The following is a 72,089-nucleotide window of genomic DNA, read 5'->3' on the forward strand; positions in this document are numbered from 1 at the left end:
CTGCTCCCCCTCCCTCATGAACCCTTGACAATTTATAAATTATTATTTTGTCATATCTTGCCCTATCCAGCATCTCCCTTCACCCCCTTTTCTGTTGTCCATCCCCCAGGGAGGAGGTCACATGTAGATCCTTGTAATCAGTTCCCCCTTTCCAACCCACTCACCCTCTACTGTCCCAGTATCTCCCCTCACACCCCTGGTCCTGAAGGTATCATCCACCCTGGATTCCCTGTGCCTCCAGCTCCTATATGCACTAGTGCACAACCTCTGCTCTATCCAGACTTGCAAGGTAGAATTCGGATCATGGTAGTGGGATGGGGAGGAAGTATTTAGGAACTGGACGAAAACTGTATTCTTCATCGGAAAGCTGTATTCATCGGTGCTACGTAGCACCCTGACTGACCCATCTCCTCCCCTAGACCCCTCCATGAGGGGATCTCCAGTGGCCGACAAATGGGCTTTGGGTCTCCACTCTGCACTTCCCCCTTCATTCACTATGGTAAGATTTTTTTTTGATGCCTTATAACTGATCCCTCCGACACCTCGTGATCGCACAGGCTGGTGTGCTTCTTCCATGTGGGCTTTGTTGCTTCTGAGCAGATGGCTGCTTGTTCACCTTTAAGCCTTTAAGACACCTGACACTCTCTTTAGCTAGCCGGGCACCATCAGCTTTCTTCGCCACATTTGCTTTTGCACCCATTTGTCCTCATTGGCCATCCTCATTTCTAAGGAGCAGTCTGGCTCTATGTGACAGCCAACATGTATAACTTTATTGAAGTGCACAATTTAATAAGCTTTGATTTGTATGGATTCAGGAAACCAGGACCGTAATCAAGAGCAGGCACAGAAACATTACCCCACCAGTTTCCTCGTACCTCTTTATACTCCCCTTTGCCCCACAAACCGCCTCCCCAGATAACCTCTGATTTGCTTTCACTATATATTACTTTGTAGGTCATAGAATTTTACGCAAATTAAATCTTTTGAACTGTTTTAATCTTACACTCGACATAATACTTTGAGATATATTCTGTTTGTTGTGTGTGTCAATGATTTGCTCTGCTTGTATTCTTGAGTAGTGCTCTTCAGGGTGCTTGTCAGTATCAATTCAATGGCAGTGAGAGCATTCAGACTTAAATGGACCCACCTTCAGTGCTGCCCCACACCACCAGACCCCTGGCACTTAACTTTTGTACTGGATAAAAACCAAAATAGCAACTTGCTTACCAAAGGTAACAGACTCTGGTGCTTACCAAGCAGAAGGAGGCAAGGGTGAAGGTTTGACAGGTGTTGACTTAGGAGAAAAGGAGGAGAAAGAAAATAGCAGAAGAATAGAAGTTGGGGGAACCCATCACATGGTTGGATGTACAGCCCACCCCCCAAGGGGATGAATAATAGAAATGTGGGTGAAGGGAGACAATGGGCAGTTTAAGACACAAAATAACACTAATACATAATTAATCAAAGATTCATGAGAGTAGGAGGGGAGGAGAAAAAGGAGCTGATACTAACAAAAGTAGGTAACAAATCCAGGGAGAAGGGAACAGGTGATCTAAAATTGATGAAGAGGAGGGTGTAGAAGGCCTGGTAGAGCTTGATCAAAGGCAATGTAACCGAGAGGAATACTGAAACCCACATGAAGGCTGAACATGATACTGGGACAAGATGAAAGTAAAAGGAAAGAACTAGGAGGCAAAGGGCATTTATAGAGGTCTAGATACAGGAATGAGCATGTGTAAATATATGATGGGGATCTAGATCTACATACAAATATTTATAGGTTTTGTATTTAGGTAGCAGTACTCCCTCAATGCAAGAACCCTGCCCTATTAACCTGGCATTCCATGATGCTCACCTTCCCGACAGTGGCTGGGTTTGAAGCTACGCAAGCAACCATCTAGTTGAGAAGCAAGAAAAGCCCACAATGGAAGAAACACCAGCCTGTGTGATCACGAGGTGTCGATGGGATCAGGTATCAGGCATCAAAGACCCAGAACAAAAAAATCATATTGTGAATGAGGGAAATTGCAGAGTGGAGACCCAAATCCTATCTGTAGGCAACTGGACATCCCCTTATAGAAGGGTCGTAGGGAGGAGACAAGCCAGTCAGAGTGCAGTGTAGCATCAATGAAACAACTTGCCTCTAGTTCTTGACAATTCCCCCCACCTCACTATCATGACCACAATTCTACTTTACAAATCTGACTACACCAGAGCATGCACATGGGTACAGAAAAGAGCTGGAAACACGGAATCCAGGACAGATAAACCCCTCGGGACCAACAATGAAAGTAGCTATACCAGGAGAGTAAGGAGAAGGTGTGGGTAGGAAGGGGGAACCCATTACAATGATATAACTATAACCCCCTCCCAGGGGGATGGACAGCAGTGGAGTTGGTGAAGGAAGACATCAGTTAGTGTAAGACACGAGAAAATAATAATTTATGAATTATCAAGGGTTCATGAGGGAGGGAGGAGGAAAAATGTGAAGCTGATACCAAGGCCTCAAGTAAAAAAAAAATGTTTTGAAAATGATGATGGCAACAAATGTACAAATGTGCTTGACACGTTGGATGTGTGGTATGTGGTATGTTGTATGATTAAAATATTTTAAAAACTCAAATAGAAAATGTTTTGGAAATGTTAATGCCAGCGTATGTCCAAGTACGCTTAATAAAATTGAATGATGGACTGTTAAAAGATTTGTAAGAGCCCTCCAATAAAATGATTAATTAAAAAAAATGTTGGCGAGCATGAACTGTTGAGTGGTTTGAACTACTGAATGCAGAATTGATGGTCTGTAAAATAAACCCCCACCTAAGTCATAATAAAAATATCATTAAATAAAAATGAAATCTCTTGTACTCTACCCACAATGCAGGGTAAAGTGTAGGTATCTGCTTTTGCAGCCTCTTGGACCATTCCATAGCTCCCAAGGAGATGGCATTACCATCTCGCTCACTTTGGGAAACACTTCTGTAGAGATATCACATCTTGTTTATCCACTCACAAGGCTGGGCATTTGCGTTGATTTTTACCCATTAACAATGAAGCTGTGTTCATAAATAAATCTTGGGCAAATACCCAAGACGATGGTTAGATTTACATTTAACTTCTTAGGAAACTAACAAACTTTTCCAAGGTGATTCTTAATTCTCTTCCTTCTCACTACCATCCTAGGAGGGTTTCAGCTCCTCTGCCTTGTTGCCAGCAGCAGAGTCCATCTTTACTATTAGCCATTAGAATGGGTGAGGTAGTTACTTGTGCCAACCTGTACAGTAAACATATGTGGGGTTAATTGAAGGGCAGAGGGATAAATGGGTCAGTGAGTCTCCCTTTTGAGTTCTCAGGTCTCTTGCTTTGCTGCCTTAGCTAGTTCTCTGCTTCAGCTGACAAGGCTCACTTCCTGCAAGACATCCCTGAGGAGAAGTCACATGGACCTACCCTGATGCAGCCCTGGGTGCTGGAACAGCCATGTGGAGACCCCTGCCAGGGCTGAGATGCTAACACGTTCACTGACTCGGCTTTCCTCCTGCTGTCTGCGCCATTGTATTTATTTTATGAGATGGAGGAGGACTTTGTGGATTGGTGTCGGACATATGGGTTAATGTTGGACTTGTGGGCTTGGGCAGCACTGGGTTGGGATGTTTTCTTGATGTGCACTTAGCCTTTATATAAAGCTGTCTTATACATAAGAGTTTCTGTGGACTTGTTACTCTAATGTACCCAGGACTAACACAATAGGTCTGTCAAGATCCTTGGGTGGTGCCAACACTTTGCAATTACTACTAACTTGAAGACTGGGAATTCAAATCCACCCAGTGATGCCCTAATCCCTGGCCATTTGCTTCTGTGATGATTACAAACAGGATGACTACTCAATGGAGCAGCTCTACTCTGAACCATGAGGTCCTGTGAGTCTGACCCAGTTACTAAAGGGACTTTAAAAAAGTGACCAGTGGGTCTCATTATGGACTGGCTTTGCATCGTTCTCATCCCTGGAGGAGGACATCTTGCTTGGTAAAATGGAGGAGTGAGAAAAGAGGAAGGCCCTTTGCAAGGTGAACTGACAGAGTGGTCGCACTGATGGACTCAGGCATAAGAATGACAGGATGGCGCAAGACCGGGCGGTGTTTCATTCCCTTGTGCACTGGTTGCTATCAGAACCAACTCAAGGACTCCTTTCAACACCAAACGACTAATGATGTTGAGCTGCTTTCCGTAGGCTTATTGGCTATTGTGATAGCTTTGGTGAAGTGTTCAGACCTCTTTATTATTTAAAAAAAAGAAGTTGATTGTTTTCTTGTGTTGAGGTTTGAGAGTTCTTTATATAGTTTGGCTGTAAGTCAAATGTCACGTACCTGATTAACATTTAGCGCCTAGTTTGACTTCTCTTTCCATTTTCTTAGCAGTGCCTTTTTAAGATACCCTGCCTTTAATGGACACAGGTTTCTGGTTTACCAGTGGCCAGATACAGAGCATCATTAATTGAGTGTTAGGCTAAATTCACCCAAATTGAGAAAACTGGTTGCTTTTGACTATTTCAACTACTGTGCATCAGAATAGGACTGTACATAGAGTTGTCAATGGCTAGATTTTTGGAAGTAGGTTACCAGTCCTGAGGCACCTTCTGGGTGAACTAAAACCTAACATAGGTACATCACTAAGGAATTTACTTAACAGCTTTCTTTATGTGCACAGGGTGGGGTGCCACATCTAACCTGTGTTTTCCCTGTTTCTAAGCGGCAGGGATCAGACATGGCTCCACACCTCATCCTTTACCTGTTCTGACACCAACTGTTCTCCCATGGCACTCTACTTCTACGCTGTATTTGAGGATTCGTGGCAGGGACCACACAACTCAGACAGTCCTAACGATTAGGGGTTTATGAGGTAAGTTAATAGCTTACCACAAGTCAGGATCAGTAAACAGACTATTGCCATGGGTTCGTAGCTCTCTCAGAAGCTCAGCTTCTCAGCCACATGGTCCCTTGGCTTCTTGCTTCCATAGACCAGGACACCCAGTTGTCATAGTCCCGTAGCTCAGCCCTGCTCCTTTCACTCTGCCACGGTCTCTAGTCCCTCTGGTCTTGGCCTCCACCACTTCAGATCTCTGCAGTATGCTCATCCCACGATCCTGGGCTTTCTCTGTGTGTCCTAAATGGCTCGTACACGCAGAGAAATGGCTTTGATGGCCGTCAGGTTTTTGGTTTTATCACAGTCCATACCCTCAAAGAAACCAAAGATGACTAAGTCACACCTTCTAGTAGTCTAAAGATATATCCCACCTTAATCCTGTAACAGAAAATGCCCGCAAATGGGATTATAGCCACAGGCAGCGGGTCCAGAACTATGACATGAATTATGGCAAAGAGGGCCATATTAATTGAGTGCATCTCAATAACCTCTACAATTAGTGTACTTCTCTTACTCCACCCAGTTCTGATCACTACCCTAAGCTTGCTTGGAGTATGCTATAACTCAATTCTATGGTGAGTATTTGCCAGACTTCTTTCACTTTACACATTAAGAAACAAGCAGGCTTAAAAATTCCAAATAGCCAGTTCAGTGCTAGAATTATTGCTCTCCAGGGGATAGACACAGGTTTGGTTCCTGGTCAGTACACATTATGCACAGTCACCACTACTTGGTCAGTGGAAGCTTGCATGTTGGAATAATGATGAGCAGATTTCCATGAAGCATGCAGACTAAGTGGACTTGGAAGAAATGAGCATGCAAGTCGTGTGATCCATAAATGAACACGGCACGGCCAGAGGACCAGGCAGCATTTCATTCCATTGTGCATGGGGCCGCCCTGCGTTATCAGTCAACTCGAAGGCAACTAACACCAGGCTTACACCACTGGTTCAAAATGTAGACACACATCCAAAACTTGAACCCCAGCCTCTGTGTGGCACCAGGGCGGTCACTTACAAAAAGTGGCTCAAAAGGAGCTAAGAAGAAAGTGTAAATGGGTTGATCCATTTGCTAAGAAAGATTGGTATGATGTGAAAGTACCAGCTGCATTCAATATAAGAAATATTGGAAAACACTAGTCACCAGGACTCAAAGAACCAAAATTGCATCTGATGGCCGCAAGGCTTGAGTTTTTGAAGTGAGCCTTGCTGATCTGCCGATGAGGACGTTGCATTTAGAAAATTCAAGCTAATTACTGAGGACGTTCAGGGCAAAAACTGCCTGACCAACTTCCATAGTGTGGAATTTGCGCAGGACAATTATGTGCTCCATAGTCAAAAAATGGCAGAACATGGCTGAAGCTCATGTTGATGTCAAGATTACTGATGGGTATCTGCTTCATCTGATCTGGTTGGTTTTACTAAGAAACGTAGATTTGGAAGACCTCTTATGCTCAGCACGAGCAGGTCTGCCAAATCTGAAAGAAAATGATGGAATTCATGGCCTAAGAGGTGCAGACATGACTTGAAAGAAGTGGTCAATTCCAGAAAGCGTTGGGAAAGACATAGAAAAGGCTTGCCAGTCTACTTACTCTCTCCATGATGTGTTTGTCAGAAAGGTCAAGAGGCTGAAGAAGCCCACGTTTGCACTGGGAAAACTCAGGATGCTTCACGGTGAAGGTGGCTGTTATGGAAAAACTACTGGAGATGAGACAGATGCAAATGTGGAACAAGCCAATGACTGTGAGCCACTCTTTCAAGAATCTATTTAAAATGCAGGCTTTTAATGTTGACAAATAAAAGGTCTTTCTTGTGATAAAAAAAAAGGCCTGAAACCCGACCAGTTTTATACATGTTAATGTCTAAAGTCTGACCTCTGATGAGTAACAAGCAGCTAAGTCAAACAGTAATATTTCCAAGAGTATGAGAGGATATATGAGCAGGTTTGGTAGACAATACCTGGGTATGTATCACTGAAAGAATGTAAACATCTGCCTTATTTCCAAGTTTTGGATGATTTTTTTTAAAGCAAATTGTGTGTGTGTGTGTGTGTGTGTGTGTGTGTGTTGATCCAATGATTTCTTAAAGCAAATTTGTGTGTGTATGTGCGTGTGTGTACGTGTGTGCGTACTCACTCAATCTTAGCCCAACTGAATTTGGGGAGTGAGCTGGGTTCCTTCCAGAAAGGCAATCAGCCAAGTATGAGACCCTTTGGGGAATCTTTTGCCTGTTTGGCCAGTGAAGCCTATGCTGAATACCAGTGAATACAGAACAGACTAAGTGGCCATTTAAAAACGTGCGTGATTCCGGCTAGGCGGCAGCCTGTACCTGCCGAGAATCTCAAAGAGACAATTTGCTGCTCTGCACTTAGCTCAAATTACAGGTCACTGAGAAATTGGTCCTGTATTGTCATGGCAAGTAATCGTGGTTCAGGATGCTCACTTAGCTCACGTAAAGCACCACTGCATTGCCTCCGAATGTGTGTATATGATACTTTGTGTCGTAAAGCAACTTTGAAGGTAAAATTAAGAATTTGGGGGTTATCTTGCATTATCCAAGAATCCGCATTACAAAGGATTTAACACCAGAAACAAGGAGGATCAGAGTAAGTACAGACAACAGAATCAAAATACTAGAAATAAGGTGCCGGAGGGTCACAAGCCAAGGAATGTAAGTGATCTCTAGAATTTGAAATGGGCAAGGAAAGACAGCCTTGAAATCTCTAGGAAATGCTGTTAATCCACCAAGTCCACACCCACTCAACCCAACCCCTCTGTACATCAGAGTGAAACAATTCCCTGTCTGGTTATATTTGAACCCATTGTTGGCAGCTACTGTGTCAAAACATTATGTTCATTTGCACTTATCCTTTACCAAGTGTGATGTGCTTTTCCCGGGAACTGGTCCCTCCTGCTAAATGTCCAAATGATTTGAGACGCAGCCTTACCCTTCATGTAACTAGTACATCTTCTTTGTGCTCACTTGTCCGTTCATGGTCTCCTCAACCTAAACCATGATTGGTACATATTCACATAATTGGTATACACGTAATTCAAGCGCCGCAATTCTTCTCCAGTCTTCCTATCTGTTGACCAGTCATGGGTCAGGGACACCATAATTCTCAAACTGACATCATTGCTCTTTAACACGTGAAGATGTCTTATGTAATAGACCTGCCCAATCCAATCCTGTGGTAGAGTGAAATTACTTGCTGTTTTAATTCCTGTCAATTAATTGACTGGCTTGCAGAGCAAGATGTCCTTTAAGCATTTATAAGCAGTAAAGGAGCTATGAGACTGGGCAGAGACCAATGGGCCACGTGACTAGGAGGCTGAGGACCAGGACAGGCTGAGGACCTGTCCTAGAAAGTGGAGGACAGGAAGACATGCGTGGTGGCATGGCTAAGAAAAGGCGTTGCTGTAGACTAGAGGGATATATATATCAACAGTGGGTTCTGATCCTGACTTGTTAGCTTCCCTAATACCTTCCCATAATTCTGAGTAGAGTCTGTGAGCTCTATGTGACAATTGCAACAAATTGTCAGATAGTCATCCCCAGCAGAGAAGAAACACGTCATGGGAGGGATACCCAGAGTACAGAAGTTGTAGAGTGGAGGCCTGTCTGACTTCTGCCTCATGGGAGCCAGCCTTGGGCAGATGGGGAGTTGCATTTTCCCTCTTCTTCCTGTAGTCCGAGGAGGCCAGGTAAGGCCACATGCCATTTCTTCAAATACATTGCTCATTTGACTGCTCCTTCCATGACTTGATTGTGGATCCAATCTCTGACAGCTTAGGTCTTTTCAGTAGCATGGTTATCACTCCAATTGTGATGTCAATTTTTGTTTCCTTTACATTGAGTTGCAATCCATGCTGAAGGCTGTAGTCTTGGGTTTTCAACAGTATGTGCTTTAAGTCTCTTCCCTTTGAGCAAGCAAGGGAGGTAGGGTCAGCTGCATATAGCAAGCTGAATAGGATGCGGTGCTCTCCTTTGTTTAGCCCAATTTCTCAGATTATTTGCTCAGCACACAGATTGAAAAGGGATATAACCCTGACACATACCTTTCCTGATCTTAAAACATTTAGTATACCCTTATCCTTTTCATACAATGTACAAGTTCTACATGAGCACAATATAAGGTTCTGGGATTTCCGTTCTTTGCGATGTTCTTCATGTTTGTTACTGTGTTAGTCTAGGTAGACTAGAGAAACAAATTCATAGACACTCATGTGTGTAAGAGCTTTAGATACAAGAGCAATTGAATATTGAAACATCCCAGCCCAGTCCAGATCAAGTCCATAAGTCCAATGTTAGCCCATATGGCTGATACCAATCTATAAAGTCCTCTTCAGACTCATGAGACACATGCAATGATGCTGAATCCAGGAAGATCACAGGTCAGTGGGAGGACAGTCTTGTGGATCCAGTGATGATAGAAGCATGTCAGCACTGGCGTGGGTCTCCGCAGGGCCCTCCAGGTCCAGGGCTCTCGGTGCCATCAGCATAGCCCCATGAGTCTTGTCAGTAGAGTCTTCAAGGGAGTGAGTGGAGAGAGCGTGTGTCCCACCTCCAAGGAGGAATACAGGAGTTCCCAGAATCCTCAGGAAAAGACCATGCCCACACAGAGGCTTCATTGGCTATGACCTGATTGACAGACTAGATTCCACCCTTCACTCTGAATCCTCAAATTGACACCAGATTATATAGCCGCCACAGTTATCATCCTCACAGTTGAATGCTTTTGCCAAATCTATAAATCAAGTAAATACCTCACTATTATTCTCTACTTTCAACCAAGATCCATCTGAGGTTGGCAATAATACCCCTCATTCTATGTCCTCTTCTGAGTTAGGCTTCAATTTCTAGAAGCTCCCTGTCATTGAAATGCTGAAAATGTTTGTAAATTATCTTCAGGAAAATATTATTTGCATGTGCTAGTACAGATAATGTCTGCCTTCTGTTGAATATAATCTTGCCAATATCTCGGTTTTGATTTTGCCAAATTCAAATCTTCTGATTTCTACTGCAAGAAAAATTTTTTATTACTGAAAACAACTAAAATTGTAGTAACTTGTTACAGAATCGTAACTATTTTACATCAGTACCTCAGTCTCCATCAAGGGCACACCTAGGCACAATCCTAAGGGAGGTTAGGCTGCTTATGCCTGAACTGGTTAGAAGAGTGATAGTAATCTGCTTTCTAATACATGCTGCCTAAGGATAACACTGCTCAGATTCCTGGTTAATAAACTCTATGTCTAGTGACTCTAACAGGATAAAACTGCTCCTGTGGGTTTCCAAGACTTTAACTGTTTAGGGGAGTGGAAATCTTCATCTTCCTCTTATGGAGCAGCTGTGTGGTTTTGAATCACAGACTTTGAGGTTAGCAGCCCAATGCGTAACTATTACACCATCAGGAGTACCTGGTTAACAGTCGGAAGGAATTTACTGGACGCTTAGTCCACATGGGAATGCTGCAAATGGATGTTGGCCTTTCACTGTTCCCATCGCCTTCTGTAAACCTCACATTCAGAATGTCAGTTCTAATACCATCCTCTACTCCAATCATGGAATTTTAAATTAACAACCGTTTGATTAGGTAGTGTGGCATTAACATAATCTTGTCAATTTGAGACGATTAAGAGTGAAGGGGTGGAGGTTAGCCTGTCAATCAGGTCGCAGCGTAATGACCTCATTTGGAGGCGCAAAGGAGGGCTCCCTGGAGGCCAGACACACTCACTACCTGGGCGACATTACTGACGGAGCTATGCTGATGCAGCCAGAGCCCTGGAGCTGGAGGAACCACATGGAAACCCACATCAGTGCTGAGGTACTTCCACCGCCTCTGTGTCCACAAGTCTTTCCACCCAGTGACCTGTGATCTTCCAGCATTTGGCATCATTGCATGTGTTTCCTGAGTCTGAGAGGACTTCATAAATTGGTATCATCCATATGGACTAATATTGGACTTATGGACTTGAACTGGACAGGGCTGGGATTTTTTCTCAATCCTCAATTGCTCTTGTATACTCTTTCTTACACACATATGATTGCCTCTGGATTTGTTTCTCTAGTCAGCCCAGACTAACATAGGTGGGATGGTGTTTCTTCCACATCGACCAGCCGCCACCTTACTTAGATGACCACTTGCTTATGAAAGGCCTCAAATACGACTCTTTCTGATAGCAGGGCACCATCTAATTTCTCACCACACTTGCCCATCGTGCTCATACATTAGCAATAACTGTTGAGGGTGAGTATTGAACAGGGTCACATCATAAGAACTAAGTATTCTTAGATTAGGACTTACTATTAAGTGCAAAATAAAAATTGATCCACATACCTACCGTTTATATATCTCTGTGGTCCACTGCAGAGGAAGCATATCAGCTTTTTGAAAAATAATACTGCCACCATGGGACAATTGGGATTTACAATAATTCCATTAATCTCCTAAATGCATAGAATTTCAAATACTAGCGACAATAGGACAATATACATATATAGGAAAACTTCTTAAACTAAAATAGGTGGGAGGTTCACTCACTACATGATCGAACAGTGCCTAAGAAAACAATGAGGTTTAGTCTCAAGGCAACAATTTCAGTAATACAAAGAAGCAAAGATAACTGAAAATAACAACTATTATGGTGAGGCCCCAAAGCACTACAGGTTTGAATAAAGTCCACCACCTCGGGAGAACCGTCCTCTGCTTCTCCTCCCACTGGGACTTTTCATCTTCAAGGCCAAAGGTGTACCGTATTTCCTTGAAACTGCACCAGGTGTGTTTTAAGGTAAAGTCTGGTTCACTTAGTGAGATTTCCAAAATGAGTCCTTCTAACTCAAAGACAAAACCGTCTGACTTAAGGACAAATTGAGACAAGCCTGTCTGACTCAAAGACAAATTGAGACAAACCTGTCTGACTCAGAGACAAAACCTGAAATCCAGGTTGCCTAAAGCACAAGGCCTGTCCCACAAAAGGGCAGAAGAGAAATTCAGATTGTCAGTAAAATATATAGAGACAGTAACTGGATTCCTAAGTACTTAGTGTATGGTAGGGGAGGTTGGTAGGGAAGAGAGCTAACAACAATGTATATAAGAAAAATATGTTCTGAAATCGATTATGGTGATGACACCACAGTTCTTAATATAATTGGATGACTAAATTGCATGATGGAGTTACATAATCTGTTGCCAACTTGAGACTTCAGAGTGAAGGGTTGGGGGTTACCCAATCAATCAGTCACAGCTTGATGACCTCATATGGAGTCACGAAGGAGAAAAGTAGTCACTAAAGGCGGAACACACATACACTCCCTGCGAGACATTCCTATTGACAAGGCATGGAGCTGTGCTAGATCTTGGAGCTGGAGGAGCCCTGTGGAGCCCACGCAAGCACTATGTTGCTTCCACTGCCACTGAATCCACAAGACTTTCCACCCACTGCCCTGTGATCTTTCTGCACTTGACGTCATTGCATGTGTTGTGCAAGTCTGAAGGGGAATTTACAGACTGGTATCGGATATATGAGCTAATATCGGACTTATGGACTTGATCTGGGCTGGGATGTTTTGTCAATATACAATTGCTCTTTTATATAAAATTCTCTCTAACATACATATGAGTGTCTATGAACTTGTTTCTCTAGACTAACACATAATATGTGAATTGTATGCCCGTAAAACTACTTTAAAAAGAAAAATTCTATCAACAATATATAATTATCAACATAATACAGGGAAATTGTTATGGGATCTACAAAAAACATATTAAACAGGTTTTTGTTCATTTTCTTGTTTTTCCAAAAGAACAAACTTTTCTTCTCGTTTACTGATCACAAAAGTGAAATGACCTTCTTAGATGGGATGCTTTGTTTTATATATCTATATAATATATATAATATAAATAATTATTGGACTGTTAAGCAAGTAAAGAATAAACAATATAAAATAAATTTATCATTAATGAATTATTTAAATATTGCTCTTGTTGTATATCTCTTATAATAACCTTTTATTTTAATAGCCCTTTAAATTAAAGGAAACAATGAACACCTTCTTTAGCAGACCTGAATATACATATCTTCTCTTAATAAAAACATGTGGGGAAAAATAAAAGCATGTGAACTTCCATTTATAACAAACACTTGATAACTCAGTTTAATACCAGCAATTTACTTAAAATGATTTATGTACCTTAAGACACTATTGATTAAAAGTTTAATCATTTAAAACGTTTCCCCTTTATTTAGCTGTCTTTGATTCTTTTTAAAATGTCTATGTTTTGATTAAAAACAACAACAAACAAAAACCTGGTCATGGAGTTGATTCTGAGTCATAGGGCCTTATAAGTTGCCCCAGATCTCTTGAGACTCAAATTCAGTGGGAGTGTACTATGGGAGCACAGCCAGGACCACCTGGCTCCAAAATCTGCCAATTTTTTGAGTCAGATGTCAAATGCTTAACTCACTGCCACTGGGTTTTTTTTTCTTTCTTTTTTTTTGTGAACAGTTTTACTGACACTTCATGTGTCATACAGTTCAAAAATTCCTTCACCTCAAGAAGAGTTGTACAATCATCAGCACAATCAATTCTACAACATTGTCTTCTTCCTTGGACTCATCGTGATTTATGTAAGTATTATCTTTTAATTGTGGCAAAAACATACATAACAAAACCTTCTCCAATCCAACAACTTCTATATGTCTAATTCAATGTTATTGATAATACTCTTAGTATTGTACAACCATTATTGATCTCTTACTAACTATTCCATTACCATTACCATAGACTCAATGTTCCCTAAGCAACAACTCTTCTTTCACCCATTGGTTGTTGAGTTAGTTAAAGTTTATTGTGCCAACCTGGCCAATAAATTGAAGGGCAGAGGGATAAATGGCTCAGTGAACCTCGCCTTTCTAGTTCTTGGGTCTCTTGCTTTCTGATGTTTGGACTGAGATGCAACTGCCTTAGCCAGTTCCCTGCTTCAGCTGACAAGGCTCACTTCCTGCAAGACATCCCTGAGGAGAAGCCCCATGGACCTACCCCGATGCAGCCCTGAGTGCTGGAGCAGCCGTGTGAAGACCCCTGCCAGTGCTGAGATGCTTACACATTCACTGATTTGGCTTTCCTCCTGCAATTGGCATCATTGCGTGTGTTTTGTGAGATGGAGGAGGACTTTGTGGATTGGTGGTTGACATATGGGTTAATGTTGGACTTGTGTGTTTGGGCAGCACTGGGTTGGGATATTTTCTTGATGTGCACTGATTTGTTTCTCTTAAGTACCCAGACTAACACAGTTGTTTTGTTTCTTTCTTCTTTCTTTTTTTTTTTTAGGAGTCTTGATATAAAATTCACATAGCATACACTCCACAGTTAAATCTCTTTTTAAAAGAGTTGCGTATACATCGTCACAGTCAGTTCTAATGCTTCGTCCCCCTTCCCAAAGTTATTGTTTGCTCTCCAGATCTCCTCATCACCACCACCCCCCACCTGGCCCCCACTGGGTTTTTTTTTTGTACACTGAATTTAGAAAATCTTTGCCTTTAAAAATAAACCCTCCATTCATGAGGGAGTGGGGAGCAGGTAGGGAGGGGGAAAATGAGGAGCTGATATCAAGGGCTGAAGTAGAAAGAAAATGTTTTTGAATTATGATAACAAATGTACAAATGTGCTTGACACGATGGGTGGATGGATGGATTGTGATAAGAGTTGTTTGAATCCCCAATAAAATGATTTTTAAAAAGATTACAGCCAATAGAACTGTGGAGAACAGGTCTACTTTCGAATACATGGAGTCCACTTTGAGCCAAAATAGACGCACAACAGTCGATGATTTGACAATTTCCTAGAATTTGAAACCCAGGTCGCTATGTTGCTGTCACTTCAAATAGAATTTAGGCTTCTCTGTTTTCCTCTAATGAGTCCTACATCTTGCATAATTTTCTGAAATAAACCTTGAGGAATGAAGAAAGAAACAAACAAATCAACCCTCCACCCTCGGGTCGTATGGTATTCAGACAGTGGCTTCCACGTCCCTAGGTGGCTATCCTTAAATCTGGCTTAGGCTGGCGGGGGGCCGGGGGAGATGGCACGGAAACACCTGGAAAAATTAATTTTTCTTTAAAAATTACCCCTACTAGATTTTTTCCCTTACGTGATATTCAGTCTGTAACATCTAATTTAAGTATTGTAAAGGTCGAATAGAGATTCTCAGGTTGGTAGGTATGTATCAAGATGAATCATTTCATTAATTTCATAAAATTAAGACAGTCCATAAGCATACCTCTGTCATGAATTAAAAACTGAACCCTGAAAAAGAAAAATATATGTCCGTGTTGCCATCAGGAGGAAAAGGTTATATTTTTATAAATGTTTTGCTTTAGAAATGCTTCGTTAAATCTATCAAAAATCAATAAGTTTCTCACTCAACATTCCTCTAGTTCTTCAAGGATTCCTCCTTCCAACATCATAAGCCCAGTTTTACCTCACAAATCCTGTTAGACTGGAATATGCACACTGGTACAGATAGAGTGCTTTTGATACATGGATTCCAAGACAGATAAACCCCTCAGAAACATTAAGAGGGATAGCCAGACCAGGAGAGTATGTGGGGGGTGGAGAAAGGGGGAGCTGATGGCTATATAACCACCACCCCACCACATTGGGGATGAATAACAAATGTGGGTACAAGGATACAGTGGACAGTGTAAGATATGATATATACATATATAATTTATTAAGGGTTTATGAGGGTGGGGGAGGGAGGGGGAAAAAGCTGATATCGAAGGACTCAAGTAGAAAGATAATGTTTAGAAAATGGTGTGGCAATATATGTACAAGTTCACTTGATCTAATTGATTTATGGATTGTTCTAAGAGCACCCAATCAAATGATTGTTAATGAAAACAATAGGTTTTTATAGTGCACTCTTTTAACCCAAACTGAAACTCACTGTCATTGTGTAAGTCTGGCCTCATGGTGACCCTTTCTTGTGGGGGTCTAAGACTGTGCATCTTGATGGGAGTCGAAAGCTTTATCTTTCTCCCAAGGAGCAGCTGGTTAATGCCAACTGCCGACCTGAGGTTAGCATCCCGATGCTAATCCAGGACGCCACAGGACCCCAAAGACTGATTAAAGATCACAAAAAGCAGTTTGTTAATGGAAGGGGGAAAAAAACATACAACATACACCCCCATACGGTTGAATGAGAAGTGTATGGTAGACTCTCATCCACCATTTCTAGTCTCTGAGGCAAACTCTGATCCTCAGCACGAGCCATTTTGTTTGCTGTTTCGTGTATAAGATAACTTTATATCAAGAGATACTTTTGTCTCAAAAGGCATCCTATCCCAGACACATTCAAGTCCATGCGCCTGAGGCTAGCTGGAGACCACCTAGCTGTAGGCTGGTGAAGCAGAAAGGTGAAACTAAAAGCAGGGGGCTTGCAGGCTGGTGGGTGCAGGGTTGTGGGGATCCCAGACAGGTAGGTGGCAACATGGCAGCTCCCAGGGTGACAGAATCTGAGCAAGCACAGAGGGCGAAGGACAAAGGAGGAGTCAGAGAGGGGTTCCCAGTGTCATAAAATGACCACAACTCCAAGGATAGGTTGGACTCCAGGTGCAAGCTGACATGAAATCTAACCTCCAATATACATTTCATCATTAGTAATAAGGATCCCAGGTGGCACCATGATTAAACCCTCAGCTGCCAACCAAGGGTTGACAGTTCAAACCCACTGGACATTCCATAAAAGAAAGAGGTGGTAATAGATGTACAAGATACACAGCCCTGCAAACTAGGGGCAGGTCTAATCCGACCTATAGGGTCACTATAAGTTAATGAGGCTGAGGTTTGCTTTATCACTTATACTATACATTATAATGTTATGGCATGTAATTTGATGATGTCACCCTCTATAAGTTCATATGTAATATTTCCAACCCCTAAAGACGATTAAGAATTGGATTTATAAAAATAACAATATTAAAGGAAATAATAATGAAAACCTACCCCCAAAGGTATTCGGCTTACTTCAGAACTGACTTACAATAGAACCATCAAAACAGAACCCCATTCTAAGAAATTGGTTGTAGATAAAACCTCTGCTCTATGGAGCTTTTACTCTGCTTCAGTCTCAAGAATATTATCCTGAGTAACTTAAGCACAAAAGGGACAAGTATTGTATGAAAACACTGCTATAAACGTCCAGAAATTATTTTCATGTACACACACACCATTGTTTAATGGTTAACAGGGATGAGGGGAAGGGAGGATAAATAAGAAAAAAATCTAACAGAAAAATGAAGAGAAGAAATAAGAGCAAAAACCAGAGTGAGAAGGATACTGATTAAGAGTGATAAGCCTGGTAATGGGATAGGAGACAGACTTACTGTAGTTTTCAATATATACATATATACATGCATACACCCATTGAAAAAGGGTGATAAGCTTGGACAGAACAAGTGTAACGGAAGGCTAAAAGGAGGACCTAGAATACATCAGGCCAGAGCCATAGTGTTTTCTACTGTGGGCATCATGTGGGGTGAAGGTCCAACATTTGCTGTCTAGCAGGCTGTAAGATTACTCATTGCCTATGTATTTCCTTAGGACATTTCTTGCTATAAAGATGAACAACTGCACATGACTTTGAATTGTTTTAATTAGGTTTCCCATTTAAAAATCACTAAAAAAATTCTTAAGGATGACCACTGATAAGCTACGGGAATCTTGGTAATAGAATGCCAGTTTTGACTACATGAGCAGAGAGGAGGCATTCCATCCTGCCAAGGCTGAAGTGTGGGTCCAGAACAGAAGGGGGTAAGGGATTGTTTAATTTGTCTATGTACATAGACAAACAGAAGGGGGACTTTTTTGTTTTATAGACCGATAAAAACAAAAAAAGGTCCCCTCTGCCTTAAGGAGGGAAAATTGAGGGGACCTCGAGACCCCAAATCTCAAGGAAATACATATATATAAGTATATATGTATATTTGTGAGTATATATGTGGGGGTGAGTCTATATACACACATATATATACTCTTATATCACCTTCACCAAACATGTGCAAAAGACCATGACTTCAGAGTTCCCTCCAAAAATAGGAATTACCTCTGTTAGACACCAAAGCCAATTTTCAGAAGATTCTAAGTCACACATAATGTACACATCACCAGCTGAAGGCAAACACAGAGAAAAATGAACAAACTTTTAACCCACATCAAGACTTAATGCAGTTTCTGAAAGCCCCAATTATGGTTGGTCCTTCTAAGAGTGCTCTCTGAGGATCTGTGGAAATGTGAATTAAGTCACTCCTTTCTTTGACATCAGTTTCCTCGACCTCCAGCGATCCCACCAGGAAAGACAGCTTTGGAATCTGGACAGACTATATCATATGTTTTAGAGGCCCTAATTCTCAAATCTTAGTTTAAGGAGAACATTTATTAAGTCTTAAACACAAAAAGACAAGACAAACACACATCATCTATAGGAGGGAGACCTTTACGCACGTGGTTATCATGACTTTACAGAGAATTGTAGAATAAAGGAAATTCTCCCAGAATCATGAATGGCAGCAGATGAACACATCGCCTTGCAGGTGGGACTATATAATTCAGAATGGGACCATGATTAGAACATGTGTTCTGCTAGGCAGAAGAGCTTCAAGAGCACTTTCACCAAGGTAGCCAGGACATGACTCATGAAGGTATGACCTCAGCACCCCAACATCCATTACGGACACACCCAAGCAAGGGAGTTGCCCCCTTCCTAGGATGGTTAGGGGCGTGGCAGTATCTACTCTCTCAAGCTCTCTGCTTTGGAGTGAGATGATTCAGTTCCTGCTGAGGGGTCAGAAGGCATTCAATAAAGGCCTATTCCATGGGGACTCTACAAATGTCTGTCCAGCTTTGGGTGTTTCCTGTCGCCTCTTGCAAACCGAATGCTCAGAATTTTAGCTCTAATACAACTTAGAAAAGATCATTTTTTAAAAATCATTTTTATTGGGGCCTCATATAGCTCTTATCACAATCATCCATCCATTGTGTCCAGCACATTTGTACATATGTTGCAATCATCATTTTAAAAACATTTTCTTTCTATTTGAGCCACTGATATCAGCTTATTTCCCCTTTCCACCCACAGGTGCACTTGAATTTAGCCACGAATCCATGGAAAACTGAGCAAATTCAGGCCTAGGCCATCTAGGCCCTTGGGTACACCCAGACAAGGCACCAGAAAATTAAGTCACACATGTGATTCATCTCAGCCACTGAGGTCAGCCAATACCCTCAGCCATGCCACCACCCCCTCCCCCAACCAGTGGGGATAGGATGGGGAAAATGACCCAGGTTAAGGACAGGCTGCCTTTTTCAAGTGCTCTCTTGCACATTTCTCCCTCTCCGGGCCGCACTCTCTCTGTTTTGAGTTTTTTCCCTCTGGGTTCCTGGACTCCTCTTTTGGGTCTCTGCAGACTCCCCTTTCTGGCCATTTTCCTCTTGGCTTTTCTTGCTCTGGCTCCCGCATTCTCTGTTCCCCACTCTGATCCCAAGCTCCTGTTCTGGTATTCTTTCCGTGTGCTTTTTCACGCTCCCCTGAAGTGCTATCTTCATATGCGAACTCCTGCTCAGTCCCTGCACGGCCTTGCATGCTTTCTATAGATCCTGTGCCCTGAGACCTGAAACTGCCCTTTCCCATGTAAAACTGATGTGGATTGCCAAAGTGCCTATGCCTCATGAGTTCTTCCTGCGTTGAGAAGCAAGAACCGAGAGAAACCATTTCAGAAACCTAACATGAGGAGATTTAATCAGGTAATCTTTCATTTCCCTCTCATTTATAATTTTTTATTACTGGTAATTACTATCTCTTGTCTTTTTAAAAGAATGTCTATATTATGTTATAATACTTATAAATCAAGTACTTGATAAATGTAAAAATGTTTCATGTATATTGCCATTTATATTCTTTATTATTGGGTGTACATCTCGCCTCAACTTGTTGCCATCATCCGACTCACAGTGATACTATTCGGGTTTCTAAGGTTACTCATCTTTACCAGAGCAGGAAGCCTCATCTTCCTCCCATGGAGGGACTGGTGGGCTCGAATTAGTCAGCAGTCAGCTCATAACTCACTAGCCCATAAGGGCTAATATCTATCTATATATTATATATATCACATAACTCTCTTGCTGTCAAGTCAGTTACGACTCAAATTGACCCTAACTGACCTTACAGGGGTTCCTATGTTGTAATCTTTTTAGAAAGCTGATTGACTAATGAATGCAAGAGGGGACAGGGAACATTAGAATGGATTGTGATGATGTATGTACAACTCTTTTAAAGCAATGCAAACACGAAAGTGAACACTAAATCAAGAAAACTACTAAAAAAATAGGATAGCAAACCCTACCCAGGTTGCCATGGGGAAGGGGGAGGAGTTGTTGCTGAAGGGCCTTGAGTTTGTGGTAATGGTGGTGGAATAATTTGGAAATGGAAATCAATAACGGCTGTCCAACAGGGAGAGTAAATCAATGGCACTGAATTGTACATGTAGAAGTTGTGGAATCAAGAATGTTTTCTTGCGTACAAGGAAGAAGAAAGTGTTCTAGCATTGAGTGTGGTGGTAATGGTAAACCTCTTCTTGATATGATTGAATTCCCATATTGGATGATATGTGGCTGAAATGCCAATAAAACTGTTATCTATAAAAAAGCTACATCCTCCTTCCTGAGAAGCAACACCTGGGTTCAAACCAACAACCTTCAGGTGAGCGCCCAGTGCTTACCCACTGGGCCACTGGGACCTCTCTTAGATATGCAGTGCTGTGGTTAGGTGCCATCGCATTGGTAAAGAAATACAGCCAAGTCCCGTGCCTTCCGCAAATTGTCGCTTTGTTTGAACTCATTGATTTTGACTTTGTTTCGATCAGTTTTATTGATATATAATTCTTGTGCCATGCAATTCAAGTTTTGAGTATGCTAAAAAGAGTTGTGCAATCACCACCACAGCGATTTTTGGATTTTTGAATGCTTCATTGTTGTACTATTATTCGCTCCCCATTCTTCTCTTCCATAACCTAAAGAAGCTATTCATTATTACTGACTGTATCAATTTGCATTTCATATAAAGAAAAGCAAACAAAAGAACCACCCAACAACAACAACGAAATAAAACACACAAAACCTCAATTTGGAAGAAATCAGAACTTCATAAATCGTAGAACAAATTAAAAGTGGGTCAAAGGGAAGACAAAGGATACGATGTTAAAATTTAACCTCACTAAATCTGACTCTATTGGCTTTCTGATGCACAATGTCTGAAGATAAGGCTATCTATCCCTGGTCAATGGTTCCAGAGAATTCAACAGCAGCTTATTCAGCTCAGAGACTTCGCAAATGAATTTCGGGCTTTCGATGTCATCCATAGCCTTCTACAAGCCAGGTGCTTAGGATTTCATGAGCCCGGGGCTGTAGCCCCTGTGATCCATCATCTGATCGAGTCTTCCTCTTTTCACTGACTCTGCCAAGCGTGCTTTCCGTTTTCAGGGTTGATACTTCCTGATAACATGTCCAAAATAAGTGAGACAAGGTCCATCCTGGATTTTAAGGTATGTATTAACAAAAAGAATAATAATTGTTGTTGTTAGGTGCCACTGAGACGGTACCAACCCATAGCGACCCTCTGCTCAACAGAACCAAACCCTGCCCAGTCCTGCGCCATCCTCACAGCTGCCTCTGCGCTTGAGAACCTTAAAAGGTAGGACTGAGAATTGACAGTGTGAAGGATCAGGAGGGGACTCTTTAAGAATAATCAACATGAAAAAATGTAGATGTGCATTTTCAGTCAGGCGAGACTCTAGATGTTTACCCCTCTCCCCTGTTCTCCGCTCATTCTCTTTCTTCCTCCTCTTCTTTCTCATCCTTCTCCTTCCTCCACTTCTTTCTCTTTCTGCATTGATTCTCCCTCCTCTTCATGCTTCATTTTCCTCTCCCCCGATCATTGCTCCTCCTTGCGGTACACAGGGGAAGGCAGGGTGTCAGTAAGTCCGTGGTCCGGAATACAGTTGAGAGATACCTTCCTTTCCAGTTTGTTATCTTCTACCACTTACCATTTAACCAAGAACTGGGTGTAGCAATGGACGAACACAGGTGAATGCTAAGCGAATGTGGATTTCAAAATAGGAAGAATCTGTGAGAGGATCCAACAGGCGTTACTAGGTGGTGGAATGAGACAAGTTAGAAGACCACCTGACATTTTTGAAAGACTGGCCTACTGAGTTGGATCAAGCCATACCTGGGTACCCAAATTAACTATGATTACACATGAACGATGCAATAAGACCATGCTGCTGTCGTAAGATAACGGAGACAGTGCTGGAAGGAGAGATAGTGGCTGGGATTCGCCATTGAGCAAATGGCCAGAGAGACCCATCTAAATTGGAAAGGGGCAAAAATAGAACTTGGCACAGCGTAATCTACAGTATTTCACAAGTTGCTTTTAAAAGAAGTACTTGTTATTTTTTCTCGGTAGGAATATCTTATCTAAAATCCCATGGCTGTCAAGTCAATTCTGATTTGCAGTGACCCCTAGGACAGAGTAAAAGTACCGCTGTGTGCTTCCTGAACTCTGAGCTCTCGACAGAGTAGAAAGCCTCATCTTTCTCAAGTAGAGGAGCTTTGGGTTTCAAACTGCCCATCTTGTGGTTAGCAGCCCAATATGTGACCTACTGCACAAGCAGGGCTAGTAGAGTCACACAAAACAGGGAAAAACAACAGCAACCCAACCTCTGAGAACTTCTTTGTTTATTCTTCACAACTTTCATTTATCACAAAAACCCCAAACACACGATTGTGTCTTTCTTTTGAGCTTCAGGGGCCCTTCTGAAGTAGTAAATGATTTTCCAGCCAGTTGCAGTGTGGGTCCTCTAGATGGCAGAGTAGGATTTCATTTGCCCTGTGGAAGCCTCCTGGCCATTTATTTAATTGAAGGTTTCCTGTTGGGTAAAGTTCTTGGTTCTTCAGTAACTGACAGACTCAAGACATGTTTATCAAAGAGTCCCTGTATAGAGGAAGCCCCGCAGTCATCTTCCACAGAAAGAAAAGCCAAGGCGTGTGAGTAAAAAATCTGAGCCAGGAATTTATTAAAATGTCCAGACATGTAATATTCTTGAGCTGTTACAATATCTTGAATAAATTGCTAATTAACTTGCCCAAGGTCTTGCTGGGTCAGCATTAAGAGATAAGAGAAACTTGCTACTGTTTGACAGTTATTGCTGTTACTCAGTGACTGTGCCATGTATGTCAGTTTGTCCTACAGTGGTGGCTTGTGTGTTGCTGTGACTTGGTGACCTACGTTAGCAGCATTTCAAGTGCCAGCAAGGCACATCGATGGAAGATAGATCTTTGTGTGGCTTCCAGAAGGAGACAAACTAGAGAGAAAGGTTTGGCAATTTACTCAACTCTCTTACTTTGCCCACATCACCAGGAAACCTCCATTGCTAAAGCTGACCATAGTGTTTGGTGAGATTAGGGGCCTGTGAGGGTGACGGAGACCCACATGAGCTGGACTGGAGCAATAGCTGCCGCCACGGACTTGACGACTCAGGCATTCATGAAGTTCTATTTTATGTAAGGTTGGCATGAGCCAGAGCCAGAGCCAACTTAATGACAACCATTTATCTACTCAATGAATGTGGCTAGTGTCCTTAGAACTGACTCTATAGGGTATACTAAGGATGCTCTTTTACTTACCAATTGACCATTTCCCCCCATCAGGAAATTTTGAAAATAAACTTTAGCTTAGACTTGGCTTGACTATTAGGAATTTTGAATTAATCTCATCTGAAACATGGGGTTTATACCAGATCACTTAAGGAATCATCGTGTATAAGTATTACTGGTAATATTATAAAGTATCCTCTCTAAATGTACCTGCCAATTGGAACAGGACATCTTCTTAATGATTCTGAGCAACCTTTTCTTTACTCAGGAATCATTTTCCACACAGCAGAGACCCAACAAACACTCTGACATTGAATTCACTTGAGTACAGGTCACGGTCAAGGCTTCCATGGGTAACATCTGTGGAAATGTACTTGAACACTACCATTTCATCCTTCTTCAACAGGACGGGCTTTCACAATCCAGAAGCTTCTATCGCAGGTTTCCCCAAATGACGATCATTTGTTATCCACCAATATGGCGATTGCTAAAGGAATAAAAAGAACTCTGGAGAAGCACTGTGCTAAGCGTTGGACTGCTGAATCAAAGGTCGGCACTTTGAATCCATTGGTCGCTTGGCAGGAGAAAGATGAGACTGCCTGCTTCTGTGAAGATTTACAATTTGGGAAATCATAGGGAGCAGTTTTATGACCCCCTCTATGGTTACTGGGAGTCAGAATAGACTCAAGGTCAGAGGGTTAAGGTCTTAAAGATTCATTTCTGGATTTTTCTGTATCTTGAGATTTGAGGTCTCCTTTTGTTTTTGTGTTTTCCCTCTAGGAGTACTCTGGCAAGATAAGAAAGAAAAATAATGGTTTGTGTGTTTTCCAGTAGGGAAAACTAATCTCTGGATTTTTACATACCCATATTGAGATCTGAGTTCTTTTTTGAGAACTCTCTTTTTCTCCCCTGTAGGAGCACTCTTGTTTAAAAAAAAAGTGTGTGTGTGTGTGTGTGTGTGTGTATGTGTGTGTGTGTCTTCAGTCTCTGAGCAATTTTTAAAAGACTGACTGGCTGTATTGGACAGGGTTCTCTAGAGAGACAAACCAGATTGCTCGTAATTATATATAAATATATTTATAAAGATAGAGATATAATTTGAGAAATAAACCGTTAAATAATATACAGATAGATAATACAAGAAATTAACAGTTAAATTATAAAGCAGTGTGTCACTAGCAGTCCTTCAAGTTTTGAGAGCTGCCAGGTGCCAGTCCCCTTCTGTAGAGAGAGCTGGGCTATATATACCCAGGCAGCAAACAGCAAGGCAGGTCCCCAACTGTCATCAACTGTCAGTCCCCAGCTCCAGAGATGAACATTCCAATCGCGTGGGCTTAAAGGGACCTCAACTTAGAGCGACACAGTCCACAGGCTAGGCATCCCACAGGTAGTGTACCCCTTTAAACTGAGGCACAGAACAACCAAGGTGAGGCTCACCGAGCCATTTATCCCTCTGCCCTTCATTTAATCCTACTTGTGTTTATCGGCCAGGCTGGCACAATAAACTATAGCAGGTTCCATACTCCCAAAACATGATTCTTAACCTTTTCCCATGGAACTTTTGATTTATTGTAAAGGAGTGACACAGACCCATTTAAACTGCGAGTGACATCTAATTATCATTCTTGTTTTAAGAGCCAGAATCTGATCACCCATTCATACTACTGCCTCTTCTAAGACACTAACTTGTATGTCATTAAGGCTATGGTAACATATTTGGTGAATTCATCAATATGTTTAGCAGTATGTACTTCTTGGACCAAAGCTACAGCAAAGGCGGTCAAGGAGCCTATAATAGCAAATAGTGCTACAATACCTAAAATTAAAGAGGCAACAAATCTTCTTTTTCTTTGCAAAATATCTGACATTCACTGTAAGGCATGTAGTCGCATATTATCATACCAAGGGATATCCAATTTTAAAGGTAACATAACATAAGGGGGTTGTTGAACAATGACAAAAGAAGTTATATTCTAGCGAGAATAAATACAAAAACACAATTTTTACAATGAGTAACAAAGACCCCATTATTTTGAAATATTTCTTTTTTTTAATTTTGTTTTAAACATTTTATTAGGGGCTCATACAACTCTTATCACAATCTATACATATACATACATCAATTGTACAAAGCACATCCATACATTTCCCGCCCCAATCATTCTCAAAGCATTTGCTCTCCACTTAAGCCCTTTGCATCGGGTCCTCTTTTTTTTTTTCCTAAAGTGCCAAAATCACCCGGATATAGAACAACAAAAGGGGAGCGCACGCAAACTTGAAGGGCTCGGTATCTGTATTCTTTTTGGGGTCTTTTTAGACCAGCAGGTTGGGTAGCCGTAAAGAGCCTCCACAAAGATGTTTGAACGACTGGACCATTGGAGCCAATAAAGGTCACAATAGGAGAAACCCAGCCTGGGGTAAACCACCTGGCCAAAGGCTCAGGAACGAACAAATCAGCATCAGACCAATTGAATCTTATAGTCAGTTTGACTAAATTGCGGTAAGTGTCAGTGGGAGATATAATGGACTAATCATACACATGCAAATCTGTATCATTTAAAGGATGCTTGGCTCCTTTCCTGTCTGGCGTGGCTCCCACAATGGTACAATCATGCCATTTTAGAAATCCTGTTTTCCTATTGACAGCAAACCAACTATCATCGGCTTCTGGATACGGGTCACACCCAGGAATTTGATCAGGAGGTAAAGTAGAAGTAGTAATGAGTTTAAAATCTGGAAATGAGGGAATTATAAGTGCTAACATCCAAAGATGTCTCTGCTTGGCTCTAGTAACAGGGAAATCTGTAACCAGAGTTCTAATCCCCAGTGACACACAAGGCCCTGGAGGTGGTGTGTGAAGACAGGATCTGCCAATAGGAGGCAGGGAACTATTACTCCTGTAGGGAACAGTGTATGAACTTTCAGGGTTAATAAAGGCATTTGAGTGACCCTCAGGAGGAAGGAATCATTTGTAAAAACCTGCACTTGGGGTGTCTCCCAGGTGACGGTGCAAAACAAGAGGTTCTGGTATGCACGACCAATAGGTTTCAGCTGTGGCTCATCCTGAGAGAAATACCTGGCGCGTGGTAACTGCTAGGGTAGCAGTGAAAACAAGCTCAGCGGTGGGCGCCGTTCCTTGTGAAGCAGCAAAGCCAAGTGCTTTGTTGCTAAGCTTCTTCAGTTGTCCCCAGGTCGGCGGGAAGACAGTGCGGTGGAGGGGGCGCAGCGGTGATGAGTAGGCCCAGGCCCAGATTCTCTCTGACCTGGCTGAAGAGACAGACGGACGCTGGAAGGAGAAACCAAGGAGGGACTGGCTCCTCCCGTGAGGGGGAGATGAATAGCGAACTGGGGTGTTAGTCAGAGGGGCTGGACATGGAGCCTGCTGGAATTCATCAGGAGAGGACTCAGTGGTTTCCCTCGTGGTTTCCAAGTAGCAGGTGACACTGCTGTGAGGCGGAGGAGGCGGCAGGCCCGTCATGGGCCAATGAATCCATCTGGAATCCACGCAGGAGAGTCAGCACCCTGTGGAAAGATGCCCGCATATCCTCGCCCACAGTGAGTAAGACGTCTGGGCCTTTCCGGGTCCCAGTTAATAAATCTTCCCATTTTACCAGTGGTTTAAGTTTAATGTCAGGACCCTGAAAATGCAGATGGATGGGTGTGTATCCTTCTGAGTTACAATTTAAATGATTGATAACAAGCATAGCATGCTGTAAAATGATGCGGAGGGGGATATTTAAGCTCTCCTTCCTGCAAACGCTGGATTTGGTTTGTAAGTGTTTGATGAGCTCTTTCTCCTATGGCCTGTCCTTGAGGGTTGTATGGAATTCCTGTAATATGTTTGATCCCAAAATGGAACAAAAGTTCTTAAAAGCAGTAGAGGTATAAGCTGGACCATTATCAGTTTTTATCTCTCTAGGCTATCCCAAAATGGCAAAAGAGTAAAACAAGTGTTGAATTACATCCTTAAATGCTTCTCCGGTACGGGCTGAGGCAATGACTGCGTGTGAGAAAGTATCTCTGCATACGTGTACAAAGGAAAGTTTACCAAACCTGGAGATCTGAGTAACGCCCATCTGCCGTATGTCATTAGGCATCAATCCTCTAGGATTGGCTCCAGTTGGTCAGGTTGAAGCCTGAGTTGGGCACACAGAACCCTTTTTTGTTATCTGTAAAAAGTTTTTATTTATTTTTAAATCATTTTATTGGGGCTCATACAACTCTTATCACAATCCATACATACAGCAATTGAAGTAAAGCATCCTTATACATTCGTTGCCCTCATCATTCTCAAAATTCGCCTTCTGCTTGGGTTCCTGGAATCAGCTCATTTTCCTTTTTTCCCTCCCCCTCCCTCATGAACCCTTAATAATTTATAAATTATTATTTTCTCATCCCCAGAGAGGAGGTTATATGTAGATCTACATATATCTATCCCCCCCCCACCTTCCCTTCCGGTATTGCCACTCTCACCGCTGGTCCTGAGGGGTTCATCTGTCCTAGATTCCCTGTGTTTCCAGATCCCAACTGTACCGCTGTGCATCTTCTGGTCTAACCAGGTTTGCAAGGTAGACTTGGGATCATGATAGTTGGAGGGAGGAAGCGTTTAAGAACTAGAGGAAGGTTGTGAGTTTCATTATTGTTAAGGCATCTGCTTGCCTGTTCCCTTCATGTGTAGGACCTGGAAGGTTACTGTAAGATCTAACATGCCCTATAAAACATTGTAATTTATGTTTGCTTATTAAGTTTTGTAATTTATTCAATAAATCAAATACAGTGGTTTTCTAGGGAGGAATGGATGCTGTCTCTATGAATGGAAACAATTTAACCATATACTTTGAATCTGAATAAAGATTAAACAAAGTATTAGATAATGCTTCCAGTACATATATTACTGCCCTAAGTCCAGCCTTTTGAGCGGACTTCTGATTAGTAGAAAATGGAGTCTTAGGATTGTCAATTATAACTGCAGCTGTGTCCGTAGAGGATCCATCAGCGAAACAAGGGACGCCGGTGGAGAGTCAGAAGGTTCCTCAGAGGCTTTTGGAGGGAAGATGCAGGGTGTTCTTTTAGAAGATGTAACAAGGGGTTGTTAGGTGAATGATACGTTATGATCCTGTATATCCTGCAAGGGCCACCTGCCAGTCTGGATCAGATTGCTAAAGGTTTCCAAGCTGATGAGCACTGTGAGGTGATATAATATTGGGGACTTCTGTACCAAACAGCTCTCTCCTCCTTTTCCTTCCCTTTATGACAATCAAGGAAGTACAAGGAGTGACCATTTTAGGAGAATTGGAAGCTAAATATAAGCATTCCAGGGGCCCATTGTGCCACAAACATCCCATAGGGGAATGGACAGTAGGTAGTAAAATCAAAGACCAAGGTTTTAAATAGTCTAATCTTGTTAATTGGTGATTCACTATAGCTTTTTGCACCTTTTCAATGGCCAATTTTCCTTCCTGAGTCAATGCCCTAGGTGACGTAGGGTTAGGGTCCCCTTGGAAGTTGGCAAATAAAGGTTTCAAATCATTAGTGGTTAATGTTAAAAAAGGACAAATCCAATTAACATCCCCTAATAATTTTTGAAAATCGTTTAAGGTTTTTATGAGTCCTGCCTTAATTGTACATGTTGAGTAATTATTTTTTCTCCCAATATTTTCCTCCCCAAATAAGAAAAGGGGTTCTGTGTGTATTTTGGGGGGATATTTTTAGTCCCTGTTAAGTTAGAGCCATTATAGTATCTTACAAAATTTCTTGCAATATACCACGGTTTTCATGGGCTAAAAGAATATCATCCATGTAATGGATAACATGAGCTTCTAGATACTTAGCCCTAATGGACTGCAAGGCTGCACTTACATGTTTCTGACACAAGGGAGGCTCTTTGAAAGCCCAAACCCAAAGGAGGCCGGAGTGGAGGCCGGCCTTTACACTTCTTAATTTTAGATTATATGCCAACTTTTTCATGGAGCCACAATGGAGTTTTTTACAATGACCTTTTTGATTGAACTAAGGGTAAATCCCAATCATTTCCATGATATCAGGCAGCTGCTTCTTCTAAGTCAGCTTCATCTTCAAGTGAAAGTTTATCATCACCCTCCCCCCCCCCAGTCAGTTTCAACAGTATAAATCCGTTTCCTCTCTGCTTGTTCCACCTTTAGAGGCATTTGCTCCTCTTGCAAAGAAAGTTTCTTGGAAAGTTGAGTAACTTCTTGTAAGGGGTCTCAGGAATCTCTCACTCGGCTCCATGGGAGAATGTTTCCACAGGGATTTCTGCAGGCCCATGTTCATTATAGTGTTCTTTTCAGTCTTCCCCCACGTCAGTCCCTGTATCTAAACTGACGGTACCTTCTTCAGGAAATCATGGACTGCATCGCTGGACAAAATTTGAAAACCTTGTTATCTGATGGGTTGACACACGGATCCCTTTTCCATTTAAAATTTGCTTTAGAATTTCTACAAACAACAAAATGCACCGTGGCCCATACTTCTCATGTTCTTTATCTGTTTGCACCCCTACTTACCTGGTTGCCTTGGCCAGGGGGTCTGCAGTACCCTAGGTGGAGTCCCATCCACACCGGAAACGAGAAAAGATTACCTTCAGGTTCCTGTTCGGGCGCCACTTGTGGGAGTCCAGCTCCGGGAGGGTTGAACTGGCTACCTGAAGGAGGGGTGGAGTCGGCGAACACAGAGGAGACAGACATGAGAGATGTTCTGGTGGAAGCAATCTCTGCTGAGCTCTTCCAAACAGCTTTATTTATGCCGTAATGTTTTGCAGACCACTACATAAAAACAATGCTTTATGATTAATTCCAAAATCACCCTTATTGTTTCCACTAAAACCTGATAAAAGACCATTATAAGGTCTGTACTTTTTTCTATCACGTTCTGTCCTCTTCCTGGTTCTTTCCCTTTGTACTGTTTGTCTTATACGCCACATACTGTTCTTGATTGAGGGGTTCAGAAAATTTTGTTAGACTCATATTGGACTCACAGCCCTATTTTTTGCTCGCAGTGTTTCTTTCCTGGTTGACTAACAACATAAAGAAACTATCTGATGTGCTACTTCAAAGCAGAGTTAAATGCTTCTCAGAGTTAAATATTTTCCTTTACAAACTCTCCCATGGTAACTGTTCCATCTTCTACCTATGTCTCTTATTTTTTATACTCCTGAGGCACCATGGGGAGCCACACCATCTGATTCTTTACCAAAGACTTAATGTTTCCCCTTTTATGTGTTTTCTATCAATGTTAATGTTTCGCTCTCCTTCTCTGTAAGCCCCTGTCCAAGGTAAAGGAGTGTCAGTTGGGGGAGGCAGTCTATAAGGTCCTCTATATTGGGGCGGCCAAAAGAGTCTCCCACTACCTAATCTGAATGGAAGCCAGGGTTTTTTGGTGGGTTTCATTCTCTCCTCTGACCTCAACTTTGGGGTTTCTCCCTCACTCAATTCCCCACATAGCCTCCTCAGAATTCCCTAAGATGTCTCGCTGTCTGAGCCTCTCCAATGCCTCAGTTAAGGAAAGCTTCGTCATATTGAAGCAAATTTTAGATCTGGTTCCCTTCCTACTTCTCAAGACTGCCCTCGCATCTGCTCCAGGTGCGGTAAACATGACAATGCTCAGAATTCTCAAGGATGGATTCAACAGCAGCAACTATTTGAGGGATGTTGGAATCCCTTCCTGGGAAGCTCTGCTCTGCAGAAGCTCCTTCCCCCAGGCTGGAGCTTTGCTAGACAGCACGCCTGGGATGGCTGCCAACACTAGCCTCCATGTTAGTGAAAAAGAGGAAGACCCTCCGTGGGCGGCATTGACACAGTGCCTTCACCAAAGGGCAGAAGTACAGTAGCAGCTGTGAGAATGGCCTGAGAGCTGACACTTTTGCTTTGTGGTATACAGGGTCACTATCAATCCCTTTCTCCTGTAGAGACACTCTGAGTCGGAACTGTCTTAAGGGCAGTGAGTTCTGTAGTTTTAACAAAGTAAACACAGATGATGTTTGGTGTGAGGTTGCTGGTGGCAAGAGCGAACTTGCATGGCCCTCAATAAGACCTCCATCTGGGACTTGAAATTCCAAGCCGTTTGGGTGGCAGTGCCAGGAATTTCCAGCGTGAGGAGGGAAAGCACATTGTTATTACTATAAAATCTACCTTTGAGGCCATGAATAGCATTATTTGACCTTCAAGATGGAAATAAAGGTAAACTGTTTCTATATAGTGATCGTTGGTGGTGGTGGTGGGTCATCATTAGGGTTTCTGATGTCACCCCTCTATGGGCACATGGGGAAATTGAGCTTGTTGGCCTACGGGTGGCGGTGGCATGTAAGCAGCTCAGGCCAATGGGTTGAGAGTGGACAGTGTGTCTGTAAATCCTGGGCTAAGACTTTAACGTTGGTGCGAGATGTTGAAGGTTTCCTGTCCCCTCTGGCACAGGGACCAACATTTGGGATAGTGACCAGCCTGGGTGTCTGAGTCACAAAAGTGAATTTCCCCATCTTTTATGCCAACTAAGGTATGAAGGACATGTCGTAGGAGCAGAGAATGAACCTGGGCCGTTTTATACCATTTTTATCCTGAAGTTGTTTGTTTCTCACTATGAACTAGCCCCAGACACAGGCAACCAAGTCCCCATAGGAGTGGGTGTAGCATTATCTGTCGTTGCGAATACAGTTCTCTATTCTCCCCGAATTTTGCCAATCGGCCAGGTTCACTTGTCTGACATAGATCTGACACCGGTTTGGAATTCTTGGCCCTTGTAATTCTGAGAAAACAAATTGTAGTTCTTTCAAGCCACCCACGTGTGTCCTCTCTGCTAGCAGCACTGTAAGGTAATGGGTGGAGTAATTTCTATGCCACCACGTGGTTCCCGACCTATCACCACCCTGGGTACAGCAGAACGAGACCCTGTTGCTTCACCTTCTCCACACTTGTGACAATGACGAAGCCCATTGTTGCAGTCCAACTATCAATCCATCTCCCTGCGAGTCTTCTTATTTATTCATTTTTGCTAACCCTCTATGGAGCATGACGTCTGTCCCCAGGGATTGGTCTTCGTTCATAACATTCAGAGGATAACAAATCCCGGAGAAAGTCTCCTCATTCATGCTTACAAGGAGTCTTCTGGCTGTCCTTATTTCAGGACAGAGTTGGTATTAAGGACATTCAAGTATATTCCGTAGTCTTTGCCAACATCATGGTGCAAGTCAGTTTTTCTTTCGCCACCTCTCACAGGCATGTGGACTGATTGAGAAGACCATGCCTGGAGTTGAACACGTTAGTCCTCACGGTGACATCTTCCCTTTTTAACATTTTCTTTCCTTTTTAAATCATTTTATTGGGGGCTCATCCAACTGTTATCACAATCCATACATCCATCCATTGTGTCAAGCCCATTTGTACATTCGTTACCCTCACCATTCTCAAAACATTTGCTCTCCACATAAGCCCCTGGCATCAACTCCTCATATTTCTCCCTCCCTCCCTGCGCCCCCCTCCCTCATGAACCTTGATAATTTATAAATTATTATTTTGTCATATCTTACCCTGTCCAACATCACCCTTCATCCTTTTTTCTGTTGTCCATCCCCCAGAGAGGAGGTTATATGTAGATTGGTGCCTGCTTTCTATCCCACCTTCCCTCCACCCTCCCGGTATCGCCACTCTCACGACCAGTCCTGAAGGGATCATCCGTGCAGGATTTCCTGTGTTTCCAGTTATCTGTACCAGTGTACATCCTCTGGTCTAGCCAGATTTGCAAGGTAGAATTAGGATCTTGATTGTGGGGATAAGGAAGCATTTAGGAACTAGAGGAAAGTTGTATGTTTCACCGTTGCTACACTGCACCCTGACTGGCTCGTCTCCTCCCTGCCGCCTTTTCACATTCTCAAAAGGTCTTTTGCAGCTGATTTGCCCAATGTGACATCCTTTGATGTTTTGACTACTCCTTCTACGGTCATTGCTGTGGATTAACATGGTATGAAATCCTTGATAACTGCCATCTTTTCTTCATTTTTTATGATGATACATATTTTTATTTTCTTTATGTTGAGGTGCAGCCCACACTGAAATCTTTTCTATTAATCAGTAAGTGTTCCAAGTTATCTTGTCTTTTAGCAAGTGTGGTAGTTAATTCATATGTCAACTTGAACCTGAGTGAAAGTGTAGAGGTGGCATCCAAATTGTCCATGAGGTGATGCCTCTGGTGTTGTGGCTTTTTAATAAGAGATACAGTGAGAATCTTTCTCTCTGTCTGTCCCTCCTCTTTCCTCCTTGCTGGGACTCTGCCTCCAGGTGAAGCCCCATATGGGCCACTGACCTGGAGAGTTGTTGGCGCCCTGCCATGATTTCTCCAATCTTGGATCCCTGCAACTCTGTACCCACCAGCCTGTGATTGCCATGCTTCCCAAGTCACCCATATGTGGCATTGGCCTCCAGCTACATGAGTCTGAAGAGGACACTGACAGCAGTACTCATGGACTTGAGCCAGGCTGGGATGCATTCTTCATACAGAATTACTGCTTGAAGCAACAAAGCCCACATGGAAGAAGCACACCAGTCTGTGCGATCACGAGGTGGCGAAGGGATCAGGTATAAGGCATCATCAGAACAAAAAAAAAATCTAACCATAGTGAATGAAGGGGGAAGTGCAGCATGGAGACCCAAAGCCCATTTGTCGGCCACTGGAGATCCCCTTGTAGAGGGGTCTAGGGGAGGAGATGAGTCAGTCAGGGTGTGATGTAGCACCAACCGATGAAGAATACACCTTTCCTCCAGTTCCTAAATGCTTCCTCCCCTTCTCCCCCCACCCCCCTCCCCAACTATCATGATCCGAATTCTACCTTGCAAGCCTGGTTAGGCCAGAGGATGTACACTGGTGCAGATAGGAGCTGGAGGCACAGGGAATCCAGGGCAGACGATCCCTTCAGGACCAGGGGTGTGAGGGGTGATACTGGGAGGGTAGAGGGAGAGAGAGGGGGTTGGAAAGAGGAAACCGATTACAAGTATCTACATGTGACCTCCCTGGGGGACGGACAATAGAAAAGAGGGTGAAGAGAGATGTTGGACAGGGAAAGATATGACAAAATAATAATTTATAAATTATCAAGAGCGCTTGAGGGAGGGGGGAAGTGGGGAGGGAGGGGGAAAAAGAGGACCTGATGCAAAAGGCTTAAACGGAGAGCAAATGCTTTGAAAATGATGAAGGCAAAGAATGTACAGATGTGCTTTACACAATTGATGTATGTATGGATTGTAATAAGAGTTGTGTGAGCCCCTAATAAAATGTTTTAAAAAAAAGAATTCTTGATATAAAATTCTTTCTTATACGTATTTGAGAGTCACTGGTTTTGTTTCTCCTGACAACCCAGCCCCACACAGCAAGGTTGTTTGTGCCATTTGCATACTGAAGGTTGTTAGTGAGTCTTCCTCTGGTCCTGATGCTGTATTTCTTCATAGAGCCCAGCTTCTTGGATTATTGATTTAGCATATAAATTGACCGGGAAAAGATGAAAATATAAGCATACATAGCAACAGCAGACCATAAAACATAACACTGACCATCTGAAGAAAGCTAAATCTTACTATTATTTCAATAGTTGTCAAACTTGAATCTGCTACAGCTTCGCAGTAGGTAAACAATCGTGTATATGGATTCGTCACTATTTCCATTATCTATGGACTTAGTTAAAGATCAGGCCTGGAGAAGAATGTCAAAAGCATATTATTATTATAACACATATCCTCATTCTCATTAAAATTCACTGCCATTGAGTCAGTGCTGACTCGTAGCAACCCCCTGTGGGTTTCTCAAACTGTCTATGAGAGTGGAAAGCCCAGTCTTCTTCCCACAGAGTCGCTATGCTCTTGACTTTGAACTGTTGACCATGAAGATTGCAACTGAGTGCTGAATCATGACACCACTGATGCTCCGTCATTCTCACTAACGTGATCACCATTGCCTGAACTTGGAGAGACAATACGGAACACAGTAAATGAGTTGAAACATGATCATTTTAAACAATGTGGGTGGTAAAAACATCTGTGCTAGGGAGCATCAAAGAGGGTTCCTAATGGTCCCTCCTTCCTAGTAGTATTCACAGCTTTGTATGATCACTTTGCCCTGAATGTGTATGGCGTCTACCTAGTAATTCTTAGTTTTTCTTTTCATTATTGTATAGATTTATGTGAGAAAACATTTGCCAACTCAACAATTTTTACACAAAGCATCCAGTTACATTGATTATATTTGTTGTGTTATGCAGAAACATTAGCATTTTCCTTTTGAAATCATTCCACCAGTATTAACAGAAATGCAGTCCCCACAAATCAGTAGTGCCTTCTTTTTCTCCCCCTTCCCTTTAGGTAAACACTAATTAGCTTTGGTGTCTTTACATTTGCCTGTTGCTCACTCGACAAAGAAGCACATCTTTTCAAGTGCCTGGGTGCATTCATCTGTAGGTCAGTTTATTCATTCAAGATATGATTGCGTATCTAAAATGTGCCAGGAGTCATGTGAGGCATGAAAAACAGGGAGATAAAGGAGACCTGGCGTCAGGCATCTTGAGCTATTCAGGCACGGGGCTGACTAACAGTGAACAAGGTCTTACATGTGTGAAGAGAATTACACAATGATCGTGGAGATTACAGAGAGAGGCTAAGGTTGGGAGGGAGGCAGAGTACTGAGTGGGAGAAGACTATGCCTGCAACGGTCGTTCTCTGAGGGTGTTGCTTACGTTGCAACTGAAAGATGAGCAAGAGGCATCTGGGTTTGGAAATTGTTCTCGGCAAAGGGTAGGACCAGCAAGAAGGCTGAATGAGTGGGAACAACTGCAATTAGATCAGTGTGACCAGGGGCAAGTGGATCTTCTGGGATCTGACTTTGGCAATCGTATTTTATCTAGATTCAAGAAGATTGCTCAAAAAGAGATGTCTTACTTCCACAGGACTACTAAAAGACAAATCCCATGGCTTTAAATAACAAAACTTTAGTTTCTCATCGTCATGGAAATTAAAAGTCCAAATCAGGTTTTCTCAGACATTTCAATGGGTTCCTTGATGGACACCTTGTCAGGAAAGACCAGTCCCTGGAGGACATCAGAAGGCCCTCCAGGCAATGGATTGATACCACGGCTGCAGCAAAGGGCTCAGGCCCAGGAGTGCATGACTGGCGGTGTTTCATTTGGTTGTGCTTAAGGTGGCTATGGGTCAAAACCAATTCCAGGACCCCTAAAAACCACCACGTGTTGGCAGCCCTTTGTGTCTGTGGTTCTTTGGCTTATAGATCGCCTCTTGTGGCACGTGCCTTCGCCAGTATGTGTATGTCTCCTGGTATTACCCTTGAGCTCAAAAGCGATTAGGCTAACGACACACGACCCTGAGAGGGCTTCATGAACACAGCAAAAATAAAACAAACACCCTGCTTCCAAATAGGATCACATCCAAAAGATTGCAATGATTAATATTAGATTCCCACACATAGATTTGTGTGTGTGTGTGTGTGTGTGTGTGTGTGTGTGTGTGTTGGGGGGGTGGGGTTTGTTGAGGGTGGCCCAATTTACTTCACAACAGGGACACATTCCTGAACCAGAGGCATTGGGTTCAATAGGGAAAACAAGACTTTCCCCCACCACCTTCCTTGGCTTGGCAGCTCTCTTCAATCCTGTTTGTTTTTTTTCCCTGTAAAATAATGTAATTGAACACTGGGTTTTTTTTTCCCTTCAAGTTTCTTCATAGTTGATTTGCTGTATTTGGCTCAACTATTCTATTCCTTGCCCGTTGTGTTTGTTTAGAATCATCTGTAACATCAACGCGTTAGAGAAGTTGAGAGGTTAAACGCTTATGTGTTAGAATGTTTTTGATAAAGTTGTGTGATAAAGAGGTTAACTGCCTCAGACACTTTTTGAATAAAGCCTGTGGTAAGCTTTTGAATCAGTGCTGTGATGTTTAACTCCCAGGATGAGTGTGAATCAAAGCCTTCATTCCAAGTCCTTTCAAACGTTATCATTAGGAAACCGTGCGTGTTGGCTCCGTGGAAACTCTCATTCTCAAAATTCAGTCAAATCACAGTCTGGTCGCAATTTCGTCTTTCCTGTCTGAGCTGGGTGGCTGTGTTTGCCAATGGCTTGGAGGTGAATCAATTTCTCTCTTCGGGAACGGCTCTTTTTGCAGAATCAAACCACAGAATGATATTAGAGTATATTGTTGGAGAGCAATCAGGCGCTGGCAAAACAATGTGCCCTGAAAAAGGAGGCCTCCAGGTGCCGTCCACAGAGCCCTACGTGCCAAGCATGATGCCTGGAGTGTCAGGACACCCTGTGCCTGCAGTTCATTTATCAGGAAGCAGCGCCATTCTCATGGACCATGTTTGCAATTAGAGCCTATTAGGCCTGATTGAAAGTGAAGCATCAAAGGTGTGATGTAATTTCAGAAAGGAGAACAACATCTGCCTTCCTCACAGCGGTAGAGTAATGAAAACCCAAGGGAGGGGTAAATGTGGGCTTTTTTTGTCAAGCAACATAACTTGCTGGGCGATTTCTCTAGAATTCCAATTCTCTGTACCTTTGTAATACTCCCCAAACCAAACTCCCTGCCACCAGTCCATCCTGACGCCTCGTGACCCTATCAGACAGGGTGGAGCGATGCCTTTGGGTTTCCAAGGCTATCAATCTTTATAAGACCAGACCACTTTTGTCATTCTCCCTCGGACCGCTGTCAACACGTAACCCACCATGCCACCAGGACTCCTAGTTCATATGTATGGAGCGCCACAGAATTGTGCAGAATGTGGACCTGTTCAGATTGTTGCTGGTGGTTGTGTGCTTGTTTTGGATGCAGGGGGGACACATGAGGGCAGAGGAGAACTGCCCCATAGGCATTTCAAGGTGTTTGGAAGTGGATCCTAGTGAGGCCTTGTTTTATCGGAGGAGCCTCTGGGTGGGTTTGAACATGTGCTCATTTACCGAAAACTCACCACAGCCCTGTGAATGTGATTATCCTTCATGATTTACAGTTGGTGTTTTATGTAAACTATGGGTTGAATGACGCAGACCACAAATTCAGTGTCCAAGGATGTGCAGACTGTGGCTGGAGGTCCTGAGAAGTTGCACTTCAGTGTCATTTGCCTTTCCTGATGCTGCATTTCCTGTTCACCAACGGGAAGTTTCGTGAAAAATGGGGAACAGTGCAGGCTTAACATAAGAGGACTGGCTGCTCACCTCAGTGACATATTCATAGGAAGGCCTGGAGGTCCCCGGATATTTTTGCTATCTGCTAACAGAAGCCTGAAATTCCAGAGCCGCCGTCAACATAGGCTGGACGCCTATAACAGTGCTCTCCTCCTCTCCCCAGGTAGCTCTGTGGTGTGTTCAGACATCACTGAAAAGTCACCACACCCCCGTGAGATCCTATAATGGGGGGGGGATGTCAATCTTGAAGCTTTCTATCAGTCATGGCATTTGTGATGCAAATAAAAGGCACGACATTGGGTTTTCCCAGGAAATGAGGGCCTTGTAGGACCTCTTGCCTCCTGAGACGTTCTGCTAGAAAGAGGAGAGCAGGATGGCAGGGTTTACTTGATGAGTGGTTCTCAACCTGGGGGTGGAATGACCCTTTCACAGGGGTCTCCAGATTCATCACAGTAGCAAAATGACAGTGATAAAGTAGCAACGGAAAGAATTTGATGGCTGGGGGAGGGGGGTCACCACCACATGAGGAACTGTATGAAAGGGTCACGGCATGAGGAAGGTTGAGAAGGACTGACTTAGACTATCATGTGCATGCTGATCCTGCAGGGGAGGATGTGTGGCCCAAGAGTGTGTGTGACCCGGAGAAAAAGAAGCCAACACAAACTTCGCTTCTTTGTCGAATGCTTCTTACACCAGACTCAAGGCACTTTTGTGCTCCAAGCGAGCAGTGTGCTCTCCTCTTGTTTCAGGCTGAGCTTAAAGATGTTTCGGAAAGCTGAGCTGACCCACACATTCTCTGAAGTAAAATAGACTTCACAGCTGGGCCATGTTGTGACCACAGAGAATGTCCATGACATGACTACTCAGGGGTTCGTTCACATTCTGGTTAAAAAGAAAATGAAAGATGACAATAAACTTCCAGCCTTCGTGGTTTAGAGAGAAGTTATGGAACTGTGATTGGAATGGGAAATTAAAATAACTTGTCTAGATTCAAGTCATAAATAATTAGTTTTTAAAAATTGTTCCTTCAGGCAACCTGCTTTGAAAACAAGAAACCACAGGCCCCTTCAGTGCCAGGGGATAAAAAATGAAAGCAGCATGTGTTTTCCTAGCAAGTATAACCCAAAGGGGCCCCAGTGTCTAAATACCAGTAAGTCCTTGGATGACAGATGTCTCACTATGGGCAACTTGTATTAGTCTTTTAATGGTATGTACATTGACTCTTTGAAATGGGCAAACTGCTTTTGAAATCAAGTCTTCATCACCATCCCCTTCACTTTCTGCCTGCCACCCATTGAAAGTGTTGAAAAAGACTGTGTTTCCTTGTACTACTCACTGCCATCGCATCGATGCCAACCCACAGTGACTCTATAGGGCAAAGTAGAACTGTCCTCATGGGTGTCTGGGACTGTGAGTCTTTACAGGAGTAAAAGCCTCATTTTTCTCCCATGGAGCAGCTGATGGTTTCAAACTGCTGACCTTGTGGTTAGCACCCCGGTGTGTAATGCACCATGCCACCAGGGCGCCCTTTTATTGTACTAACGTAAGGGTCAAGAAGACCCCTATGCACCTGCACTGACTTTGCATTTAAAGCCACTCTAGGGAATGGAGCTCCTTTGTAACCAGGGGACCACCTGGACATGCTTTTGATTAAATCCCCCTAGTTCCCTGTGCTGTGGTTAACATGTTTGACTTGGATACCAATGTGCTGCTTTCAAGGGGGTCTTGTACTGGAAATCACAGAAAGGAGCTGTCTGAAAATGTCCCAGGATATGAGCATTGTATAACACCATGTGACTGTTGGTCATTTGGGCGAGTTTAACTTCAAGATAATTGCCTACAGGACAGTCAGTGTGGGAGTCGAAAGATTAGCAGCTGGAAAGGAATTTAATTTGTACATGTTTCCTGAAGGCTTCTGTCCTTGTGAGAATGTGTGAAATACCCCTTTTACTGAGCTGTGTGTTTTTACTGATGAGTGGGGGCCTTAGAGGAGCACAGGGCTACTGACTGACTGGGCCGTTCAGACTCACTCAGAGGTGCCTCTAAAGAAATGACTGGGGATACGCTGCTGACAGGGCACGGTGTCCTTCCAGATAGGCTAGAGAAACAAAGCCATAGACACTCATATGTGTATAAGAGAGGGTTTTATATAAAGTGTAATTGTACATTAAGAAAGCATCCCAGCCCAGTCCAGTCCAAGCCCATAAGTCCAATATTAGCCCATATGTCTGATACCAATCTATAAAGTCCTCTTCAGATTCATATAACACATGCAATGATGCCGAATGCAGGAAGATCACAGGCCAGTGGACGAAAGTCTTGTGGATCCAGTGGTGATGGAAGCATGTCCACGTGGCTTCTCTAGGTCCAGGGTCTGGCTGCATCAGGGTTGGTCCATGTGGCTTCTTCTCAGGGAGAAGCTCTGTCCATAGAGCATCACCAAGGCAGTGAGCACAGAGTCTTTCCCACCTCCTAGGAGGAAAAGCCAGAGTTCCCAGAATTCTCAGGAGAAGGCCATGCCCACACAGAGGCCTCATTGGCATCATCAGATGGACAGGCTGGACTCCACCCCTATAGTATTAATCCTCAAGGTGACCAACAGTTATATAACTACCGCACGCACAGTCATGGGAAACCTATTCTACGGCACACAGGTTGCCGTCAGTCAAGTCAGTGGGCCTTGTTTATTAGACTTGGGAGTCAAATTGGCTGTTTGAATTCTGGCTCCACCGTTTCTTAGTTGCTTACGCTTGGCCAATGATCGAACCTTTCTGTGTCTGGTTTTGCCTTCCTGGTGGCAGAGTGGAATACTGGTTCCGAGGTGGGTGGCTAACTGCAAGGTTAACTCACCAGCCATTTTCGAGGGAGCAAGATGAGGCTTCTATTCTCGTAAAGGGTTACAGTCCCCGAACCCCACAGGGGCAGTTCTCCCCTGTCCTGGAGGGTCAGAGTAGACTTGATGGCCGTCACTTTGGCATATAGCGCATGCAAACTTCAAGTACGGACTCAGTCTTACACAGCATCAAGATACCACTCCAAGTCGCCTCACGAGAAGTGAGTCTGTTAGGTTTCTGGGGTGGTTTATGTTCCTGAATGGATTCACACAGCGGAAGCACTTTTGTAATCCAGGTGAGTTTTCAAGGAGGAAAGGAAAGTTTCAGGTATTATGATCTCAAAAAGGTGCACACTTATTTCGGGCGAGCTTGCCGGGCTGCGCGGAAGCTGCAGGGTGGTGGTGGTGGTGGTGTGTTTGTGTTCACAAATAGGTGCAAAACGCCATGTGTAAAGAAAACAGGAATGGGGAGCATGAACCCAAACATGCAGAACTGGGGAATCTCTGGAACCTAAAGGGCTTGTGTCCCCAACAGGCCCCCCTGGATGGCCGTAAGGGGGCACACAGGTGTGCCGGTGCACCTGCATATTGCACACAGGACGCCTGTGCTTACCTCATGCCCCTGAGCACAAGGGCAGAGTTAAATAGGACAGTGGTGGGTGGGCCAAGACGGCCGAGAGCATGCCGGGCGGCATGCCTGGCTCTTATTCTCTGGCTGGGGGAAAGCATCGTTCAGGGCATTGGCTGAACTTACTGGCTGTGTTGAAGCATACCTGTGTGATGTCATGGGCCTAGGTTGTGGCCAGGTTTGGTTTCACTTGCACTTAGTGGGTTTTAGTCTGCATATGCCCAGGTCTGGATTTTCCCATAAGTGTCCAATTACTGTTCCTGATCTCCCTGCCAACCCCTGTGCTACGGCCCTATGCAGGCATCGGGGAGACAACCCCCTTTGTCCCTAATCCAGTGACCTAATGAAACCAAGACAATGGTTTTATCATAACCACCTCTGGCGTGACTTATCCAGGACGCACATGGAGGAAAACGCTCCCGATAGGAGTTATGAAACCTAGAGCAACTAGAGTGCAGGAGCATCCCTTATGCTTGAAGCTCTAGCTGTGGCTCTGGGTAAGTGGTCCCCTCTTTCTTACGATACTGTTATTTGCTGTGTTAATTAACATTTGTGTAATAGAATACAAGGGGGATACCTAAACAACAAAAACGGAAAATAACTGCTGGATGGAGTTTTCGTAGTCCTCATTTTTCCCTCTAGGTGAGCATCAAGCAACTCACTCTGAGTTAATGCACCCAGTGGTGGCACCTCAGAAGGGCCTCTCTGGTCACAGTACATTTAAAAGAAAATCATTCAGAACACTGATCACAATCCATCCATCCATCCATTGTATCAAGCACATTTGTACATTTGTTGCCATCATCATTCTCAAAGCATTTGCTTTCTATTGAGCCCTAGGTATCAGCTCCTCATTTCCCACCCCTCCCTCCTCCCCCACAGCACATTTATTCATAAAAGCAGTTTCACTCCAACCTCATTTTTGTGATGGCCAATTCAAGAGAACAGTGTGTGGCTGTGAAATTTTGTTTCCTGCTCGGACAAAAAATGCTGCAGAAACTGTTGTGATGTTGAACACAGCTTAAAAGGACAGCTATGGGAAAAACTCAAGTGTTCATGTTTTTCTCATGTCAAATGGTATGTTGATTGGTGACAAACCTCATTCTGGACATCCATCAACTTCCCAAACTGATGAAAGTGTACGCAAATTCATGCACTTGTGCTCAAAGACGGATGACAGCCCATTGAAGAGATTGGGGTGGGGGGTTATCTAGACTGTCCTGGAACTCAGTCCGTCGAATTTTCATATAAGATTTGGTAATGATAAGGGTCACTGCAAACTTTTTCTTGACCAGGAAAATGAGCGTCAAGTGCAAGTCCAGGAAAATGAGCATCAAGTGCAAGACCAGGAAAATGAGCGTCAAGTGCAAACATGGCCGGCTTTGAAAGAACAGCTCCAAGACAACCCAGACGTTTTTCCCCCCAAGGTCATTACTGGCGAGGAAGGAGACATGGTGCTATTCTTAAGATCCCCAAAACAAACATCAATCAAGTTATTCGATAGTAGTTTTTACCACTTCCCCTCCTAATATTTGTTTTCTAACGTCTCCTCTAAATTTTTCCTCTATTATTCTTGGATCAAATATGTCTTGAGGACCTTATGGCTTTTATTACCGTCTTTCCTTCCAGTTCTGAGCTAGGATTCTCTTACACGCCAAGGGCTGCAGTCCATGTGCAGGGAAGTACGTGCTGAATAAGCTGTGGTCTCTGCGTCCAAAGGCATACAGCCCTGCCAGGGTGGTAGACTCGTCTCCTTGCCCCATCAAGCAGGATGTGATGAGCATTCTTACCTATGCATACCATGCATTGGCATCCCAGAAAGGAGAGAGATCATGTTCAACTGAAATAGGATCGGGGAAAGCTTTTCAGCACGAGTGGCCTTTGCTATGGAACTTGAAGGAGGACATTTTTAAATGTGAGAATACATGAGCAAAGGCATTGAAACCAGAAAGCTAAGAATGAGTCTAGAGAGTTTCAGTCATTTTTGTAGTAGGAATCGTAATCAGGAATGCAGCAAAGATGGGGAAAGGAAACAGTTTTTTTCTTCCTTTTCATTGTACTCCCTTTCTATTCCTTCTTCATCTTTACAACTGATTAAAGGGATCTTATGTAGGGTTCTATGAGTTGGAATCAGCTAAATGGCAGTGGATATTAGTTTGGGACTTATGTATTAAAAGCAAGGCATCTTAGTGGGACTTTGGTTAGGCACTGGGATGCTAACTAGAAGGTTGGCAGTGCAAACTCACTAGCCTCTCCAAAGGGGAAGATAGAGGCTATCTCCTTCCAAAAAGAGTTGAAGTTTGAGAAACCCTATAGAAGGTTGTTATGAGTTGGATTCGACTCATTGGTAGTGGGTTGGTTTTTACGCATTAAAAGCAGCTGGTCAGCTCTGCTAATACTCTCCCTGGGGAAGGAACATTGAGTGATTCCCTGCTAAGATCATTTACTATCAGCAGTGATCTGAATTTATGCTTGCATATTCCAAGTGACTGGTTCCAATACAACATTCTTTATTGCATCTATATCTTTCGATATCCACATATGTTCTATTGACTTGGTTTTTCCAAATCATTAGTTTTGAATAAAAGCATTGTAAATCAAATATGTGTCTGGACACATGATGATAATATGTACTGTGTTAGGTTGGGTTCTCTAGAAAAGCAAAATCAGTGACCCTTGATTTGTTGTATATGGAAAGAGATTTTTATCAAGAAATCCCTTTCACGCTGTAGAAATAGGCACATTCAGGGCAGTTCAAGTCAGACCTCGCGTGACCTGTGCAAGCTGATGAACAGGAAGCAGAATGACTAAGCAGAGACAGCAGGGGCTACAGGCTGGTGAATGCGGAGGTCCAAAGTCTGTGGAATGAATCCACCATTGGTAGTCTCCAGACAACTCTTGTTTGCACAGGTGTTGCAACAGGAGATCAAGGAAATAGACTCAAGATCTAGCCTGGGAAGAAGACAAAGGGCCAAAGAGAATCTGACCCTGCTGTTTCTCTCTCTCATACCAAAAGGCTTTTGACTCCAATGAGATAGCATCAGGCTGTGATGAAACTGATAGGTTGAGCCTCCACCCCTACCCTTACCCAGGAGTGTCTAGTTGACATAATCCTTAGCCATCATATATACCAATTAGTGGATGTATGCTTATGCATTTTTTCAGTATAACAGGTATTAGTTGAGAATAATCTTCCCTTTTTTGATTACCGTATATACTCGAGTATAAGCCGAGGCACCTGATTTTACCACAAAAAACTGGGGGGCTTTTTCAGCATAAAAAATGTGCTGGGAGAGGGAAGGGGGTGTAGAAAGGGAGAACCGATCTTGGAGGTCTATGTGTAACCTCCTCTCTGGGAGGTGGGCAATGGGGAGGCGGGGGAGGGGAGATGCCAGGGAGTGTAAGATAAGATATAATAATTATTTATAAACTATCAAGGGACCAGGGGGGAGCGGGGAGGGAGGGGGAGGAGAAAAAGGAAACCGAGCTGATTCCAGGAACCCAAGTGGAAGGTGAATTATGAGAATAATGAGTGCAACGAATGTATAAGGGTGCTTTGCTCAATTGATGTATGTACAGACTGTGATAAGAGCTTTATGAGCCCCAATAAAAAGATTTTTTTTAAATGTGCTGGGAAACACTTGGCTTATATGCGATATGGTACTTGCATTACAAATTTATATTAAACATGTTAAAGCAACTGTATATGAAAAAATATTGCATTCTGAATCCATATTTTTTTTTATTCTTCCAACGTGGAATAAAACAAACGCACTGCCATCCATTGGATTCCGAGCCCAGGAGATGTAGTGAGTTATGTTAGATTGCTAACCACAAGATCAGCAATTTGAACCACCAGCCTCTCCATGGGAGAAGGATGACAGTTCTATTCTGGTAGAGATATGTAGTTTAGAAGCCCACAGGGGCAGTTCACCCTGTCATATAGGGTTGCACTGTGAGTTTAATTCTAAAATTAGTATTATTGTTTGTATAAGAAATATATAATTGTAGGGCAATTATTATGAGTATTACTTTATTGAATGTCTCCAAATAATAAGAAAGTTAATTTTTAGAGAAATGAAAATCTGCCTTAGCCTATCATCACCTTAAAAAAAATCTTTTTAGCAAGTCACTTAACCTTACTGAACTTGTTTTCTCATTGGCAAAATAGCAATGATTGAGGTAGCAACCTCACAGTAATGCTGTGATTACTAAGTAGATTTATGCTCTTTTAAAAAATTGTATCTAATACACAGCAAGCTTTATGTTCCATTAACTGTACTACTTTATTAATAAGAATTAAGCTGTTCTTTTCCCTTGGTAAATCTATCATTTTCTTTTACTACTCCAAGTCAGTCATTTAAATAAATAAAATGTAAGTGGGCTATTACCACAGGGTGGCAAGAAGGAACATTTTAACAATCAAAGAAGATTTTACATATTTTGTCCCTGTGCATATTGAGGCAAATTTGGAAGCAGTGGCTTAATCCAAAGTGGACTGTTTTCATAGTCTCTCCCGGCCATGCCCCATCCAGATGACACTGTCTTTAGTTCTCATATGTCTTTCTTCAGAAAATAAATAAAATAAACTAAAACCCTGTTGCCATCAACTCCAACACATCATAGAACTATCCCATGGGGGTTTCCAAGACAATCTTCTTTACAGAAAGGTCCATCCCATCCCCTCCCGCCCCTCTTATCCCCGCCCCCCCCCCCCCCCCGGGCTGCTCTTGGTTCTGACTGCAGGCTTTATGGTTAACAGCAGAGTGCTTTGCCTCTGTGCCACCAGCGTCCCTTCCTATGTCCTCAGTGCTCTCCAACCGCTGATGGTCTCTCAGCCTTGCTTCACTTCCTGTGACTCTGGCCCCTTTTAAGTAGAGTGCTGATTGAATATTTTGTAGACTGGCTCTCAATTCGTGTTTGTTGCCTGATAACACATGATTAATTAGATTGGGGTGAGGGCCTTTGGGGGAAGGTCCCATAGAGATATAGCCTTCTCATTCCAACATTTCAGGGGGCTAAGGATAAACCTTAAGGTGGATCTGCCAGGTTCCTCCACATAAACTTACTATTTTCCCCATTCATTACCATTAGAAGCTAGCTACTACACCAAGCCCACACTCAATGAAAAGTAATGGAACTCCATCTCCAGGAGGGAGAAGTATTTATGTGGATGTACATTAAAACCACCTTGTGTTGTTAGGTGCCATTGAGTAGGTTCCAAAAATAGCTCAGTAATCAGCAATTCAGGTGTATGGGTAATTACTGGAGGTTGGAATTCAAAAGGTAGAAGCAAAGAGGAATGAACACTAATTGGAAAAATATTATCTTAGAAAAATGAAGCTGGAGATCACTTGATAGAATATTACAAGACCAAATATTTGTTCATAGAAAATGTTTTCTTTAAACAATCTTATTGGCACTTGATCCACGTGTCATACAATTCAATAATTTAATCATATCAAGAAGAGTTGTACAAGCTAAGAGATAAGAGCCCATGACACATGGAATCCAGTAACAGGACAAGGAAGAGCGATACCAGAAGGAGAGTAGGGGGAAGGTGGGGAGAGGTACGAAGGAAGGGGGAACCGAGCGTGATGATCAGCACACAGCCACATATCTTCCCTTCCAGGGGGATGAACAACAGAAACGGTGGGGGCAGGTGGAGGACACAGTGGTCAGTGTAAGATACGAAAATAATAATTTATCAAGGTGTCATGAGGGTTGGGGTGAGGAGAGAGGAGAGAGGAGAGAGGGAAAAAAGAGAAGTTGTTATCAATAGAAAGTAAATATCTAAATCAGGTGCATAGCAAACGTGGTGAAGAAAGCTGATGGTGCCCGGCTATCAAAATATATAGCATCTGGGGTCTTAAAAGCTTGAAGGTAAACAAGCAGCCATCTAGCTCAGAAGCAACAAAGCCCACATGAAAGAAGCACACCAGCCTGTGTGATTACATGGTGCTGAGGGGATCACTTATCAGGCATCAAAGAACAAAAAATCAAATCATTGTGTGCTCACCTCCCCGATATAATTGCTGAAGATAAATGGGTGCATAAGCAAATGTGGTGAAGAAAGCTGATGGTGCCTGGCTATCAAAAGATTTAGTGTCTGAGGTCTTAAAGGCTTGAAGATAAACAAGTGGCCATCTAGCTCAGAAGCAATAAAGCCCACATGGAAGTAGTATACCAGTCTGTGTGATCATGAGGTGTTAGAGAGATGAGGTATGAGGCATCAAAGAACAAAAAAAAATCATGTTATTGTGAATGGGGGAATGTCGAGTGGGGACTCAAAGCCCATCTGTAGGCAACTGGACATCCCCTTATGGAAGGGTGGTGGGGAGGAGACGAGCCAGTCAGGGTGCAGTGTACCAACGACGGAACATACAACTTCCTTCTAGTTCCTAGATGCTTCCTCTTCCCCCCATTATCATGATTCCAATTCTACCTTAAAAATCTGGCTCAAAAAGAGGCTGTACACTGGTACAGATGGGAACTGGAAACACAGAGAATCCAGGATGGAGGATCCTTTCAGGACCAGTGGTGAGAGCAGCAAAACCAGGAGGGTGGGGTAGAAAGGGGGAACCAATTACAGAGATGTACATGTGGCCTCCTCCCTGGGGGATGGACAACAGAAAAGTGGGTGAAGGGAGACGTTGGACAATATAAGATATGACAAAATAATAATTTATAAATTATCAAGCATTCATAAGGAAGGGGGTAGCGAGGAGGGAGGGGATAAATGAGGAGCTCATGCCAGGGCCTTAAGTGGAGAGAAAGTGTTTGAGAATGATGAGTGTAACAAATGTACAAATGTGCTTTACACAATGGATGTATGTCTGGATTGTGGTAAGAGCTGTATTAGCCCTCAATAAAATGATTAAGAAAAAGAAAGTAAATGTCTAGAAAAGAATGATCCCAATATATGTACAAATATGCTGGATACAATTGATGTATGGATTGTAATAAGAAATGTAAGAGCCCCCAATAAAATGATCTTTAAATGAATAGACAATTAAAAGAAGAGTTGTACAATCAATTACTAGAACATATTCTTCCTTGTACTCATTGGTATTTTTATAATTTTTAAAACGGTGGCAAAAATATATACAACAAATTGCTCTCCAATTGAACAACTTCTACGTGTATAATTCAGTGCCAATGAGTATACTCTTTTTGTTGTACAACCATTATTGATATGCTCTTCCAAATTATTCTGCCACCATTAACATAAACTCAATGCCCTCTATGTAATAACTCTTCCTTCTTCACCCATGGTAACCATTGGTCATGTTTGGCTTATTTTTCTTATTTTTTTTCCAGTTTTCTTGATATATTTGCATATCATACACTTCCATCATGAAATCACTTTTTAAAATAGTTGTGTATATATATCAGTACAATCAATTCTAATGCTTCCTCCTCTCACATCCATTGTGTTTCCTAAATCCCCTCATCCTTCTCATGTCAACCTCCTCCATGTTCCTTATAAATCATTTTATCAGTTATTGTCTCTATGTGTCCATTCCTTTTGTGCTTCACAACCTGGAAACCCAATGGAAACAATAAAAAAAACAAACAAAACAAAACAGCATAAAGAAAACAATAAGAAAGAAATAAGAAAACAATAAGTAAGAAAGAAAATGCCACAATCAATATTTAAAAAGCCAGAGAAGGAATGTCTGTCATTGAACATGTGAGAAATATTTGATCCTAGAGCAAATTCAGGTTGGAGCAAAAGGGAGGCCAACTGTCCAAGTATTGTATTATACCATGGTTTGATCTATCTTAATAAAGTTTACAATAGTCTCTGTCTGAAAGTAATGCTTTCGGTGTCCCTCACTGGTGGCTAGAAGGGGTCTGCCAGAGCCTTAATCTGACCAGATACTCTGCTGATAAATTTGGTTTCCCACCATCCTCCATACCGATTCTACCAATTGGGTATTCACAATTTATGCTCTGATATTTCCCCCTTCATCTTATTTGGATTTTGTTATCAGCATTTTTGGATCATACAGGCTGGTGTGTGTCTTCCATGTGGACTTAGTTGACCGACACCTCACTTAGATGGCTTTTTGCATACAAGCCTATAAGACCCTAGACTCTGTTCCAATTGATAGCTGGCACCATCTGCTTTCGTCACCGCGCTTTGCTGCCGCACTCTTACTAGTAATGATCTCTTCATGAAAGCGAGTCTCAGCAGGGCTGTGTTCGCAGAACTAACTGTTCTTGGACTGGGGCTAGAATTAAGTCGGAGCCCACAGTTCATCTACTTGTCAATGAGTTAAGAACAACTCTGGTTTACTTGGGCAATCATATGATGACGAATATATGCAAGTATAGTCCAACAGTGAGCTGCAACCCAGGAGGTGTTGCTTTGTACAGATTGACTTTTCAACTTGATTGAATTTGCTTACACTGAGCATGGGGGTTGGTGCTAGGAGAACATTTTCTGTATCATTTCTAAAAAGTGAAGATCCTTGCCTAGCTGATTAAAACCTGTCATATTATTACAAGGGGAGCATTGAGGGACTGCATATATGGTGGTTCTGGGTACCTTTTGATGGACACTAAGTCAACGATCCCACCCAAGGTCCAATGACCATCATTTCCACAGTCGTGGGCTGGCTATCCTTTGCTTCTTCTCCAATCAGAGTAAGTCTATAAGGGTAGAGATACCTTACAGCTAAGTCCAAGGGTACAGGTAGTTTTGAGTTAGGGCCCAGTTCATTCAGTGGGGATTTGCCATGTTGAGACTTTCTGGTGTGGCCACTTTGGGATGCTATGTTGCCTGTAAGGCCAGTGTCTAAGCAAACACTTAACAACATAAATGGTGATTGTATACGTGGACTCCTTCAGCTGGAATGCTCATAAATTACGTTGACTACATCTGTGGGAAGAGACAATGGAGAAGATCAATATCAGCAGCTAAAACCAGGCCAGGAGCTGACTATGGAACAGACCATTGATTGCTCATATGTAAGTTTAGGTTGAAGCAGAAAAAAAAATTAAAACAAGTTTTTTAGAGACAAAATATGACTTGGAGTATATTCCACCTGAATTTTGAGAAAACGTCTAGTTCAGATTTGCTGTATTAAATACCAATGACAGACAGAAGACCTGACGAGCTGTTGGGATGACAGCAAGAACATCATTCATGGAAAAAGATTAAAGGTCATTAAAGAAGACAGGCAAGAAAGAAAAGATAGTGCAGGCCTTAGGAGAGACTCTGAACCTTGCTCTTACTCATAGAGTAGCTAAGGCAAATGGAAGAAACGATGATGTTGAAGAGGTCAACAGAAGATGTCAATGGGCAGATCCAGAAGAAAAAGTCAAATATGGCACTGAAATGTGCAAAGATCTAGAGGTAGAACCCAGAGGGAAGAGCATGAGCAGCAGGACTAGGCAGTGTTGTCTTCTAATGCTGCACAGGGTGCCTATGAATTGCAACTAACTTGGCGCCTAACAACAGTGCTCTACAAATAGTGTGGAGGAGACACTTTGAGGCTCTACAAATATCCTGCTGTAGCTTAAAGTTCCTTGCCACCAATTTTAGCATTCATTCGTGGAGTTTGCCAGCTAGTGACCCTGTCTCATCCATCAAGGCACTTGAGCCCAATACTGGTCTATATCGGCAATCTCGGGGTTTCTCCTGCTGGCCTGACCCTGGGATAATTTTGGATCTATCGAGGCAGGCACTGTTTCAGAGGTACCTGGAAGGATTTCTTTCAGAGCAAGAGAGAGTTTTTCCTTGATCACTGCTTCCTGAAATCACTGTCATGTGCACAGAACAAAGCTTGTCATTTCAAGCAGGGGGTAAAAGAGCCACAACCTGCTCCACAGGGCCCTCCTCCCTCTGTGGTTGACTGACCAACCCAGACCCGGAATTCCCATTAGGATGATGAATCATGCTGCCTCATTTTTGGGGCGTCTTCGCTGCCCCTGGGATAGGCTGTGTCAGGCTTTCCCAGTACTTCCAGAGGGAAACCTGTCATGTGTGACCATGTGACCCTTCCCTAAGAACATGCCTGGTTGAGCCCGGCCTACCTTACCTGCCCGGGGCTCCTCTGTTATCAAATTCACTCCAACGCTGACACCAAAGACCTGGGCAGTGATGGTCTGTGGTTAAAGGGGGCTCGAAGGTCAAAGGGGGAACATAGAAGAAACAGCCACAGAGCCTGATCCTAGTGGAGTCATGTCTGTCTGAGTCAGTTTTGCTTTCCTTTGCTCACCACCCTCTCTTGAATTCCCATGAGCTTTGGATGACTCACTGAAACACAAGCGTGTGGCTCACTTCATACAAGGCTTACCAGCCCAGCCAGTCAGCAAACAGCTTCTCTGCAGGCAGCTGATGGCATGCAAGGATGACCGACAATTGCTTAAAGTCTACCAAAAACGCAGCACTACCCAGAGCATATTGGGAAATGAGTATAGACACTTGAAAAGCCTAATGTGGACCTCTGTATCTTAATACAGTGGATTTACATGAAAAATATGACTTCATGCAATTGATTACAGGGAAAAATAAATATATCAGGAGTCTCCTTTTATAAGGCATACATTAAACATTTGTAAAGCCATAACTTTGTAAACAGTTTCTCTATATTTGGGTTTTTGTTACATATCATCAGAGACATATAGTGCCAGAAATTAGATTTTTTCATTTCAACCTGTCAAAGCTGAATAATGAACATGGCTAGGAAATTAACTCAACCGCACAGGGCTGAATTCATGCCTATAGGTATTTGGCATTGGACGAGTTGAGATTTTAATAAGAGCACCTGTGGGATGACTGCGTCACAGCAAGAGGGTCTTAAAGTCACAATGGGAACATCTTTTGATGGCATAAGGAAACAAGTCTGGCGGTATTTGTCCCGTGGCTGATGCTTTTCTAGCTGGTGCATATTCTAGTGCATGCCTCTTCCACGTGTGGATTGTGATGGAAACATGGACGATGAGAAGACTCTAGGACAGTGGTTCTCTACCTTTCTCAGGCCGTGACCCTTTCCTACAGTTCCTCATGTGGTGAGCCCCCAACTATGAAGTTATATTCATGGCTACTTCATCGCTGTAATTTTGCCACTGTTATGTATCAGGTGACCTCTGTGAAAGGGGCATTCGACCCACAAAGTGGTCGTGACCCACAGGTTGAGAACCGCTGCTCTAGGGGTAGCTGATGTGGCTTGAATTACAATACTTCTAGGGCATTCACTGTTGCCCAGTTTTTCCTATTAGGATAACACCTTTGCATCATATGGAGGAACTTTAAAAATTTTATGGAAAAATTCTGTTGTCTTCTACTTCCATTTATCCACGGGGTTTTTGAAGACACTCTCTGCACCCTCCATTTGGGTTTTTATTGTTTTTAAAATAATTTATTATTAATTGGGAGTTAATACATCTATCATATCATTCCATAGCTCAGTCATGTCAAGCAGAACTCTACAATTGCTACCACAGCAGTTTCTGAACATTCTTGTTCTTCTTGGTCTCCTTGACATTGTCTCCCTTTTACTGTTCCCCACGCTCACTCCTCCTGCTCCCCCGAACCCTTATTCTACATGCTGTCCCTATAGGTTCATCAATCCTGGCTTTCATATATGGAAAAACAGAAAACCATATAACACAACTTCAAGAGGGTGACCCCCAGTGACATAACAACTCTGAGATACACCCTAATGTGAAGGAGCAAAACAAAGCCCCAGAACATGTTAAAACCGTATCGGGTTCAGCAGCAGCATGCAAAGGAGCGATCAAGTGACAAAGTGTTAACTGTTCAAGTCAGATTTCTGCCTTTGATCTTTATACTCATCTCTCAGTCACTCTCTTCCCATCCCTCCATTGTGGATAGAGGGAGATCACCAGAGGCATATTTCCTGTGGAGTTCCCACAAGTGAATCTTCGCCTTCCACTGTCATCCATAGCCTTTTGCAAACTGGATTCTCACCAAGTTAGGCTGTGATACGAACCCCTCCTTTGTTTCTGGATCATATGATTTACAATCTTTTGGTGACTGATATGATGATGTGCTTCTTCCACTTGGACTTAGTTGACCTTTCACTTAGATGGCTGCTTGTTTGGAGACAAGCCTGTAAGACCCCAGGCACTGTTTTATCTGATAGTCGGGCACCATCTAAATTCATCACCACATTTTGTTATAGCACAATTTGTGGTTTTAGAAGCCCCTGTTATCAGGACAAAAATATCCTCAACATTGAGAATCACTGTAATTCTGCAGAAGAACATCATTCTTGGTCAAGTAGAGGGTCAGAGAAAAAGAGGAAGGACTTTAATGAGATGAATTGACACAGGAGCTGCAATAATTGGCTCAAACATAAGAGCGATTGTGAAGATGGCATACATAGGGTCTCCGTGAGATGTAACCAACTCAATGGCGTCTACCAACAATAACACCAGTGAGAAAAACTCAACAAAGTAAATAAAAGTGCCCTGGACACTAGGTGGGAAACATTCTACTCAAACAGAATGAGGGACAAAAATAAACATAGTCAACTTCTGGAGCATGAGCTCAAGCTGTGGATTTGAAGATACAGGGATTCGGGAGTGCTGAGAGGACTTGCAGGCTCAGTCTGTTCCCGGAATATAACAGCTTAAGAAGAAGGGAAAATGGCCAACCCTTTGAGTATAGGAGAATCCTTGGGTGTGCACATAATTAACAAACCTGACTGACTCTCCAGGGTCACCTCACAGGAAAGGCATGGCAGGCTCCTTCCCCCAAATCAGTCATTGGATGCCCTATGGCGCCACATGGAAGATGCATATTGGCATGTGTTATCCAAGAGCTGTAAACAGTAAAATCCAAACCTAGAGGAGAGGATGGCTTTAGAGTTTAAATTCTGAGCACCTGGTTTGCGGAAGGCGGTGGATGAAAACCCAAAACACATTTGCACAGTTCCGCATTTGGATTCAGCCACTGGTGAATCAACTCTATCGACCAGAGAGATGGCCTTGCTACCCGAAAGAATTCATTGAAGGATGGATCTCTGCAATTGTAGTTATGTCAAAATGTGACACCTTGTCATTAAAGCTATAATTGCTCTAGTTTTTAAGATTTCCTACTTTGTTATTGATTGAAGTTTTTCTTTGTTTCATTGTCTAATTGGTATTGGGCCATTTAGATTCTATTTTGTCTTGATGGTAATAAGATTTTCTGTATATGACACCTGGATTAGGGAAACCTAAAGAGACAACAATTGGATCAATAGATTCAAAGGAACATAACAGGGGAGGTTGGCAGGAAATGGGAAGATGACAACTAGTGCAAGGAAGAAGAAATGCCCTGGGATTGATTGTAGTGATGGTTACACAACTCTTATAAATGTGATTGAATTGTTTAAATGTATGATATGCGTATCTGAGGAGATACCAAAAACAACAACAACAACAACAAAAAACCAACACCTGGAATTGCCCTGGGCAGAGCAGTGTTTTCATAGTATCCATTTTTCCCTCTAGGGGAGCATCAAGCAACTCCCTCTGATTAGTGCACCCAGTGGCAGTGCCTAGGAAGGTTCTCTCTGGTCACAGTGATTTTTTTCATAAAAGCAGTTTTGCTCAAACCTTCTTTTCTGTGATGGCTGATTTAAGAGAACAGCATGTGGCTGTGAAATTTTGTTTCCTTCTTGGGGAAAATGCCACAGGACTGTTGTGATGTTGAACACAGCTTACAAGGACAGTGCTTTGGGAAAAACTCAAATGTATGAGTGGTTTTCTCATTTCAAAAGAGGAGAAATGTTGACTGATAACAAACCTTGTGGATGTCAGTCAACTTTCTGAACAGATGAAAATGTCGACTCAGTGCATTTGGTGCTTGTTCCACCAGGTCAGACTGTTAATCAATTTTCTATTTAGAGATCTTTTCTCTAATGATCATCCTTCCCTTTTCTAAAGAGTTTTGTCAGACAGACACAAATCTTGGAATGACAGACACAAACCGGGAAAACAAAGTTTTGTTTTGAGAAAGATTGTCTATTATAGGGTTTTCATTTCTAGAGATTGAATCTGGAGGAGAAAGGCTGGGTATGCAGAGACAGGTTCTTAATGGGTGGCAAAGAAAGCCTGGGGAAGATTCATAACACTCAGCTAAGCATCGGGTCTTTGACTTAGCTAGTGTTCTTGAGAATTGTGTCTGGACATAATTGCAGGATTCTCTGTGAGACAGGCTAGAAGGGTCACAGCTATGAGGGACTTCTAGTTAAGCCATGTCTTGACAAATGATATAATCTGCTGTGTTCTAACCTATGCTAAATTTCCATCATAAAATGAGAGTGAGTTGACTCTTCAAGTCCCCCCATCATCCTGACTTAGGGTACCCTATTGACTTCCCTAATAAGCCCTTTTAACTGTGAATCTTGTCTGTGGGATCTACATGGCCATTGCAAAGAATGGTCAAACCCAGCAGAGGAGCAGAGTGCCGTGCGAGGAACAGTTGGTGCTAGAACAGGATAAAGAAGGATGGAGGATTGGGGCATGTGTGACCCTACCTCTTGGCAATCGGGAAACCAGAGGAAGTCAGCTATGACCACTTCTATGCGGTTTCCTGCACTATCAAGTAACTCACTGCACCATAGCTAGTCATATTAAAACAAATCAAAAAGTACATTAAGATAACAATGTTTCCCTCTTATCACTATTTCCGGTTGTAATAAATGCTCTCACTCCTTTAATCAATCATTAGAATCAGTCAATACGAAATCATAAATATTGTGCCATTATCACCATGCCATTCAATAAAGATTAATTGACATGTATGTAAGTGTCTGTGCATATGTATATATACATTTCCCCATTTAGTTATTAATTTAGTTAGTGACTGATTACTGTAAAGTATTAAGAGAAATCACTTGATTCAGGAATTTTACTTTTAGGAATTATCCTATAGTTGCAAGAATTACCCTCTAGATGTAGCTGCACATAGAAGATATGATACACACCGAACCTTATTAATTACAGTTTGTGTGAGGGTACGTTAACACGTATTGTTTCCCCTGGAAAATTTAAATCTTCCTACTTAAAAATGAAATTCTAAAACATTTCTAATGATTCCCTGATACCTACTGAATTCTTGGGAGGTTATATTTTGAAACCAGAATAATTTGCCTGGCATTAATGCCATCTACCTTTTTCCCATGGAACTCTGTCTGGTTTCAGACAATCTTGATCTATGTTTTTAAACTAACCAGCAAAAAAGTAAATAAAACGCAACCAAACAAAAATATGCTTATTTTAAAATCTTAAAATAATAACTCTTTAATAATGGGACAAAATGAGGTAGAAATCGATCAAATTTAATATTTTGCTCAGTCATACAAATAACTTCCAGCCCACTAGAAATGGGTAGTATGGTTGGGTGCACCTCAATAATACTTGTCATAGCTTTAGGAATATTTTGTCCAACTAAAACTAGCAAGTTAACATGCAACAGCAATTTTATGATTTAATAGTCTTAATTGTGGAGAACTAGCCAAATTATAATTTAGCAAGCAGGCTACTAATATAGGTTAAGTAGTTAAAGACTTTACTGGCTGCAGTTTCAAATACATGGCAAACTATGGTAACTGGATCCTCAGTAACATTTGACTTGTCTGTGATGTTAATGATCTTGTTCTATAATTTGACCATTTTTGGCGGGTCACCTTTCTTTGAATGGGTACAAATAGGAATCTCTTCCAGTTGGCCAAGCAGCTGTCTCCCAAATTTCCTGGCATAAATGAGTGTGTGCTTCCAGGTTTTCATCAACTTGTTGAAACATTTAAATTGGCATTCACCATACTCATTCAGTCTGTATGCTGAGCCTCGTTTTGGACTAATACTTTCAGTGCAGCTCAGACTTCTTCCTTCAGCACTATTGGTTCATGCTCACCTTCTGAAATGCTACCTTTTGAAATGGTGGGTTGTTGACCCTTTGGCTACACTGATTCTGTATTCTTTCCATCTTCTTTTGATGCCTCCTGCTATCATTAAATATATTGCAAATAAAATCTTTAATGTTGCAACACAAGGCTTGAAATTTTCTTGAGGTCTTTCAACTCAAGATATATTGTGTTCTTCCGTTCTGTGTTTCTAACCCTAGGTTGTTTGTTTTTTTTTCTCCAGATTTCATTAAAACACTGTACTTTGTCTTCTCTAGCTGTCTGAGGTTCAGTCCAGATTCAGAAGCAAACATGGAACAAGGATTATCTAGTAAATTTTTGCTGAAGATTATCCAACAACAGTTGCAGCAGCATATTGACAAGGAGCTGCCAGAGGTTCAGGCAAGATTTTCAGAAGAGAGTGTAGAACAAGGAATATTGTAGCTGATAACTGATGGATCTTGGCTGAAAGCAGAGAATTCCAGAAAGAGGTTTACTTGTGTTTTATTTATTATGCCAATGCATTTGACTGTGTGGATGCTAACAAACTATGGATAGCCGAGAGAAGATCGGGGATTCTAGAACATTACATTGCACATTGTGGAACCTGTACTTGGATCAAGAGGCAGTTGTGTGAACAGAATAAGGGACTATTGCATGGTTTAAAATCAGGAAAGGTGCATGTCAGGGTTGTGTCTTCTCACCATATTAGTTAATCTGTATGCCAAGTAAATAGTAAGAGAAGCTGGATTATGTGAAGAAGAATTGGGCAGCAGGGTTAGGAAGGCTTAACTACTTGCTGTATGCAGATGACACAGTTTTGCTTGCTGAACGTGAGGAAGACTTAAAGCATGTGCACATGAAGGATTGCACCGTTCAATATGGAGTACAGCTCAACGGAGAGAAGACCAAAATCCTCATAACCGGACCAACAGGTAACATCATAATAGGTGCATACAAGACTGCAGTTGTCGAGGATTCTGTCTTGTGTGGATCCACAATCAATGCTGATGGGACCAGTAATCAAGAGGTCAAATGGCAAATTACACTGGGCAAATCTTCTCCACAAGATCTCTTTAAAGTGTTGAAAAGCAAGGATACTAATTTGAAGGTTAAGGTGTGCCTGACATAAAGCCATGGTATTTTCAATTGTCTCATATGCATATGAAGTTGAGTATTGAATAAAGACCAAAGACCAACAGATGTGTCTGAATTATGTTGCTGGTAAAGAATATTGAAAGAACCATGGACTACCAAAAGAATAAACAAATGTGTCTTGGAAGAAATACAGCCAGAATGCTCCTGAGAGGCAAGGATAACTAGACTTCTTATGTACTTTGGACATGTTTGTCAGGAGAGACAAGTCCCTGGTGATGGACATCATGCTTGGTAAAGTGGAGGGGAAGTGAAAAAAGATGGGGCCCTTGACAAGATGGATTGATACAGTGGCTGCAACAGGGGGCTCAAACATGACGACTGTGAAGATGCTTCAGGACCTGCCAGCATTTCATTCTGCTGTACAAGGGGTTATTGTGAGTCAGAACTGACTCAATGGCACAACACATTAAAACAGCAACAATAACACAAGCCTATGCCTTTGCACTCTTAATTAAAAAATGATTATCACTAAAATAAACTAGATTGAAAGTACATTGAACTAAAGAGTTTCTAGTAAAACAAACAAAAAACCCATTTCCCTAATATCACTGCTGCCTTACCTAATTCCCCCAAATTTCTTTTCAAGCCATTGTCCTTTACCTGTATCTTTTATCTATCTCACCATTTCTAAGTGGTATGTACTTATGTACACTACACTGCCAAGGTAGTTATATTACTTATATATTCTATGGTATTTATTTCTGTTTACATCTGCATTCAGCTTTTATGACCATCCATGTAGAGAACATCTGTTTGTCTGTTTTAGGTGGGCTTTTTGGGGTGACAATATTTTCCTGATTATTTTCCTCAATTGTTTCAGCTCGTTTTCTTCCTTCCCTCTCTCCCTTTCTTCCTGTCCTGTCTTGGAGATATCCCTTGGAAACTTACATTTTCCTCCTCCCCCCCTTTCCTGGTCCTCTGCTGGACTTGCTTGCATCGCTTCTTCTTTTAAATTGCACGTGGGCTGGGGTTACATTTCAGGTCATCAACTTGGCATTCAATTGTTCACACCACTCATCAAAACCTCGAATAGCTTATCATTCACTCACTCCTGATTTCTCTTCTCCCTCCTGTGGCCTACAAGCTTCTCTTTTACCAAAGTTGACCCTGTCAACCATCTAACTCACTGCCTTATCACCCCTCCCTGGTCCTCCACACTTAGAGAACTCTAGAGTCTGTTTCCTTTGATAGAAAGCTTTTAACTTGATTTTCCCCTCTAACAGTGGTCTCGTACAGTATTTATCCTTATTATTAAAAAGTATTGGCATGTAATTCACAAACTATACACTTCAATAGTTCAATCATATGTGTATTAGCAAGAATTGCATAATAATCACCACAATCAATTTTGTAACATTTTCTTCAGTCTAGTAATCATTATTAACCACCACCCCCAATTTCCCTCAGATTCCATACCCCCAGGGAACCATTAAACCAATATCTGTAGACTTACTTCTCCTGGATTTCACATACAGAAAGACATTTTAAAAAGAAAACAACAGGAAAACTATCAGCAATAACCAAGTAAAATGGAGAAACAACGCAATTGAAAAAAAGCAGAAAATAGTTAAAAACTAGAACAAATTTAAAATGGGCCAAAAGGTGGATCAAAATGAGGAGCTGATGCCAGGGACTCGGGTGGAGAGTGGGTGTTTTGAGAGTGATGGTGGCAACATACGTACAAATGTGCTGGACACAAATGATGTTTGTACGGATTGTAAAAAGAGTTGTCTGAGCCCCTAATATGATTTTTAAAAGGTATTTAAAAAAAAGGTGGGTCAAATGATAAACTGTGAAATATAAGCCTAACTGTATCTGCAATAATACACTTGTGGTAGATATATAAATTGTTTGTATATTTGAAATTAAGAGTGTAGGAATGGAGTCTAGCTTGTCATGCCAATCATAGCCAATGAGGCCTCTGTGTGGGCATGGCTTTCTCCTGAGAATTCTGGGAAATCCAGTACTTCCTCCGTGGAAGCAGGAGACACTTCTCTCTCTGCCACTCCCTGGGAGACATTGCAACTGACAAGACACATGGAGCTGCGCTAGTGTCCTAAGTTGAAGAAGCCACATGGACCTACCCTGATGCAACCAGACCTCGAATGGAGAAGCCAGGTGGTGACCCCTGGCAACACTGAAATGCTTACAATGCCACCGGATCCAAAGACTTTCTACCCACTGGCCTGCGATCATCCTGAATTCAGCATCATTGCGTGTGTTTCGTGAGTCTGAAGAGGACTTTATAGATTGGTATTGGACATATGGGCTAGTATGGGACTTATGGCCTTGGACAGGACTGGGTTGGGATGCTTTCTCAATGTTAAATTCTTTCTTGTGCACACATGTGTGTCCATGGATTTGTTTCTCGACTCCACCCAGACTAACACAACACTTCAGTGCATGCTTCAGAGAGCAAAACTATTCACATTTCTGGTTTATGGGCAAAGGGAATTCACCAAAGACTTAATCCACATGTATTTACTCTTCACTTTTTATTTTTAACTAAAGCAACTTTAAAACGAGTCAAAAGCAAGATCAAATGATAACAAATTACATTTTAACCTAGCTCCATCGGCCATCAATAACTTTACAGTGGTCTCTGTCTGGTAACAAGGCTATTCACATTCCTCAGAGGGGTTTGCTGGAGGGTTAATCCATGTCTGGACCCTGCAAATGGATTTTGGGCTTCCACTGTCATTCGTATAGTTTTCTGAAAACTAGATGTTCACAATTTAAGCCCTGATACCATTTGCTCCTTTGTAGTTGGATGATAGCATTCATAACCTTTGGATCACAGCAGCTCGTGTGCTTCTTCCATGTGGACTTAGTTGATGTCTCTTAGATGGCTGCTTGTTTGCGGACAAGCCTTTAAGACCACAGATGCCATTCCTTCTGATACCTGGCACCATATAGTATTTGCCCTTTTATGATTGGCTAGTGTCGCTCAGCACCATACTCTCCAGGCCCATCTATGCCACAAGGTGCCCCATTGCTGCACACCTTTTATCTTTTTTTTTTAAACGTTTTATTAGGGGCTCATACAACTCTTATCACAGTCCATACACATACATATATCAATTGTATAAAGCACATCTGTACATTCTTTGCCCTAATCATTTTCTTTTCTTTCTTTCTTTTCCCTTTTCTTTTTTTACATTTTATTAGGGACTCATACAACTCTTATCACAGTCCATACATATACATACATCAATTATATAAAGCACATCAATACATTCCCCGCCCCAATCATTCTCAAAGCATTTGCTCTCCACTTAAGCCCTTTGCATCAGGTCCTCTTTTTTTTCCCCTCCCTCGCCTCTCCCCCCTCCCTCATGTGCCCTTTGTAATTTATACATCGTTATTTTGTCATATCTTGCTCTATCCGGAGTCTCCCTTACCCCCCTTCTCTGCCGTCCCTCTCCCAGGGAGGAGGTCACATGTGGATCCCTGTAATCAGTTCCCCCTTTCCAACCCACTCACCCTACACTCTCACAGCATCGCCCCTCACACCCTTGGTTCTGAAGGTATCATCCACCCTGGATTCCCTGTGCCTCCAGCCCTCATATGTACCAGTGTACTACCTCTGCCTTATCCAGCCCTGCAAGGTAGAATTTGGGTCATGGTAGTTGGGGGGAGGAAGCATCCAGGATCTGGGGGAAAGCTGTGCTCTTCGTCGGTACTACCTTGCACTCTGACTGACCCATCTCCTCTCCTAAACCCCTCTATGCGGGGATCTCCAGTGGCCGATACTTGGGCCTTGGGTCTCCACTCTGCACTTCCCCCTTCATTTAATGTGGTATACACACACACACACACACACATATTCTTTTTTTTTTTTTGCATGATGCCTTATATCTGGTCCCTTTGGCACCTCATGATCGCACTGGCTGGTGTGCTTCTTCCATGTGGGCTTTTTTTGCTTCCGAGCTAGATGGCCGCTTGTTTATCTCCAAGCCTTTAAGACCCCAGACACTATCTCTTTTGATAGCCGGGCACAATCAGCTTTCTTCACCACATTTGCTTATGTACCCATTTGTCTTCAGCGATCGTATCATGGAGGTGTGCAGCCAATGATATGATGATTTTTTGTTCTTTGATGCCTGATAACTGATCCCTTTGGGATCACTCGCTCACTCAGGCTGATGTGTTCTTCCATGTGGGCTTTGTTGCTTCTGAGCTAGATGGCCGCTTGTTTATCTTCAAGCCTTTAAGACCCCAGTCACTATCTCTTTTGATAGCCGGGCACCATCAGCTTTCTTCACCACATTTACTTGTTCACCCACTTTGGCTTCAGCAGTTGTGTCGGGAGAGTGAGCATCATAGAGTATCAATTTAATAAACAAAAGTATTCATGCATTCAGGGAGTGCTTGAGTAGAGGCCCAAGGTCCTTCTGCCACCTTAAGTTTGACCTATAAATGTAGACAATTAGATCTATTTCCCCATCCTCATATATATGTTTGCATGTACACGTCTTTGTCTAGACCTCCATATATGCCCCTTGACTCCCAGCTCCTTCCTCCCTCTCCCTTGACTTTCCTCCTGCCCCACCACCATGCTCCATTACCACCTGGGCTACAGCTATACCTCTTCTCTACGCAACCTTACCCTTGATCGTTCCCCATCAGGCCTGTCACTCCCCCCTCACTACCATTTTGGGTCCCATGTTCCCTTGTCCCTGTGTTTATTAACACCACTTCCTTACCCTCCTCCCCCTCCCCCACCCGGATCTGTCTGTCCCCCCGGAACTGTCTGTCCTATTGTTTTTCCTCCAGATAGTTCATCCAGCCTGTCCTATTCAGACAGACCTGTGGAGACACTAACATGCACGAAAACAAGACAGAGGAAAACAAAGCAACAGTATACAACCAGACAATAAAACAATAAAAACAAACCACTGACAAAGAACAAAACAAAAACACTTCACAAAAGAAAGGCTTATAGTTCGTTCAAGGATCATTTGCTGGGCCTTAGGAGCGTTTTCCAGTCCAGTCTGTTGGGGCACCACGCCCTGGCCCCAAAGTCCACTTTCAGCATTCCCTGGGGACCTTGTCACTCCATTCCCTTGCTGTTCCACTGGACTCCCCCAGGGTTTTGCCTCGGTGTGGTGGGATCCGGTCAGGTGCAATTCCCACACTGTGTCTCTGGTGCTGTCCCCTGTATCGCCCTTAGTCACTGAGGGGCATCCTGTCCCAAAGTAGGGCCAGCCATGTTCTCTCTGTGGACTGGCTGCTCTGCTCAGGAACATCATTCTCACGGCCTCGTGGGCCAGGCTGTGTTCCACTGTCTCCTCCTGCCCCTTCATCTGCTCCCGTGTGCTCTGATCAGATATGTCCATCTCCCAGAGCTGCTGAATCAATGTCATCTTTGAAACAAATTCTTTTCGGGGGAGGGGCAGGAATCCACTTAATTTTTGGTGCTGGGCCCTACTCCACACCGGGATATTGCATTCACACCTTGCGGCACTGGGTTGAAGTCTGGTCCCACTTTCCCTGTGGAGATATAAACAATACCCTCCCCTTGGGTGGATTAGTGCCCCATGCCCCCACTTCCCTTTTCTTCCTTATATTCATCCTTTTATTTTCCTTTCCCCACCTCCTCCACTGTTGTCTACCATGTGCATCCCTGGTTTTGATCTGGTCTCTGCCATACTACACAGTCTTCACCCCAGAAATGTTTGTATACAGTAGCTTTTTCCCCTATGCCACGTTTGCATTAAAAAAAATTTTTTTTCAATTTATTTTTAAATTAAAAAAATTTTTTTTTAATACCTCAGCGGGCTCATGTTGTACTTGTCCTTTTGTGCCTGACTTACTTCGCTTAGCATGATTTCCTCCAGTTCTTCCCATGCCGCTATGTGCCTCATACGTTCATCACTGCTTTTTAGTGATGTGTAGTACTCCATTGTATGTATATACCACAGTTTTTTAATCCAATCGTCAGTTGATGGAAATTTGGGTTGCTTCCAACTCCTTGCAATTGTGAACTGTGCCGCAATGAACATTGGAGCACAGATGTCTGGTCTTGGTTTGTTCCTTGCCTCTTCTGGGTATATGCCCAGTAGGGGAATTGCTGGGTCATATGGTAACTCTATTTCCATCTGTTTTAGGTATCGCCAGATTGATTTCCATAGTGGCTGTACATACTTACTGGCCCACCAGCAGTGGATGAGCGTTCCTGTCTCCCCACAGCCCCTCCAACACTTGTTGCTTTCTGATTTTTTGAATTGGGCTACCTTTGAGGGTGTCAGGTGGTACCTCATTGTTGTTTTAATTTGCATTTCTCTTATGGCTAAAGATCGGGAACATTTTCTCATATGTTTGTTGGCCATTCGGATTTCTGTCCCTGTAAAATTTCTGTTCAAGACCTTTGCCCACCTTTCAAGTGGGCTATTGTTTTTTTTCATTTTGGAAGCTATCAGAGTATTGTAGATTTTAGTAATAAGGCCTTTGTCTGATGTGTCATTGCTAAAGATGTTTTCCCAGTCTGTGGAATCTCTTATTACTCTCTTGGTGAATTCTTTAGATGTACACATGTGTTTTATCTTCAGTATATCCCATTTGTCGATTTGTGCCTCCTCTGTGTTTGTGTCCTTCCCTATTTCTGATAGCCTGTGTATTCCCTGCGCCAAAGTTCTCAAGTTGGTCCCAATTCCCTCATTGATGGCCCTAATAGTTTGGGGTTTAACTTCAAGGTCTGTGATCCAACTTGAGGTCATTCTTGTGCATGGAGTGAGATAAAGGTCTTGCTTCATTTTTCTGCATGTGGATATCCATTTTTTCCAGCACTACTTGTTAAAGAGGGCATTGGCTTCCCATTTGATATATTTGGGGCCCTTATCAAAGATCAGCTGTGTGTATGCTGAAGCTTTTATTTCTGGGTTTTCAGTTCTTTTCCATTGGTCTGAGTATCTGTCATTGTACAAATACCATGCAGTTTTGAGAACTGTGGCTGCATAGTATGTGCCAAAGTCAGGTAAAGCAAGCCCTCCCACGGTGTCCTTCTTCTTGAGGAGTTCTCTGCTAATTCTGGGTTTCTTCCCTCTCCATATGAAGTTGGTAATCAGTTTTCCCATTTCTTTGAAGAAAGATGATGGTAATTGTATCGGGATGGCATTAAACTTATATAGTGCTTTTGGCAGAACTGACATCTTAACTATATTAAGTCTCCCAATCCAAGAGCATGGAATATTCTTCCATTTGTTAAGGTCACTCTTGGTTTCTTGTAATAGTGTTCTATAGTTTTCCCTATATAGAGTTTTTGTTTTTTCAGTCAGGTGTATCCCTAGTATTTCAATTTGTGTTTGGCTATTGTGAAGGGTACCACCTTTTTGATCTCTTCTTCTGTGGTCTTATCTGATGTGTATAACAGTCCGATTGACTTCTGTTTGTTGATCTTGTATCCTGCCACTCTGCCAAACTCCTCTATTGCTTCCAGTACTCCCCTTGTGGAACTTTTGGGATTTTCCATATAAAGAATCATATCATCTGCAAATAACGATAGTTTCACCTCTTCCTTCCCCAGACATATACCTTTGATGTCACTTCTTTGCCTTATGCTGTTAGCTAAAACCTCCAGCACGATATTAAATAGGAGTGGGGACAAGGGGCATCCTTGTCTGGTCCCCTTTTTCAGTGGGATTGTGTTAGTCTTTTCTCCATTGACTATGACTTTGGCTGTTGGTTTTTCATATATAGCTTGTATTGTCTTGAGGAACTTTCCTTCCATTCCTATCTTCGCTAGTGTCTTAAACAGGAATTGGTGTTGGATGTTGTCGAATGCTTTTTCTGCGTCTATTGATATAATCATGTGATTCTTATATTTTTTCATGTCAATGTGACGAATATTACTAATGGTCTTTTGTATGTTGAACCATCCCTGCATCCCTGGTATGAATCCCACTTGATCATGGTGAATTATTTGTTTTATATACTGTTGTATTCTGTTGGCTAGTACTTTGTTAAGGATTTTTGCATCAATGTTCATTAGGGATATTGGTCTGTAGTTCTCGATTCTTGTGGGATCCTTGCCCGGTTTGGGTATCAGAGTTATACTAGCTTCATAGAAGGAGTTTGGGAGTTTGCCATCTTTTTCTATGTTCTGGAAAAGTTTGTGTAGGATTGGTATTAGTTCTTCCCTGAATGCTTGATAGAATTCTGCAGTGTAGCCATCTGGTCCAGGGGATTTTTTTGTTGGTAATCCCTTGATAACCTTTTCTATTTCTTCTATTGCTACGGGTCTGTTGAGATTCTTGATGTCCGCCGAGGATAGTCTAGGGAGGGATTGTTTTTCCAGGAATTTGTCCATGTCTTCCAAATTGTTGAATTCATTGGAGTACAATCCTTCATAGTACTGTGTAACTATCCTTTTGATTTCATTAGGTTCTTTTGTAATGACCCCTCTTTCATTCCTTATTCTTGCTATTGAGATTTGTTCCCTCCTTTCTTTGGTTAGGTTTGCCAATGATCTATCGATCCTGTTTATCCTTTCAAAGAACCAACTTTTAGCGATATTAATTTTTTCCATAGTTTTTTTATTTTCCCTCTCCTGAATCTCAGCCCTGATTTTTATAATTTCTTTTCTTTTGCTATTAGTAGGGTTGTCCTGCTGACTCAGCTCTAGTTTTTGTAAATTTTGTGTCAGCGTATCCATCATGATTCTCTCTTCCTTTCTTAGGTGTGCTTGTATTGCTATGAACCTTCCTCTGATGACTGCCTTTGCTGTGTCCCATAAGTTTTGGTACGTCGTGTGCTCATTTTCGTTGGTTTCTAAAAATTTCCTCATTTCATCTCTGATCTGCACCAGTATGCACTCCTTTTGCAGTAGAGAGTTATTCATTCTCCAATTATTTGCTCTTATTTTCTTTGTCTTCTTTTTGTTGATTTCCAGTCTTATGGCACAGTGGTCAGAGAGAGAGGTCTGTATTATTTCAATGTGCTTAAATTTATGTAGATTTGCCTTATGCCCCAGCATGTGGTCTATCTTCGAATATGTGCCATGGGGACTTGAAAAGAATGTGAAAATTTTTTATTTGGATGAAAAGCTCTGTAAATATCTATTAGGTCAAATTGTCTAATTGTGGAGATTAGCTCCCTAGTCTCCTTGTTGAGTTTCTTTCCCTGTGATCTATCTTTCTCAGTGAGTGGTGTGTTGAAGTCGCCCACTATAATTGTCGAGTCTGTGATTTCTTTCTTAATCTTTTGGAGTGTTTGGTTGACGTATTGAGCTGGTCTCTCATTCGGGGAATATATGTTTACAATGCTTAGTGGTTCATTGTCTATGATTCCCTTGAGCATTATATAGTGTCCCTCCTTATCTCTTTTTATGGTTTGCACTTTGAGGTCAATTTTATCCGAGATAAGGATTGCAACCCCTGCTTTCTTTGTATTGCTGTTTGCTTGGTAGGTCCTTCTCCAGCCTTTGATTCTCAGCCTATTTTTGTCTGTAGCCTTGAGATGTGTCTCCTGTAGGCAGCAAATTGATGGGTTGTGTTTTCTAAGCCATTCTGCTAGTCTCAGTCTTTTAATGTCTGAGTTCAGGCCATTGATGTTCAGGGTTATTATCTCAATGTTCGGACTCTGTGATGCCATTTTATACCTTTTCTGTTGGGGGTTTTCCTACTTTCTTTTATCATTAGTATGTGTTTTGTGTGTGTTTCATTCTTGACTTCTTTCCATCCTTAAGCCATTGCTATCTTGGGGCCTGTTTTCTCTTTGTTTTGGTCTGGGTGAAGTTGTTCTATGTGTTGGTCTCTTATTCGTGCTTGGTGAGTGTTCTTCTGCCCATACTGAGTCGGCGAGGATCTTTTGTAAGGCTGGGTTTGTTGTAACGTATTTTCTGAGTTTTTCCTTGTCTGGGAAGACTTTTACTTCTCCATCGATCTTGATCGATAATTTGGCTGGGTAGAGTATTCTTGGATTTGCGTAGTTTTCCTTCAACTTTTGGAATATGTTACTCCACTCTCCTTTTTTTCATAGTTTCTGCTGATAGGTCTGAATATATCCTTATGTGGTGACCTTTATATGTGATTGCTTTTTTTGCCCTAGCTGCTCTCAGTATTTTCTCCTTTTTCTCAAAGTTGGATAGTTTAACTATTATGTGCCTTGGTGATTTCTTCTTGGGGTCCCGTCGTGCTGGTGTTCTTTCAGCCTCCTGGATGGTTGCTTGGTTTTCATTCATTAGACTGAGGAAGTTTTCCTCCAAGAATTCTCTCGCTACTGTTGCAGATGACTTCTTTGTTGTGTCTTCCTCCAGTAGGCCAATAATTCTAATGTTATTCCTCTTCATAGCATCAGACATAGCTCTTATGTTTTCTTCAGCTTCTCTGATGCTCTTATTAGATTTTTGTTCACGTTTATTAAAGTCTGCTTGGTTGTCCTCCAAGACACTGATGCGATTCTCTGATTCCTCCAGTCGATTCTCAAGGAACATGATTTTGCTATTGTTTTTCGTTATTTCCTCCCTATGCTCCTGTATTTCCCTTTGTTGTATGGCTTTTATCTCCTCTATCATTTCATCCTTTTTCTGTATTGTTTCCTTCATATCCTGCATGACTCCAAGCAGCATTCTGAGAGTTTCTTTGTATGGCTTCTCAATGTCTGCTTCTTCTATGTATGTTGCTATGTTCAGCACATCTTCTGCCTTTGTCTTTTGTTTCTCCTGTTTTTTCGTTGAGGTCGTTGGGGCTGATGGCTGTTTGTGTTGAATTGTTTTTGAGGGACCAGGTGCCATTTTCTAGTCTCTCTCTGGAAGACTTATAGGAATGCTTCTTCGAACTGCCTACAGCTGATTTTGCTAGGTTATTAACCTACCACTTTATCTTCCTGTGGCTTCCCTATCAGGGGAGTGCCCCAGATGGCAGGTCGGCTGCCTGCCCCAGTGTTGCAGGGGCTGGGCTGAAGTTCCTGCTATTGGTTTGAATATTGATAAGTGTTGGCTGAGCTGCCTTATGTCCCAAGGTACACAGGCAGGAACTCCCTGGTGAGGAGTCAGAGGAGTATCCCCTGGAGAGCAAGCAGGCCTTTCCCTAGCCTTGGGCTATCTATGCAGGGTGGAGCTCACCTAGCTGGGTGTGGCCCAGGCGCAAATGCCCTAGGGCAATGGGAGTGTCCCATAAGTCTGCAATGGAGTGTGAGAGAGCAGTTCAGGAGCAAGTGGGGGAGCAAAATTAAACAGTGAGACCCGACTGTGCAGGGGTACAGGGTAGCGAGGGAAGGAAAGCAACTATGCAGCTGAGTCCCACTCCCTGCCTGTGGACCTGCAAAGGCCCACTCCCTGCCCCAAGCCCCAGCAGCAATCCGCAGCTGAGCCCCAAGAAGAGTCACAAGAAAGCTGCTGAGCAGCTCCCAGAGAAGTGGAGGTACAGAGAGCAGAGATGTTAACCGGCACCGCAATGTAGCTGAAGCTTGATCCCAGCCTATGGAGCTGTGGGAGTTTGGGTTCAGTCCCTGCTCAGTCCACGTGGCGTGGCAAGCTGTGGCTGTGCCCCGAAAAAGCCCTCTAAGGCTGCGTGGGAATATAGAGCAGAGATGCAAACAGAAGCAACAATGCAGCTGAACACCAATCCCTGCGGGTGGAGCCTCAAGGGCCCCGTCCCTGCCCTGAGGCAGGCAGGGGAAAACTGTGGATGCGCTGAGGCCAAGCCCTGCTACAGTCTCCAAATGGTCCCGGCTTGGGCAGACACAGCGGCTAGGCTAGGGTCGAGCCCCAGCCGGCTTCCACTGAGGTAAGCCAAAAGCCCCCAGCCCCTCAAAACCCCGTGGATCTGAGCCTACTTATCTTTATGATGCACCTCCTGCGATCCAGTGGCGTTGAATTTCCCTCTGAGCAACTCTCCTGGGCTGGATTCTGCGGAGTCCCTCTGGTATGTGTTACTCTGTCGCCATCTTCCTGGAAGTCCCTTTTATCTTTTTTAAGGATGTTATCTTCCATTTCTTTGATGTTTTGCTTCTCAGATTGATTGATTCTCTCTCTCCTTTTCATTGGGAGACTTTCCTGGGCTGGTTAGCAATCCTTGTCTATTTATTTATTTTCGGGAATGAGAAATGAAAGCTAATTGAAAGCTCTATGTGTAAAGGTAGACACACAGATACTTTGAGTTAGACTTTCCTACACTGATTAGTGATCCTTGTCTATTTATTTATTTTCGGGAATGAGGGATGAAAGCTAATTGAAAGCTCGGTGTGTGAAGGTAGACATAACTGTAATGAAGTATCATTTTCTGCTGATGTTTCCTCTGGAGGATTTTACCTTGTGCAGAGTAGGCTGATCCTGTCTCCTGTGGGGAGGAAGCCTGACTGCCTGTTCGGCAAGGGATGGAGCAGTGGAGGAGTGAGTCTCACGTGTTAGTTAAAAAGGCTTTCACTGAATTTTCCCTTTTCATTTTGAGTTTTTCTGACGTTGTGGCAGGGATCTCTGGGTCTGGAATATCTCCGTTTCTGAGGATAGTATATATTCCATGACAGGGCAAGAGGGATACCGGTGACCATCAGCAGTAAGTGGAGGTGATGATTTCCCTGCAGACTTTACCACATCCTCCATTCAATGTGAACATCAGACTGCCGGTCTTTTCTGGGATCCTATGGGGAGAACTGGCATGGTTGTAGCCAGGAGTTCAGGTTTGAGGTTCCTCTACTCTGCTAAGTGGTTTTTCTTATTTCTCAGGGATTTCTATGTTGGGTGAATTCTGTGAGAAAGGTGACTGTGGGTAGGTTTCTGTGGGTAAAGGTGATTTCTGTGGGTAAAGGTGATTTCTGTGGGTAAAGGTTATCGGTGCTCCTGGTTTCACTGAAG

Source organism: Tenrec ecaudatus, chromosome 6 (assembly GCF_050624435.1).
Source record: "Tenrec ecaudatus isolate mTenEca1 chromosome 6, mTenEca1.hap1, whole genome shotgun sequence".
NCBI classification, from domain to species: domain Eukaryota; kingdom Metazoa; phylum Chordata; class Mammalia; order Afrosoricida; family Tenrecidae; genus Tenrec; species Tenrec ecaudatus.